We start from the raw sequence: 72,089 nt of genomic DNA, 5'->3' as shown, positions 1-72,089 counted from the left end.
GACTTCTGACTTCTTTGTTCAGTAGGTGAGATAAACTACCTCCTGTCCTCCCCCCATCCCCTCCTCCTGCCCTAGCAGCTATTTATCCTGCCACATTCCCCTGTTAAGGGATACCATCCAAATGCTTTTGGGATTGTTGTTATTTGTCCTCCAGACTTCATCTGTCCTTGGGTTTAGCAGGCACAAATGGCATTAATTGGGTCTTTGTTCTCTATTTTCCCAGGCCAGGGTGATTTAAGCCATGTATTCTCTGGTTAGGGAGGAGCGGTATGAACATTTGCTCTCAAGTGTCCTTGGTTGGAGAAGATAAGTCCTGTGATTCACGAGCTGGCTGCAAGCTGCCCAAACTGTTTGGGCTTGTTTAATTTTCTTGTCTTAGTTTCCTCATTCCACTTGCCCCGGAATTTTCCTAGCTTCCTACTATCTTGCCACAGTTGTACTGAGATGCTGAATGAAGTCTTGATTTTAACTTGAATGCTCATGTAATCTGTCAACAGAACTCTTGGAACAGACCACTGGTCACCCCTCAACAGGTGCTTTCCCCTTCTTTTTTGGAGTTTCTAATTAGGCACCTTATAATAAAGACTCCAGCTTCCCTGACTTGCAGGCATGGCTCTGTGACCAAATCCTGACCGCTGTGCCACGAGCGTGAGTGTCACTTTGGGAGCTGTGCCCTCCCCTTTCCCTCTTCCTTTCGGCTGGTTTTCGGCTGTGGAGGTGACGAGGCACCTTGGGCGGTGAGGATGAGGGCAATGCCACAGTCATGGCAGAGCACTAAGACATATTTTTATGATAACTAAAAAACATTGCTACTTATTTATCACCATGAAAACAAAAAAAACAAACAAACAAAAAAATGAAGTGGGAGGTACCCGATATGTTAGTTAGAAGAAGCCTGGTTTGGGGCGAAGCTCTTGAACCTGAACTGCCCTACCAGTCATCCTAACTAATTGTGATAAAAGTAGTATTTAAGATGCTTTGGGTTATAAATAACAATCCCTGCTGACAGTAGCTTAAAAACATCAGAGTTAAAAAAAAAATGCCATCAGTTCACAAGAAATCTGGAGGTAAAAAGGTTAGTTCATTGTTGACAAATTGCTAATATGACAAATTACCACCAACTTGGTGGTTTAATACAACTAAACATACTCTCTTACAGTCTAGGAGGCCAGGAGTCCGAATCAATTTCACTGGACAAAAGTCACTTGGCAGGGCTGGGTTTTTGTTTGTTTGTTTGTTTGTTTGTTTTTCTGAGGCTCTAGAGAGAATATGTTTCATTGTCTTTTTTAGCTTCTGGAGATTTCTGCAATCCTTGGCTCGTGACCCTCCTCAAATTCCTCCAACCTCTTGCTTCCTACAAATCTTCCTCTGCCTGCCTCTTGTAAGGACACTTGTGATTACATGTAGGGCCCACCTGGATAATCCAAGATAATCTCTTCATCTCCAGACCCTTAATTTAATCACATCTGTAAAGACCCCCCCTTTTTTTTTTCCATCTTCACCCGAGGACATTTTTTTTCCCATTTTTTGTTCAGATAGAGTGGGAGGAGAGAGAGAGGAAGAGAGAGAGAGAGAAACATTGACATGAAAGGGACCTTGGGCGGTGAGGATGAAGTCTTGAGTGGCTGCCACCCACACGACCTCAACTGCAACCTAGGTACATGCCCTTAGCGGGAACTGAACCCGGGGCCTCTCTGGTCCACAGGCCAACGCTCTAACCGCTGAGCCAAACCGTCCAGGGCCCATGAAAATTTTTAATTTTTTTTTCTTCATTGATTTTAGAGAGGAAGGGAGAAGGAGAGAGAGATAAAATATTGATGAGAGAAGAGCATCGATTGGCTGCCTTCTGCATGGCCCCCACTGGGGATTTTGCCCACAACCTGGGCATGTACCCAACTGGGAATTGAATCAGTGACCTCCTGGGGCACAGGTCGACGCTTAACCACTGAATCACACTGGCCGGGCTCCCATGACAACTTTTTATAACTGGAAGTTTCTACTTCTTAATTTCCTCCTTCTTTTCCTCCATTACCCCCTTTTCCTCTGGCAATCATCAGTTTGTTCTCTGTATTTAGGAATTTATTTGTTTTATTTTGTAAGTTTTAAAAAAAATATTTTTTCTTTCTTGATTTTAGAGAGAAAAGAATGGAGAGGGAGAGAGATAGAAACATCAATGAGAGCCCAGCCGGTGTGGCTCAGTGGTTGAGCGTCGACCTATGCACCAAGAGGTTGCTAGTTTGATTCCCAGTCAGGGCACATGCTATCTCTTCCTAGTTCTCGCTTTCTCTCTCTCTAAAATCAATAAAGAAAAATAATTTAAAAAGAAAAAGAAACAATCAATGAGAGAGAACATCGATTGGTCACCCATCTCCTGCATGACCCCCACTGGGGATTGGGCCCACAACCTGGGCATGTGCCCTGACCTGGAATTGAACCTGCAACCTCTTAGTGCATGGGTCAATGCTCAACCACTGAGCCACATGGGCCGGGCAGTTTTTTAGACTTCATACATAAGCGCAATCATATGGTATTAGTCGTCCAATTTATTTCACTTAGCGTAATACCTTCAATGTTGTCACAAAAGGCCAGATTTCTTCTTTTTTTATAGCTGTTGCTCAGCCATTCTCAAAATTTTGGCAACATCTCCCTTTGTGGTTTGAAAACCACTGTAGGGCTCTAAGCATCACTTCCCCACGAGGCCTTGTCCACGCAACAAGGGGCGTTCCCATGCTTTCTCTTCGGTTGTCAAGGAGGACCTGCTTTCCCAGAGGTTCTCAGCAGAAGCCACCGCCGGTCCCAGGAGCTGTCTGGGTAGCCTGCCTGGGCTCCAGCTGCCAAAAAGCTGCGCATTCGCTGGTCTGGCCTTTTTAACCTCTCCAGCAGATGTGGGTGCTGCTGCCCGGAGGGGGAATGACTGCAAGGGAGGCAAGAACTCACTCTGGAAGGTCCTGCAGGGGAGGCCACAGGCGTGAGTGCCACTGAAGAGCCTTGGTTTCTAGGCAGCCATAGAAAGCACATTCGAGGAGAAGATAACCATGTTTATTTACAAAAGAATATTCTATTTAACTGTTAACCATAAATGGGAGAAAAGACTTTTTTTAAAATTAAATATATATATATTTTCTTTATTAATATTAGAGAGAGAGGAAGGGAGAGGGGGAGAGAGATAGAAACATCGATGAGAGAGAACACTGATTGGCCACCTCCTGCATAGCTCCCACTGGTGCACAAAGCACCAAACATAACATCTAACAATTTTGGTCATGAAATGATGCTCCTGAAGGAGAATATCCGATAATAGAGTTGTCCTTTTATTCATTCAACCAATATATATATATATTTTTTAATCCTCATCTGAGGACAATTTTGCATTTATCTTCAGATAGAGCGGGAGGGAGGAAGAGAGAGAAACATCGATGTGAGAGAGACACATCGACTGGCTGCCACTCTCATGACTCCAACAAGGCTGGGGACAAACTGCAACCAAGGTACGTGCCCTTAGAGGGAACCAAACCCAGGGCCCTCCGGTCCGCAGGCCGATACTCTAACCACTGAGCCAAACTGGCCAGAGCTCGACCAACATTTTAATCACTTTCTTGGCACCAGACTTCTCCATCAAGAACTGGAGTTACTAATATGAATAAAAAGAGATCCCTGGTGTCAAGGAGATCCTGGATCACTGTGAGAGAAATCGACCATCCACGTGAAGAAATAGGGTGTCCCGGAAGGGGACAAAAGATGCCGGGATGATGCACAGTGATGCTTTATGGAACCCAAGGGCTGTCAAGCTGGTGGATGCATAGAGGCAGGAAGTGAGCTCCCAGGAGCTAGGATGGCTGATGGTCTCTCTCTTTTCCATTTCACAGTTCCTTCCCTCCCATGTCTGGTTTTTTTGTCTTTCTCTGTCCACATGACTGTAGTCAGCCACACTACAACTAATGGACTCCCCCACACTTGGCTGTCCCACTGTAGTGTGGTGAGGCCATACTATAAATGTAGATGCCACGGCCAAAGGAGGAGGTTTTAAGTGCAGGCGGCACCCACGGGTAGCTCTCGGGGAAGAGTAAGTGGGGGCACGCAGAGGCGACGGTTGTAATTTGAGTCACTGAAGTTAGTTGTCAGTATCCACTTTGAGACAGCGTGTTGCATTCCTCTAGGCCTGGTAGAGTGAACAAAAACCTTGCTGGGTTTGAAGGAAGGAGCCGCCCACCTCCGTGCCCAGGGAGCTTTGGAGTAGGCTGCCACGTGGAGATGAGGGGCCGGCACTAGGCCAGACCTCGTTGTTGTTTGAATTGAGTGGGAACAGTTCCTACACAGAAATACCTGCGACTGGAGAGTGTGTGTGGCATTCTCGGTCACCCGCAGCACACTGCCACTTCCATCCTGGTCTCACGACCAGGAAGGAGGAGGTTGAGGGGCTGTTGCTCCTAACAGGCCACTGTGCTCCGGGAACTCCTTTCCAAGTTCCATTTCTGCAACCAGTTACAAGTCAGTGCTTCATCTCAGGGCGCAAAGACCGCGAGGCTCTAGGAAAGCCGATCTTCATCACTGGGGAGGAAAAAGGGGGTTGAAATGGGGACACTGTTCTTGCTGTTATTAGATGGTATTTCTTCTCAACACTGACATATATTTTATCTCGACTTCAAATTAGAAAATGGCATTGGTAACAATACTGGGGTCATCTTGTTTGAATGGGAGTGTCAGCATTGTCCCTTTCCCTGCAGGCTCAGGAGGCCAGGGGCTGTCCCCACTGGGGAGGAACTCACAGTTTGTTCTCCTTTGCAGGGAGGGGAGGGGAGCAGTGTGTTTTGGAAAAGTGCCCCTCCCTGCCCTAGGAGAAAGTGGCTCAGAGGAGATCTCTCTCCGCGGCTGTTGGGCTCTCTGGTTTAAAAGGGTGGTGGAGGTGGTTACTGCTGGGCTGTGAAAGCACTTTTGAGGAAAAGAAAGAAAAACAGAATAAAGGAAATAGGATGTTTGCTGGGGCAAAGCCGGGGACTCTTAGGAGAAAAGTTGGAGGCAATCGCAAGGTGGGCTGTCACCCAAGAGGTGCCCCATGAGGGGTCCCCAGAAGAGGACCTGTTGGAGGCTGTTCTTGAGTTATGGTCCTGCCAACCTTCCCATGTAGCTCAGGCACTTTTCACTCCACAGTCTGGCTTTCTTCCTTTCTTCAAAAAAATTTTTTTTTTCTCTACTGATTTTAGAGAGAGAGGAAAGGAGAGGGAAAGAGAGATAGAAATATCGATGAGAGAGAACATTGATTGGCTGCCTCCTGCATGCTCCCCACTGGGGATTGGGCCCACAACTTGGGCATGTGCCCTGACCGGGAATTGAACCAGAGACCTCTTGGTGCAGGGGTCGGGGATCAACCACTGAGCCACACCAGCCAGGCTGGCTTTCTTTATTTTTATAACAACCTAATTCCCAGTACCTAATCCATTGTGACTTCACATTTGATATCCTGCCTCTTCTGTGACTCCAACTACTTATCTGAATTTAAATCTGCATCTAGGCCCTGGCTGGTTTGGTTCAGCGGTTAGAGCATTGGCCCGCGACCAATGAGTCTCGGGTTCAATTCCAGTCAAGGGCATGTACCTTGGTTGCGGTTCCTCTCTGGGGTCCTGCAGGAGGCAACCAGTCGATGTGTCCCTCTCACATTGATGTTTCTCTCTCTCTCTCTCTCTCCCTCCCTCCCACTTTATCTGAAGATAAATAGAAAAATATCTTCGGGTGAGGATTAAAAATAAATTTTTAATCTGCATCTGGAGGGCTTGTGAATGCCAAGGGGTGGTGATGGTGGCAGTGAAGGCCATTTAGTCTTCAAGTCATCTGTTCATGTGGGTGTCTGCCAAGACTGTCCCTCTCATATACCAATCGTGCAAGTGGGCCTGGGATGCCCCTCATTCCTGTCTGCTTGGTTCCTCCAAGTCCCAAGGCCTTTCCCATGCTTTGTCTTAAGGGCCCAGGAGCCTCTCTGAGGCAGGTACTTTCTCTCCGCAGCAATTTGGGCACAGAGCTTCAGTCTCTGGGCCTTGGTGACATCTGTCCTTTTGTCTGTCACTGAGCATGAAACATTTTTTTTTTCTGGTGTGGAGAGGGTCCCCCATGTCTGCTCTCCCAATCCCACTTCCAAATATCTGGCTCTGCCTAACTCCCTCACTACGGGCTTCAGGCTTTTGGAAGCCACGGTCAGGAAGTCTGTCTGCCTGTCTGTGTCTGTTCTCACCCTCTTCAGATTCCTGTCCTCTCATAGCACTTCCAAAGGGCAATGACATGAAATAGACTATCTGTTGGAAATGGAGAATGGGCATAAGAGAGAAACACTTGGGAAATATTAGTCACATCTTCGAAATATTGTACACACAGATGGGTGGGAACCTCATGTCATCTATCCAGAACTAAACCAGTGCCGAAGAGTCTATGTCAAGATCTTTGCAGACCTGTGAATTCATCTCGAGACTCTTCGCGTTCCTGGTGCCAGTGGTTTGCTTGAACTGGGCTGGAGAGTGCTACAGCCTATGGATACTGTGCTTTGTTGACGGGGCTCTACCCCGCGGTCCTCCTGACTCACTCCGCCCCTCTGCTTCCCCCATCCCTCCCCTCTCTAACACTCTCACCCTCGCTCTGCTATCCTCTCCTGCTCTACAGGGACAACTCTGCTGCCATACCCTGGTCTTCCTCACCTGTAGGTAAATAACTGACTGGAGGTAAATAACTGAACATCTCTAGAGAACTTTAAATTTTGCTAATAGGTAAAGTCTTTTCTCCTGGGAGAGAAGGGGAAGTGAAACTTGAGCAAGCAAATAAAGGTGAGTCAGGAGAACTTTTTTCTCTTTCAGTCCACCATGAGTGGCGAGAAACATGACAACTTTGTACGCGAGCCTTAACTTTGAAAGAAGAACTGAGCCTGTGGGAACTCCTGCCTCTTTCTGATAGGTGGAGAGAAAGGGAAAACCCAAACTTGCTTGCACGGTATGTGTTTATCCCTTAAGTCCTTGGGGAGTGTTTGGGGGGATTATAGAATTTAAAAAGTGGTGAGATGCTTCTCTGCAATCTGGAGAGCTTCTGATGTGCAAACTAGCATGGCTTTCATTTTTGTGGCTTAATAATAAGAAAGCAGGTCTAGTATAGAAAAAGCCAGACCTGTAGTGCTTTCCAGACATGGGTAATCAATCATCTGTCACATTGAAAGGTCTATTGGCTGGAGTGAAGCCACCAGTGATCAGTGGACTGTAACACCAATGGATCCAGAAAGAGACCCCTGACCATATTGTGATAAAAATGTGACCTGTACCTTCCACAGAGGTGTTACTGGACAGCCCCCTGAATCAGAGGGAGTTGGCTGTCCCCAACCTTGGTCCTTGTCTTCTCATATAAAAGAATTTATATAAGAGACTCTAGATAGTATTTACATTGTGTTCAGTGAATTTATTAAAACATTAAAGCATGAACATTTATTAATGAAACAAAGCGAGCAAACCTATACATCTGGCTTATGAAGTACAGACGGGCTCTCGGCTAATCTGAAGAGCAAGTAGGGTGGGGGGTGGGGGATAGGGGTTCTGCCTTATATACCCCTCTGTCCATAAGCTTTTCTAAAACGTTCCTTTGCTAGATATCCTGGTACAGATGAACTCTAAAAGTCACTTCTTTTCTTTGTTATGGCTTTCCCACAATTCATGGGAGGTGCCTGGCAATTAAATCCCGACTCCTGGTCTTTTTTTGTTTATATTCTTCTTTTCTTCTCCTCCCTGCTGGTCCTAACAACTTCAGGATGATTTGCACTAAGTGGTCTCTGATTCCTCCTCGTCTCCCCTTCCAATCCCCTTCTCTCCTGCATTCTTCTGTGAGAAGGAGAGGTTTCAGCCTTGTTCCTGAGATAAGGCCCTGCTATAAGCAGTCTGCAAAGCTTTTTGGCATTTGTCTAATTTCAGGTCTTAGTTTCCCTGTTCCTCTTGTCCCAGAATTTGCCCAGCTTTTCATTGTCCTACAACAATACGGTTGTTGACCTGTGGTTCTTGACTGGAGTGAGATGCCCTGGGGCCTGGGAGGGTAACCATGGAAGTCACTGGCCAGACAAACGAGGACAGCACGTCTCAGAGCAGTGGCACCCAAACTAGGGTCTGCAGAAATCGCCATCAGCATCACCTAGGAAAATTTAATGACCTTGATTTCAGTGCCCACCCAGAGAGGTTGAGTCAGCAGGGCCCAGTGAACTATATTTGAAAACATACTTCTGGGTGAGTTTTGACATGCAGTCAGGCTTGGGAACCAATACCTTAGCACATGATTTGAAATTTTTTAGCAGAAAAATTTATTCACTCGATAAATACTTATTGAACAACTATATGCCATGTATGCCAAGCATTGTTCTAAGCTCTGGGCCAGCAGTCATGAATAAGACTGACAAGGTCTTTTTGCGGCTCCAAAATATGAAACAGACAAAAATGAGGAGTGTTCAGGGAGTTCATTCTTTTCTAAAATTTTCACTCGAGGCCCTGGCTGTCTTGCTCAGTGGTTAGAGCATTGGCCCGTGGACCAAAGGGTCATGGGTTCAATTCTGGTCAAGGGCGAATACCTGGGTTGCAAGTTAGATCCCTGGCCCTGGTCAGGGTCGTGAGGGAGGCAACCAATCAATGTGTCTCTCTCTCATTGATATATATTTTTTCTCTCTCTCTCATTCTCTCTCCCTTTTTCCCCTCCCTCCCTTTCTTACCCGTTTTCTGCCTTCCACTCTCCCTAAAAAGCAATGGAAAAATATCCTCAGGTGGGGATTAAAATAAATAAATAAAATAAAAATTTCACCCGAGGATACGTTTATTGGTTTTAGAGAGAGGAAGGGAGGGACAGAGCTGTGGGAAACACTGATCAGTTGCCTCCCGTATGCTCCCGGACTGGGGATCGAACCCACAACTTTGCTGGTATATGGGATGGTGCTCCAACCAACTGAGCCACCCAGCCAGGGTAGGTGTACCATTTTTTCTTGTTTAGTAGACAATGCTCATTTTTTGCTGTACCCCTGAGGCACCACTGGGATCTCTGGGGCACAGCTCAAGAACCACTGTCTTATGGGCCTGGGAGCAGCTTGGAGCAGTCAAACGTGCACAGGCCTTTTCGTGTTCTGGTTGGTCAGGTGGGGACACCCCAGGGTCATACTGTGAGTAACAAAAGAACCAAACACACAGAGTGTGGAGTGCAGGCTCGGCGTGCAGCTGGCCCTCACTGCATCTCCACTCTCTTGCCCCTCTCTTCGCTGGCGAGCCGCTGCCCTGTGAGAAGGCTCGTGGGAAGAGGTGTGTGGGAAGAGGACCTGCCACTCCGGCAGGACAACGAGCAGCACGGAAGGCCAAGGAAAGGCCCAACCAGAACTAGCAGCGACCACGAGACAACACGGTGCAGCGCTGCCGGAAACAGCACGCTCCTCAGAGAAGTTAAACACAGGGTCGCCATGCGACCCCTCAAACCCACTCCTAGGTCTTCCCAAGAGAAAGGAAGACACATTCCACACAGGAGCCTGCACACCAAGTGCCCAGCAGCACCATTCGTAAGAGCCGAAAGCGAAAACAACGCAAAGGACCATCAAGTGATGAATGGATGAACCAAACATGACATATCCCTGTAGTGGTGTTACTCAGTCACAAAAGCAATGACATACTGTCATGGGCAACAGCATGGAGGAACCCTGAAAACATTATTCAGTGTGAAAGAAACCAGTCACAGAAGACCACATATTGTGTGATTCCATTTATATGAAGTATTCAGAGTAAGAAAGTCTATAGACACAGAAGATAGATAAGTGGTGTCCAGGGCTGTGGAAAGAGGGGATGGGGAAGGACTGCTAACGGGCATGGCCTTCTCTTTGGGGGACGAGAAGTTCTGAAATTAGGTAGTGGCTGCCCAAGCTCGCTGAATTGAACACTTTGAAAGGGTGAATTTTATGGTAGATAAATGATATCTTAATTAAAACATTTTTTTTAAAGAAAGAAGCAACCACAGTAAATTAAGCCAACCCACATCCTGTGGATAAAAACTAAGAAGAAGCTCAGAGCCTGTTGTGCCTCTGTTAGGACCCACAAGAGGTTGCAGACAGGGACCCAGGGTTCGGGTGAAAACATGGTCGGGCCTAAGACTGCTTTTCTTTAAAAAAATTTTTTTTTCTTTATTGATTTTAGAGAGAGAGGAAGGGAGAGGGAGGGAGAGAGAGATAAAAACATTGATGAGAGAGTGTCCGATAGCCTGGGGACTGGCGCCAGGCAAAGTGCTCGACCATTGTCTCCTTGCTCAGCCTTGCCTCCCACCCTGTTCCGGAACGGCCTGCCCTGAGCTTGTAGACTAACTCCCATCCTGCTCTTATCGACTCACATTCCAGAGGCTCCATGCATAGCCCCCGCAGGGCCAAACCCGAACAGACAAATTCCAGCTGCAACAGGCAGATATAAAAGACACAAGCCCCTACATTGAGCGCGGCTTCTCGGACTCCTGTCCCCCGAGTCGGTGAACCCGCCCGGAGTGTACCCAATAAACCTGAACCTGTTTTTATCTAATTTGTTGGCCTCTCTGGTTCGTTTTTCCCTTCGCGGCGGCTGCTTAATTTCTAACAGAGAGAACATCAATTGTCCACCTCCTGCATGCCCCCCACTGGGGATCGGGCCCACAACCTGGGCATGTGCCCTGACTAGGAATCGAACTGACGACCTCTTGGTGCATGGGTCGATGCTCAGCCACTGAGCCACACTGGCCAGCCTTAAGATTGCTTTCTTTGCTGAGGCTTGAAAAATTTATCCATCTCTCAAAAAAGAGGACTGGTGATTGACAAAACTATTCTTACAATAATGGTTTATTTCTGAGCCTACTTACTTATTGGTTGTTCACATATGTTTATATTCCAGCCACAGGGATGGTTTGCTAATTTTTCAAAATAATATTTTGGGATGACATTGGTTAATAGGATCATATAGGTTTCAGGTGTGGATTTTTATGTTACAAGATTTGTATATTGCACTGTGTGTCCACCACCCAAAGTCAAAGCATCTTCTGTCACCATATATGAGGCTCCTTTACCCTTTACTACCCTCCCCACCCCCCTTCCCTCCGGGAACCACCACACGGCTGTCTGTCCACGGATTTCTGTTTTATATCCCACGTATGAGTGAAATCATATGATTCTTAGCTTTTCTGATTGACTTACTTCATTTAGCATAATATTCTGAGGTCCATCCATGTTGTTGCAAATAGCAGTATTTTGTCTTTTCTTACAGCTGAGTAGTATTCCATTGTGTATGTATACCACACCTTCTTTATCCAATCCTCTACTGAAGGAAACTTTGGTTATCTCCATGTGTTGGCCACCATGAATAATGTTGCAGTGAACATAGGGTGTCATGTGAATATGTTTTCGAGTTTTTCAGGTAGATACCAGAAGAGGGATTGCTGGGTCATATGGCAACTCTAGTCTTAATTTTTTGAGGAACCTCCATTCTGTTTTCCATAGTGACTGGACCAGTTTACATTCCCACCAGCAGTGAATGAGAATTCCCTTTTCTCCACAACATCTCCAACACTGACTGTTACCTGTCTTGTTGATAACAGCCTTTCTAACAGGTGTGAGGTGGTGTCTCATTGTAGTTTTGATTTGCATTTCCCTAATTGCTAATGAGGTGGAACATCTTATCATAGATCTGTTGTCTGTTTGTATATCTTCTTGGGGTGTGTTAATTTTCAAATAATTAATTTTGTTTTTTTCAAACACTCAATTCTAGAATTCAGGTTGTTAGGAATTGAGTGCAGGTTAGTGGTCTTGGGGACTAGACACAACCCTTCACATCAGCCCACCAGGCAACAACACATAGGTCTCGACTAGTAGGGCTCCTTGGTCAAGGAGGCTCACAGGCCCCACTGACTGGGTGAGGAAAGTCCTTTGGGAGAAGCAAATTGAAATTTACATGCTGCCTGAAAATGCACTTGGGGGACAGAAGGTGTTTTTAAACATGAAAAGTTTGGATCGTTGATGGGAATGCAGGCCGGCCGGTGAGTCATCATTCCACTTTCTGGCTCACCATTGCCTTGGGGTTTCTCCTGTGACTGGTTCTGACAACGTGCCACTTTACAGACGTGTCACTGTCGTCTCTGAGCTGCCGCATATGCTCTGCTGCGCATTTGGGATGACTTCATTAGGCTGGCAAAACGATTTAAAAAAATCTTTTGAAGTTTGCCTTTAGCATTTTGCAAGGTTGCTCACCAGCTGTTTGTTTATACTTTCTAGTGATTGTTTTTGCACATTATCAATGAATGGCATCAGTTACATCATTGTAATGGCAAGCAGTAAACTGGATTCCCAGGAGGGCTTTTCTGGGGAACAAATGTGCTCTCTCTAGTACTAGTGCCCTGAAGAGACCCCTTGGTTTGACAAGCCAGTGGCTCCAGGGAGATGAGGGTCACGTGGTCAACTGCCACAGCCGAGGGCCTCTGGGAGCTCTCACCAGGCCATTAACCAACAAATTTCTAAGGTTGCTGGGACTCAGACTGAGATTTGCCAAGAGTACCTATTTGAACCTTATTTCTGACCCAAATTATTTATGACAAATCTGTCTTCTGTTGGAATTGACACTGAATTAAAATGATCCCAAGGATCTGGATATAATTAGAATCTCACTCATTCATTAATTTTTTTTCTCTTTTTTAAATCCTCACCAAGGATATTCTATTTATCTTTAGATAGAGGGGGAGCGAGGGAGAGACAGGGAGAAAGAGGGAGAAAGATAGAAACATCCATGTGAGAGTGACACATTGACTGGTTGAATTGTGCACGACCCCAACCAGGGCCGGGGACCAACTGCTACAACCAAGGTATGTGCCCCTTACCAGAATTGAACCGGTGACTCCTTGGTTCCAGAGCCCACGCTCTAACCGCTGAGCCAAATAGGCCAGGGCTCATTCATTCATTATTTAAAAATAAGAACTTATAGAGAAATAATTCACAAACCATAAAAGTCATTCTTTTAATGTGTACAATTTAGTATTTTTAGTATATTCATAGAGTAAGCATTACTACTAATTTCAGAACATTTTCATCACCCCCAAAAGAAACCTGGTACCCATTAACAGTCATGCGCAATTCCCCTTCTCTTTCCAACCCATGGAAACCACTCATCTACTTTCTGTCTGTATGGATTTACCTCTTCTGGGCATTGCATATAAACAGAGTCATATAATATGTGGTCTTTTGTTACCGGTTCCTTCCACATAGTCCATGTATTCAAGGTTGATTCATGTTGAACGTATCTTCATTCATCTTTGAGAAATTGTTTCAATTGTGGTACAATATACATAACATAAAATTTACCATCTTAACCATTTTCAAGTTCAATAATGTTAAGTACATTCACACTGTTGCGCAATCAATCCCTAGGACTCTTTTCATCTTGCAAAACTTAAAGTTCTGCGTGCATTAAACAACAACTTCTTCTTTTCTCCTGCCCCTAGCCCCACCATTTTACTTTCTGTCTCTACCACTTCTTTCGGTGCCTCATAGAAGTGGAATCATTTAGTATTTGTTTTTGGTGACTGGCTTATTTCACGTAGTATAATCTCCTCCAGGTTCATCCATGTGGTAGCACATGTCAAAATTTCTTTCCTTTTTAAGCGGAATAGTATTTCATTGTATGTATATACCACATTTTGTGTATTCTTTCCTCTGTTCATGGACACTGGGTTGCTTCCACCTCTTGGCTGTTGTGGGTACCTCAGCTATAAATGTGGGAGTACAAACATTTGAGTCCCTGCTTTCACCTATTTTGGGTACATTCTCAGAAGGGAAATTGCTGGATCACACAATCATTCTATTTCTAATGTTTAGAGGAACTGCCATACTGTTTTCCACAGGGCTGTACCACTTTACATTCCTCCTAATGCTGCACAAGGGTTCCGATTTCTTCAACATTCATGCCCACAGTTGTTATTTCCTGTTGTTTTTTAAAAAATAGTAGCCATCCTAATGGGGGTGAGATGGCATTCTTTCATTCTTAATGGGCATCCGACATATTGTGCTAGGCGGATGCTTACGTAGTCTAGCCAACCCTCCTGACATCCAACGAGTGACACAGACCAGCAAGCCCTCATGTGGAAGGAGTTAGTGCAGGCATTATGATCACTTGGGGAGGACATTGTGACGTTTCAGAGCAGCTTCACAAGATGGGAATGGAGAAGGCAGGTAGAAAACAGAACCTCTGCTTGAAAAAAAATTTTTTTTTCTTTATTGATTGATTTTAGAGAGAGAAGGGAGAGGGGGAGAGAGATAGAAACATCAATGAGAGAGAACATTGGCTGCCTCCTGCATGCCCCCACTGGGGATTTGGCCCACAGCCTGGGCATGTGCCCTGACTGGGAATCGAACTGGTGACCTCTTGGCACATGGGTCGATGCTCAACCACTGAGCCACACTGCTCAGGCAAGAAACTCTTCCTTATCTGTGTTCCCCAAGTCCAGACTATTCCAGAAAGGCTCCCTAGGGGCAGTTGCCCAATACCTCATCTCTGATTCAAACCCTATTGAGTCCAGTCCTATTATTTGAGGTAGGATTTTAGGACTCCGGTGATGGTCAGCTTTATGTGTTAACTTGGCTGGGCTATGGCTAGGTCAAACACCAGTATAGATATTGCTATGAAGGAATTTCTTTTAGACGTGATTAACATTTAAATCAGTAGACTTTGAGTAAAGCAGATTACCCTTCATAACGTGGGTTGGCCTCGTCCAATCAGTTGAAGGTTTTAAGAGTAATGACAGAGATTCCCCAAGGAAGAGAGAATTCTGCTGGCAACTTGCAACTTCAAGACTTTGTACTCAAGACTGCAACATTGGCTCTTCCCTGGATCTCCAGCCTGCCTGGCAGATTTGAGACAATTCTTTTGTTGTTGTTGTTAATCCTCACCCAAGGATATTTTTTTTCCATTGATTTTTAGAGAGAGTGGAAGGAGAGAGGGAGGTGGAGAGAGAGAGAGAAAGATTGATGTGAGAGAGACACATCGATTGGTTGTCTCCTGCATGTGCTCCTTCTGGGTCTGGGAATCCAACCTGTGACCCTTCGGTCCCCTGGCAGATGCTCTAACCACTGTGCTAGACCAGCCAGAGCCTGTGAATCGATTTTTTAAAAAAAATAATTAGAAGATAGAATCTACTGGCGGCCAGTTGCTGGATTAAATGTGGGAGGTGGATGAGGTAGAGGGAGATTAAGTCATTCCTTTATTTATGTATCTATTTATTTTTAAAATCCTCACCTGAGGATATTTTTCCACTTTTCAGATAGAGGGGCACAGGGGAACATTCTTGGGAGAGAGACACATTGACTGGTTGCCTACTGACCAGGGCTGGGGACAAACTGCAACTGAGGTACGTGCCCTTGACTGAAATCGAACCCAAGACTCATTGGTCCTCGGGCCAACACTCTACTGCTGAGCCAAACCGGCCAGGGCAGGGCATCAATTCTTAACCTCTCTCTCTCTCCCCCCCTCTCCCTACTCTATTCCTCTATCCCTATCACTCTTCCTCTCTCCTTCCTTCTTCTCTCTCCTCCCTCTGCACTCCCCTCCCCTCCCCCTCCTCCCCTCCCCCTTCTCTCTCTCTACACACACACACACACACACACACACACACACACACACACCCCTTCTATTGGTTCTGTTTCCTTTGGAGAACCCTGACTAATACAACTACCTTAAAGTCCAAAGATATATGACCTTTGTGCTCCTATAGTTTGGAATTAGGGTGGATATTTGCCGCTGGCGGGTGGCCTTGCTCTCAGGCAACGGGAGGCCCAGAATACAACACACGCTACCAGTCAGGTTTAACCAGTATCAGGGATCTTGACAGCAGCCTGCCTTGGAAGGACCTTCTTTATTTTTTAAAATTGTGTTCTCTTTCCCCATTGTAGCTTTCTGTCTGTTCGTCTTCTGCTGTTCGTTTTTCTCATTCTTGTGGGGAATCTGCAACATACCAACCTCTCCACTTCCCTGGGCTTATTCATGGGGAGACGGTCAAGGCAACAGTGGTCCATCTCTGAGCTATGCCTGAGCTCATCGCCCGCCAGCTGTATGGAGACTGCAGGGGAGGCGCCCTCAGGATGCTGGCTTGAAGCAATTGAAAGGGATGTGTCAGGAGGAGGGAGCTTCAGAGCGCTGGCTGCAGGCAGAACCAGCAGGCGAGGGGTTGCCGCTGGGAGTGTGGGGTGGGGTGGGGTCATGGTAGGCCTGGGCTTATTTATTTATTTATCTATTATTTTGTAATCCTCATCCGAGGATATTTTTCATTTATCTTTAGATAGAGTGTGGGGGTGGGGGTGGGGAGAAAGAAACATTGATGTGAGAGAGACACATTGATTGGTTGTCTCCAGAACGATCCCGACCAGGCTGGGGACCAGATGGTAATGGAGGTACATGCCCTTGACTGGAATCGAACCCGAGACTTCTTGGTTCGAGGGTCGACACTCTAACTGCTGAACCAAACTGGCCAGGGTGACCTGGACTTTTTTAAAGCAACACGAATAAAAAGCTGGGGGACAGAACATGGGGCTACAGAAAGAGACAGTCCTGACCGGCAATTTCTCTCCTGGTGCCCAGCACGACTTTTGGGGACAGAGGTAGCTGGGGCCTATTATCCCTGGGACCAACATGGGCACCGGATACACAGGAAATGACACTGATCACATTCCCGCCTTGTTGGGAGTATCCAATGAGATGACGTGTCAAAGCACCTGAAGCTACACCAACATCATCCATTTTACTGTTACCTTGGTACGTAGAGACTAACTCTTGTACTAACTCCTGGGTTGCTGTAGCAAATAAATTATATATGTAATCTATCTATGAACCTATCTATAGATAGATAAATAGATTACACACACACACACACGTGTGTATACACACACACACACACACACACATGAATATACACACACACACAAAGTCACCTCTCTGATGATATCCACTGGAATTCTCTGAGCTATACATTTACAAAGATTATCTGTTGTGTCTGTTGCTAAACATCATGCAACATACAGGAGAAGGCCTCACAGTAGAGAATGAGCCACCCAGATGTGAGTGGAGGGGTTGAGGAACCCTGCCCTCTTCCCACTCCTTGTGGGGAACATGAGCTGAAGTGTAGTTACCACACATCCCAAGCTTCTTTCTTTCTCTTGTGTGTTTGGATCCTTCCTCCTTTCTCTAGGACGGCCTCCTCAAGGGGACCTACAAATTTTTATTTATTTCTCTATTTATTTTTATTCATTAATTTACTTTTGTTACAGATGTTTCTCCTTTTACCCCAAAGATTCTCCCCCCCACCACCCTGTCCCCAGCTTTGTTGTCCATGTCCATTGTCCATGCATACATGCATATAAGTTCTGTGGTTTATCTCTCCCCCACCCCCTCTTCTGGGGATTGTCAATCTGTACACCACTTCCACATCTCTGGGACTACCCCGTTCCTCAGACTGTTATGTTCATTATATTCCACAAATAAGTGAGATCATATGATATTTGTCTTTCTCTGTTTGGCTTGTTTCACTTAGGATAATACTTTCCAGTTCTCTCCATGTTGTCTCAAAGGATAAGAGATCTTTCTTTCTTACAGCTGCATAGTGCTCCATTGTGTATATGTACCACAGCTTTTTTATCCATTACTGATGGACATTTGGGCTGTTTTCAGACCTTAGCTAGTTATTGTAAATAGTGCTGCTATGAACATGGGGGTACATATATTCTTTCTCTCTCTTTCTTTCTTTCTTTTTCTTTTTCCTCACCTGAGCACATTTTTCCATATTTTGTTCAGATAGAGTGGGAGGGAGAGAGAGAGAGAAACATTGACATGAAAGGGACACATCGAGTGGTTGCCACCCACACAACCCAACCTGGGCCGGGGACAAACTGCAACCGAGGTACATGCCCTTAGTGGGAATCGATCCCGGGTCTCTCTGGACCGCAGGCCAATGCTCTAACCGCTGAGCCAAACCGGCCAGGGCCATATATTCTTTCTGACTGGTGTTTCAGGCTTCTTAGGGTATATTCCTAGAAGTGGCATCACTGGGTCAAATGGCAGTTCAATTTTTAATTTTTTGAGGTAGCACCATATTGTTTTCCATAGTGGCTGCACCAGTCTGCATTCCCACCAGCAGTGTACTAGAGTCCCCTTTTCTCCACACCCTCGCCGACACTTGTTGTTTAATGATTTGTTGATGGTGCCCTTCTGACAGGTGTGAGGTGATACCTCATTGTTGTTTTAATTTGCATCTCTCTGATGATTAGTGATGCTGAGCATTTCTTCATATGTCTCTTAGCCATTTGTATGTCCTGTTTGGAGAGGTGTCTATTTAGTTCCTCTGCCCATTTTTTAATTGGGTTCTTTGTCTTCCTTTTATTGAGTTGTATGAGCACTCTCTATATATATTGGAAATTAACCCCTTATCTGATATATCATTGACAATGATGCTCTCCCATACAGTGGGTTGCCTTTCCATTTTAGTGGTTGTTTCTTTTTGGCTGTGCAGAAGCTTTTGAGTTTGATGTGGTCCCATGTGTTCATTTTCTCTTTTGTTTCTGTTGCCTTAGGTGATGTATCAGTGAAAATTCTGCTGCGTATGATGTCTGAAATTTTGTTGCCTACATTTTCTTCTAGATTTTTATGGATTCATGAGTCACATTTAAGTCTTTTATCCATTTTGAGTTTATTCTTGTGCATGGTGTAAGTTGATGGTCTAGTTTCATTTTTTTTTTTACATGTAGCTGTCCAATTTTCCCAACACCATTTATTAAAGAGGCTCTCTTTACTCCACTGTATGCTTTTGCCACCTTTGTCAAATATTAATTGAGCATATTGCCTTGGGTCCATTTCTGGGTTCTCTGTTCTGTTCTACTGGTCTATATGCCTGTTCTTGTGCCAGTACCAGGCTGTTTTGATTACAGTGGCTTTGTAGTATAACCTGAAATCTGGTAATGTGATCCCTCCAACTTTGTTCTTCTTTTTCAAGATTGCTGTGGCTATTTGGGATCTTTTTTGGTTCCATATGAACTTTTGAAGTATTTGTTCTGGTTCTGTGAAGTATGTCATTGGTAATTTGATGGGGATTGCATTGAATCTATAGATTGCTTTGGGTAGTATGGACATTTTAATGATGTTAATTCTTCCAATCCATGAACAAGGTATGTGCTTCCACTGTTTTATATCTTCCTCTATTTCTTTTTTCAATGTCATATAGTTTTCTGCGAATAGGTCCTTTATTTCTTTGGTTAAGTTTATTCCCAGGAATCTTAATTTTTTTGCTGGGATGATAAATGGAATTGTTTTTTTAGTTTATCTTTCTGTGACTTCATCATTGGTGTATAAGAATGCTGTCAATTTCTTGACGTTAATTTTGTATCCTGCTACTATGCCAAATTCATTTAAGTCTAGTAAATTTTTGATGGAGTCTTTGGGATTATGTTATCTGCGAATAATGAGTTTCACTTCCTCCTTTCCCATTTGGATCCCTTTTATTTTTTCTTCCTGTCTGATTGCTGTGGCTAAGACTTCCAGTACTATGTTAAATAAGAGTGGCAAAAGTGGGCATCCTTGTCTTGTTCCTGTTCTTAAGGGAAATGCTTTTAGTTTTTGCCCATTGAGTATGATTTTGGCTGTAGGTCTTTCATATATGACCTTTATCATGTCGAGATAAGATCCCTCTATTTCCAGATTGCTGAGTGTTTTTATCAGAAATGGGTGCTGGATTTTGTCAAATGCTTTTTCAGCGTCTATTGATATGATCATATGATTTTTATCTTTCACTTTGTTTATATGGTGTATCACATTTATTGATTTGCAAATATTGTACCAGCCTTGAATCCCTGGGATGAATTCCACTTGGTCATGGTGAATAATTTGTTGATGTATTGCTGGATTTGATTTGCTAGTATTTGGTTCAGGATTTTGGCATCTATGTTCATCAGGGATACTGGCCTGTAGTTTTCTTTCTTTGTAGTGTCTTTTTCTGGTCTTGGAATTAGAATTATGCTGGTCTCATAAAACAAGTTTGGAAGACTTCCTTCTTCTTGAATTTTTTGAAATAGTTTGAGGAGAATGGGTATTAGTTCTTTGAATGTTCGGTAAAATTCCCGTGAAGCGGTCCGGGCCTCGGCTTTTGTTTGCTGGGAGAGTCTTGATTACATCGTCAATTTCTTTTGTTGTTATTGGTTTGTTCAAGTTATCTATTTCTTCCCGGTTCAGTTTTGGGAGACTATGTGTTTCTAGAAATTTGTCTACTTTGCTTAGATTGTGGAATTTGTTGCTGTATAATTGTTCATAATATTTGTTAACATCTTTTGTATTTTTGTGCTGCCAGTTATTATTTCTCCTCTTTCATTTCTGATTTTGTATATTTGGCTTTTCTCTCTTTGTTTCTTGGTGAATCTAGCTAAGGGTCCATCAATATTCTTTATCTTTTCAAAGAACCAGCTCTTTGTTTCCTTGATCCTTTGAATTTTTTTTTTTTTTGTCTCCATGTCACTTATTTCTGCTCTGATCTTTACTATTTCCTTCCTTCTACTTGCTCTGGGGTTTTCATTTTGTTTGCTTTCAAGTACTTTAAGTTGTGAGGTTAGATAGTCTATTAGAAATTTTTCTTGTTTCTTGAAGTAGACCTGTAGTGCTATGAACTTCCCTCTCAGAATTACTTTCGCTGCATCCCATAGATTTTGTGTTGTTGTTGTGTGCTTATTTTCCTTGTTTTCCAGGAAGTTTTTAATTTCTTCCTTGATCTCCATGACAACCCATTCATTGTTTGATAACATGCTATTTAGCCTCCATGTGTTCAAATGTCTTTGCATGTTCTTGTTGCAATTGATTTCTAGTTTCATGCCACTGTGATCTGAGAAGATGCTTGATATGATTTCAATCTTTTTTTTTTATCCTCACCCGAGGACATTTTTCCATTTTTTGTTCAGATAGAGCGGGAGGGAGAGAGAGAGAGAGAGAAACATCGATGTGAAGGGACACATCGAGTGGCTGCCACCTGCACGACCCAACCAGGGCCGGGGACAAACTGCAACCGAGGTACGTGCCCTTACCGGGAACCGAACCCGGGTCTCTCTGTACCGCTGGTCGACGCTCCAACTGCTGAGCCCAACCGGCCAGGGCTGATTTCAATCTTTTTGAACTTATAGAAACTTAGTTTGTGCCCTAACGTGTGGTCTATTTTTGAGAATGTCCCATGTGCACTTGAGAAGAATGTGAATTCTGCAGTTTTGGGGTGTAATTCTCTGTAGATATCTATGAAATCCATTTGCTCTAGCACTTCATTTACAGTCTGTTTCCTTGTTAATTTTTTGTCTAGGTGATCTATCCAGTGATGTCAGCACGGTGTTGAAGTCCCCTGCTATGATTGTATTGCTGTTGATTTCTCCTTTGAAGTCCTCCAGAAGATTTTTAACATATGTTGGAGCTCCTATATTGGGTGCATATATGTTTACCAAGGTTATATCTTCCTGTTGGATAGATCCTTTCAATACTATGTAGTGGCCTTCTTTGTCTCTAGCTATGGCCTTCATTTTGAAATCTACTGTATCAGATATGAGTATTGCTACCCCAGCTTTTTTTTCCTTTCCGTTTGCTTGAAAGATTTTTTTCCATCCGCTTCACTTTCAACCTATGTGAGTCTTTTGGTGTGAGGTCGGACTCTTGTAAACAACATATATGTGAGTCATGCTTTCTTATCCAGTCAGCTACTTTGTGTCTTTTTATCAGAACATTCAAACCATTAACATTTAAGGTGATAATTGATATGTACTTATTTATTGCCATTTTTGTTTAGGGTGGTTATATTTTTCTTCCTATTTCTTCTACTAATTACAGCAGTTTTTTTTTTTGTTTTTTGTTGTTTTTTTTTCACATATCTTGCAGTGCTGGTTTGGTGTTGATATATTCCCTTAGCCTTTTCTTTCTTTCTTTTTTTTTTTTTTTTTGTCTGGAAACTCTTTATTTGACCTTCTATTTTGAATGGTAGCCTTGTTGGATAGAGTAGTCTTGGATTCAAATCCTTGTTTTTCATGACCTTGATTACTTCATGCCACTCCCTTCTGGCCTGTAGTGTTTCTGTTGAGAAGTCAGCTGAAAGCCTTATGGCGTTTCCTTTGTAGGTAACCTGTTGCTTATCTCTTGCTGCCTTTAGGATTCTCTCTTTGTCTTTAATTTTTGGCATTTTAATTACTATGGGTTTTTCTTACTTTGGACTCTTTGTGCTTCTTAAACTTGAATGCCTTCTTCCTTCACCAAGTTAGGAAAGTTTTCTGTCACTATTTCTTCAAATATATTCTCTAACCCTTGCCCATTTTCTTCCTCTTCGGGGACTCCTATGATGCAAATGTTATTACGTTTCCAGTTGTCCCACAGTTCTATTAAGGTATCTTCCTGTTTTTTAATTGTTTTTTCCTTTTGGTTTTCTGATTGGTTGATTTTTTCTACCCTGCCTTCTAATTCACTGATCTGGTTCTCAGCTTCCTCTACTCTGCTGGTTAGTTCTTTCAATGTGTTCTTAATTTCTGCTATGTCATTCTTCATTTCCACTTGGTTGGTTTTCAATGTTTCTATATCTTTACTCATGGTGCTGATGTCCTTACTCATGCTGTTGAGCTTCCTCAAGATCATGGCTCTGAACTCTACCTCTGATAATTTGCTTAACTGCATTTCATTGATCTCATCTTCGTTAGAGTTCACTTGTTCTTTCATTTGGGATTTGTTTCTTTGTTTCACCATTTTGGCTATCTCAGTGGGTTTTGGAGCCTGCCAAATTTTCCCTGTGGGTTTTGGTGTTCTGCTGTTTGGGGCTTCCTCGACTAGGTTTGGATGAGCCTGGATGGGCCCCCGTTAAACACCACTGTCAAGTCTTATTTTCCTGGGTAGATTTTCAGGCCAAGGAAAGATTCAGTTATCCTCTAGCTTTTTCCTAGAGGCTAGTAGTCTCAGTTACTCAGGGCCTTGGAATGTAGCCCTGGTGTTCTGCATAAGATGATTTCCAGAGGGTGGGATAGATGCTGGTTGTTAATGAGCCTCAATTTGCATTTCTTTGCCTCACCTGGTAAAGGCTGAATCTCTGAGGGTGGGGGGGCTGCTGCTTTTCTCCACAGCTCTGGGAAGGAACACACTGGCCACCATCCTTTGTGGCCGCAACTCAGCAAAAACTCTGAGTGCCCTCCAAATCCTGGGTGTCCCCACAAAGTTCCAGCCCAGTTGGTCCTCCCTCTGCCGGAGCCCAAGGTGAGTGGCTGTGGCTATTTTACCCTCTGTCCCGGCTCTCTGCGCTGTGGAGCAGGCTTGGTCTTTATTCCCCGAGAGTGCTGCTCACAGCTAAGACTGGTGCTGTCCCTGGGCTCCCAGTCCGCCACCCTCTCGCACCTCCTCAGATCCTACCAGTGTCCCTGGTTATACGGTACTGTCCTGCTGCTTTTCTGTTGCTTTTTTTGAAGATTTGTCTTTATTTTAGTTGTAATTCCCGTTTGGTCCTGGGAGATCGTCTGTGTAGCTTCCATTCATTCTGGGGCCATTTTCACATGCTCTATGCCTATGTTATGGGCTTCTGGGCCTCACAGGCCTCTCTGGTGCTTCAGCACCCCGCAGGTCCCGCGGGTAACTGGACGCACAGGACTCTCTGGTGCCCTCGCACCCCGCAGGTCCCGCGGGTAACTGGTTGCACAGGACTCTCTGGTGCCCCCGCACCCTGCAGGTCTCGCGGGCAGGCAGCTGGATCGCATGGGTCCCTCTTGGGCTCAGCTTCCCACTGCTCTTGTGGGCTGCTAGGTCACAGAGTGAACCTACAAGTTTTTGAAAGTCATAAAAGCAAACACTTTGATACCTTTAACCCTTATGTGTTTTGAACTTGCTTTGTTTTTTTCTTTTTTTTACTCCTCGCCCAAGGACACTTTTTTGCATTTATTTTCAGATAGAGCAGGAGGGAGAGAGGGGGGAAGAGAGAGAGAAACATCAATGTGTGAGAGTCACATTGACTGGTTGCCACCCACACGACCCCAGCTGGGGCCAGGGACAAACTGCAACCGAGGTATGTGCTCCAACAGTAACCGAACCCAGGACTCTCCAGTTCGGAGGCCAACGCTCTAACCGCTGAGCCAAACCGGCCAGGGCTGAACTTGCTTTGTTTTTATCACCAAATTAACAAATGAGCCATGCACAGCAGTCCACAAGATCAAGGTCACGTGGGGGTGTGAGTGGCACGGCGCCCACGTGCCTTCCTTGATCCTTAAAGAGACCGGCTTGAGGCCCAGCAAACCCCAGTGCAGGGAGGAAACCACCGGGCTGGGCCTTCTTGTACACTTTTTAAAGGCACTTGAATTCTGAGCACATTAACCTAAAGCAAATGGAGGAGACATTCAGCTTTTGTTTGGGATCTCCCCTGGGTGAGGGATGTCTGGCTTCATTGTAATTGTCTGGACTCAGAAATTAAGGTGTCTGTAGAGGGTCACGACAGGAGAAAGGTTGATACATCCTTTAGGGCTTAGCGTACTTCTCAAGGCTGAAGCAAGCTTATCTAGAAGCTCCCCAGGCCTGGGGCTTGGTAGGAGAAAAGTGAGGTGCTTAGGACACAGAATTCCCAGATTCACTCTCAGGTTCTGCAAGTTTGGGATCAGTGTGGCAACAACCTGCGAGTGTCTCAGGTACCTCCCTTGCGTCATCCTCATCCTGGCCCTGAGGTTCCCCAAACTTCAGGAGGGACTGGAGTTGCCTTATGACATTGAAAAGGACATAGGAGGATATAAAATACGTATAAGCAGATACCCCCAGGCTTATCAATGATCTTGGAATCTTCTTTTGTCCAGCTTTGGAGATAAACTCTAACAAGGTCTCTTGGGCTCGGATTCTTCCTTCCAGCTCTGACCCAGCCTATTCTTAGTCCAGGATTATTTTTCTTGGTTCCCTAAGATGTCTGTATTACCTTTCCATTTCCAAATCCTTTATAGTCCTCTATCTGACTATTCAAACAGTGTCTCTCATTTGACTTTCTAACTCCCTCTGCTTCTCAGTTTATTCCTTACTCAAGGAAAAGATGCCATCCATTTTTTTCTCACGCTTATTAATTTCTAACTGACTTTTTGTGGTAGGCTGAATAATGGCCACCAAAGATATCCATGTTTTAATCCCTGGAAACTGCATGTTGTAAGGTAATTAATGACATAGCAAAAGGGACTTTGAAGATGTGATTAAGTTAAGGATCTTGAGATGAGGAGGGTATCCTGGCTTATCCAGATGGGTTCTAACTATGATCACGGGTATCCTTACAAGACAGAGGCACAGAGAAATTTGACTACAGAGTAGAAGATTCAACGATGGAAGCAAGAGGTTGGAGTGATTGGAGGAGAAGTCATGAGCCAAGGAATGTGGGGGGCGGGAGCGGCCTTAAGTCATTGAAAAGGACATAGGAGGATACAACATGCTTATAAGCAGATATCCATCCAGAAGCCAGAGACAAGGAAGACAAGGAAACAGATTCTCTCCGCAGAGCCTCCGGAAGGAAACGCCTTGCCCTCACATTGACTGGCTTCGTGAGACTGATTTCAGACTCTAGCCTTCAGAACTATGAGAATAGGCCTGTTGTTTTAAGCCACTAAGTTTGTGGTGATTTGTTTTAGCAGCAATAAGTCTACACTATCTTTGTACTGTAGTAAAAGGTCTATGTGCTTTTCTAGACCATATACTCCATGAAGAAATCTAGAGCAATCAAACCTGGTTCAAATTTTGGCTGACTCCTCTAGCAGACATTTGTCAACATTTTGTCTTCCCGTGTCGTTGCCTTTCTAATGCTCATTTCCCACTTTCTATTGCGAACAGAACTCTAATTTGTATAGGGTGGTAAAGATGACCATCTTAAAAATAATCACATTTCAGTCTCCTTTGAAGCTACAGGCAGCACTGACAAGTCTTGCCAAGTGGTCATTTCTGGGAAGGACTTCAGGGAAAGCTCTTAAAAAGTGGTTGATTTGACTGGCATGCACCTTTGTCCTTTGACTTACCCTTCTTCTCAGAATGCCACATGCTAGCAGGGATGGTGGAGTGGAAAGGTAGGCTTACCTTGGATCCCTGATAGAATCATGGAGACAGTGTTCCAGCCCTGGCCTGCATGCCTCTAGGCTTTTTGCTTTGTGAGAAGACTAGGCTCCTTATTTGGTTAAACCACTACTTTTTGGGTTCTCTGTTTCATTAACCTTATGATTCATTATTTGTTCCACTCTTGTGGAACTCATCCATTTCTATTTTTTTTTTTTTTTAATCCTCACCCTAGGATATATTTCCATTTATCTTCAGATAGAGTGGAAGGGAGGAAGGGAGAGAGAGAGAGAAACATCAATGTAAGAGAGACACATCGATTGGCTGCCTCTCGCATGATCCCGACCGGGGCTGAGGACTGAAATGCAACTGAGGTACATGAACCTGACCAGAATCAAACCCCTGACTGTTTGGTCCATGGGCTGACGCTCTAACTGCAGAGCCAAACCAGCCAGAGCATCCATGTCTAGCTGTGATTTTAGTATTCTAGTACATCTATCTCTAAATTCTAAACAGCTTGAAAAAGGCAAATTATCAGTAGGTAGGATCACAGGCTCTGAAGTCTAGTAGATCTGGTATATTAGTTAGGATAAGTGGTGCTAGATGCTCTAACACATGGAACCCAAATTATTTGTGGCTTCACACAATAGAAGCTCATATCTTGTTCATTTGAAGCCTTTTCTGGTGCACATTGTCATTCAGGGAACTAGGCCCTTACCATTTTGTATCTTTTTACTGCCTAATCTCACTAGAGTGGTTTTCTGATGTGTGCAATTAAGAACTTGAACAGATATAACTGTTATTAGATTGAGCTGTAAGAAATTAACATTTGAATGCAACAATAGCCTACAAAATGATAGTTCATATGATTCCATCTATTTTCATATATGTAGTTTGAAGCAAGAGACTGTCTAAATCCATTTAGTCAGCTGTATAATGGGGTACAAATACTCCCTCCCTCTAGGGAGGTAATGAAGATTAATAAGCGAACAAATGCAAAGGACTTAGTATAGGATCTGATACAGAGTAGGAGACTCAAAAGGGTTAGTTAGCCCTGGTTGGTTTGCCTCAGTGGTTAGAGCATCAGCCTGCGGTCTGGAGAGACCCGGGTTCAGTTCCCGCTAAGGGCACGTATCTCGGTTGCAGTTTGTCCCTGGCCCTGGTTGGGTCGTGCGGGTGGCAGCCACTCGATGTGTCCCTTTCACGTCGATGTTTCTCTCTCTCTCTCTCTCTCCCCCTCCCACTCTATCTGAACAAAATATCGAAAAATGTCCTCAGGTGAGGATAAAAAAAAAAAAAAAAGGGTTAGTTATTTTTACCCAGTGCCTAGCACAGGATCTCTGGTATATACTAGCCGCTTGTTAATTGCATTTAAAAAAACTGAGATATAATTCACATACCATAAGACTTACCCTTTTAAAGTATAATTCAGTGGGTTTTTTTTTTTTTTTTTTTTTTTTTTTAGTAAATTCACAAAGTTGTGCAGCAATCATTATTAATTACAGAACGTTTTTATCATCCCCCAAAGAAACCTCACACCCAATTAGCAATCACTTTAATTATCTTTTGACTGAATAGTTTTTGTCTCAAAATGGTTGAGAGTATCTGGCTCATAGGACTCACTCAGTATTTATTAATTTTATTGGCATCTCTTATAGAGTGAAAGGAACACTCCTTATTTATTCAACAGCAGTTGTTGACCTAATTTAGTGTGTGTGTGTGTGTTTGCGCGCCCGCGCATGTGTAACCACAGACACCCACGTTTAAGCTCAGAAAATCAGATTTTCTTACACCAGAATAATAAAAAGACATCAACAACAGCAACAATAATAATGTTGACAACAATCCTGACTGTGCATTAAAAAAGACACAAGGAAGCTACTGTGGTATTATGAGGCTGTGGGGACCTCCTCCTCCTCCTCCTCCTCCTCCTCCACCACCTCTACGTCCTCCTCCACCTCCACCTCCTCCTCCACCTCTACCTCCTCCTCCATCTCCTCCTCCTCCTCCTCCTCCTCCTCCTCCTCCACCTCCAACTCCTCTCCTCCACCTCCACCTCCTCCTCCTTCACCTCCACCTCCACCTCCTCCTCCTCCTCCTCCTCCTCCTCCTCCTCCACCTCCACCTCCTCCTTCTCCTCCACCTCCTCCTCCTTCACCTCCACCTCCTCCTCCTCCTCTACCTCCACCTCCTCCTCCTCCTCCTTTTCCTCCTCCTCCTCCAACTCCTCTCCTCCTCCTCCACCTCCAACTCCTCTCCTCCTCCTCCACCTCCACCTCCACCTCCTCCTCCACCTCCACCTCCACCTCCTCCTCCACCTCCACCTCCTCCTCCACCTCCACCTCCTCCTCCTCCTGCTCCTCCTCCTCCTCCTCCTCCTCCTCCTCCTCCTCCACCTCTGGGAGAGAACTCCCGAGGGAGGTTGGGAGGAAGAGCTCCAGTTTCCTCACTCTTCTTACATGCAATGACCTTCTCACTCCCTGGCAGTCCCTGCAGCTCAGGTAGCTGCATGAGAGGAAACTGAACCACTGTTTAAGAGGGTGCCTCGAAAGCTCCTCGATACTATTCATCTTTTATTTCAGAACATTGTATAAATAGCACTGTTTAGGGCACAAAGAAAGGCAAGTCAAAGTGAAAAGAGCTTAGTTCCTCTTCGCTAAGAATGCCCCTTTCGGCATCTGTCGGACTGGACAGCATGTGTCACTGTGAGTTTGCCTGATTCTGTTCTGAGACACAGCTGTGGAAGCATGTACACTTCTGCCTACTTTACATTCTTAAAGAAAGGTCATGCTGGAAAACAACCGGATTTAGTATTTACATTACTCTACACGGTTGATGGTTTCAAAACGTTAGTCATGTACTATACTTATTTTGGAGATGGTTCACTGCTCCTACTTTGAAACAGCCCAGTTCTCTTTCACACCTGTTGTGGCTAATGAGGGTGTCATTCGACTTGGGTCTTTCCTTCCAAGTGTGAGCTGCTGACAACTCAGAAGGGTCAAGAAATACTGTACACTGCATTGAAATCAAAATAGTTCCATTATTTTAATGACTGATGCCTGAACAGATACAAGAAAGAAAACTTTAGATGTGGATGTGACCAATCCACTGGCAAAATACTTAAAAAAAAAAATTAACCACCAAAATAAACTTACAGACCAAACAAAAATGAAAATAAAAATAGCCCATGGTGGGGTCCAGCCAACTGGTTATACAGTTGTCTGGAATTACATAGAATATTCAGTCCGACCTCTGTTGGAGCAGGAAATTGAGACCCAGAGAGGAGAAATGTTTTAACGGGCTCTATCCTGTTCAATATCATGGTTGGTGTCTGCACTCAGCTCTTTAGCATTCATTCTGTCACGCTATACAGCTCTCCATGTATCAATTCTCCGAATGACTGAATAACAGCAGAATTTGGGCACCTGTAACTCTTACCTTGAATTCAGCCAGCTCTATACTTCTACTTAGTTTATGAAGTCTGGAGCAGCCATGAATAAGTTTGGAAATCAGGTGGCAGCAAAAACACTCTTTGATAGCGTGGACTATGTGTTATGCTTGGTATTGAAGAAGCAGACAATCAAGATCAAACTCTAGCACTGCTACTCACCAACTGCGTGATGCTGGTGTATTAGTGTCCTAGGGCTGCCATAACCAATTTCACAAACTGGGTGGCTTCAAACAACAGGAATTTATTCTCTCACAGTTACAGAAGCTAGAAGTTCAAAACGAAGGCATCAGCAGGGGCCATGCTCCCTCTGAAGGCTTCAGGGAAGAATCCTTCCTTGCCTCTTCCTCGCTTCCTGTGACTGCCAGCAATTCTTGGTATTCCTTGGCTTGTAGATCCTTCTTTCCAATCTCCGCACTGGCCTCTATGTCCAAATCTCCCTCTTTTATAAAGACATCAGCCATTGGATGTAGAGCCCATCCTAACTTAGTATGACCTCATCTTAACTTGATTACATGAGCAAAGATCCTATTTTTTTATTTTTTATTTTGCATTTATCTTTAGACAGAGTATGAAGGAAAGAGGGAGGAAGAGAAAGAGAGAGAAACATTGATGTGAGAGAGACACATCGACTGGTTGCCACCCACAGGACCCCAACCGGGGCCAGGGACAAACTGCAACCGAGGTACATGCCCTTAGCGGGAACCAAACCCCGGACTCTGGTTCCCAGGCCAATGCTCTAACCGCTAAGCCAAACAGGCCAGGGCAAAGACCTTATTTTTTTAAAAAATTTTTAAATAATTTTTCTTTATTGATTTTAGAGAGAGGGAGAGACACAGAAACATCAATGAGAGAGAACACTAATTGGCCGCCCCCTGCACGCCCCCCACTGAGTATCGGGCCCACAACCTGGGCATGTGTCCTGACCGGGAATCGAACTGGAGACCTCTCCTCTTGGTTCACATGTTGACGCTCAGCTACTGAGTCACACCAGCTGGGTGCAAAGAACCTATTTCTAAATGAGGGCACATTCACAAGTACTGAGCATTTGGACTTCAAACATATTTATTGGAGACACAACTCAATCCACTAATTTGGGTAACCCCCCCTTTGTGAATCTGGCTGTTGTTTCTTCCTTTGTATAATGAAAATAAAATACCATTCTTCTGAACTTGGTGTGAACACTCAAGTGTGAGGCTGTGGGGATCTCAACCCCCACATGTAATGTGCCTGGCACATTGTAGGTGTTTTATAGATGACGCCAACTCCCCATGAGACCTCTATGTTTCTGGAGTCAAGCCCAGTGATCGCACATAGTAAGTATTCAATAAGTTTATTGGTGATAGATTTTCCAGATCAGAGGGTAATTGCCTGCTAGGCTTGGCATCAGAGAACCTAAAGAAGGACCAGCTATTCGTCCTTTAAAAAAAAATTTTTTTTTATTAAGTTTTAGAGAGAGAAGTAGGGAGAGGGAGAGAGAGAGATAGAAACATCGATGAGACAGAACATTGATTGGCCGCCTCCTGCATGCCCCGCAGTGGGGATTGGGTCCACAACCTGGGCACATGCCCTGACAGGGAATCAAACTGGAGAGCTTTTGGTGCAGGGGTCTATGCTCAACCACTGAGCCACATCGGCCGGGCTCATCCTTTAAGTATCTCTCCACAAGCATGACTCTTAGTACCTCTTGAAGATTTACTGTTGAGATGCACTTTTTGGTTTCACCTCCTTTCTCCCTCAGACCACAGTGAAATATAATCTTTTCTGCACAATTAGGGTTCTACTTGGAGATAGCAGCAACTCTTTTATATTTTTTATGAGAAATAAATTACAGCTTTCTATATAGAGTTGACACAAAGACATTTGTACTTTTCAATTGGGGCTCCTAATTCAGCTTTATAGGTAAATTAAGGTCAGAATACTAAAGAATTAATAAGAGTTTCATCAAACCCTGGCCAATGTGGCTCAGTTGGTTGGAGCATCGTCTGCTGCACCGGAAGGTCGAGGTTTGATTCTCGGTCAGGGCACATATCTAGGTTGCGGGTTCAATCCCTAGTGTGGCACATTCGGGAGACAACTGATCGATGTATCTCTTGAAGAAATGAAAAAATCTAGATCTTTAGATGAAAGAAATTAGTAAACGGAGAATATATTCTAGCAGAATCTAATGTGGTAAAGTGTCTCTAGAAGTTTCTTTAAAGACAAATCTTGAGCAACAGCTAAAATCTAGGACAAGCAGAGAAGGAAACCAGAAGGGGAGAAGAAAGGAGAATTGTTGAGGAATTTGCTTAATTCTAACAGCTGAAGTTGTTTTAGATAATAAATTTAAAAAATCTGGGGAGAAATCATTAACGATTTTTAAATAATTAAAAATGGTCTTTTACATAGGGTGAGGAAAATTACTCATCCATGTTTTTCACCCAAAATAATTAAAATAGAGATGATGTGTTGGCTTATTCACTTTGCTATGTCCCTCTGTGTTTTGATCCATGTTTTCCTTATTTGGGTCTATGTCTCAGTCTAACTTAGTTAGATACAATCTATATGACTTTCCAAATTCAGCATTGCCATATTTGGGGACATAATGTCAACAGTAACCTAGGTACTACTACTGTGAGAGAACAAAACGATTTCATTCCTGCCATCTAGGCCTGACAATCTAGCAGAAGTCACTGAGGGACAAGAATGTCCACATAAGGTGTTACTAAAAAGTAGACTTTTTATTTATTATTTTATTTTTTTTATCCTCACCCGAGGACACTTTTTCCATTTTTTTTTTGGTTCAGATAGAGTGGGAAGGAGAGAGAGGATGCGAGAGAGAGAGAAACATCAACGTGAAAGGGACACATCGAGTGGCTGCCACCCACATGACCCAACCAGGGCCGGGGACAAACTGCAACCGAGGTACGTGCCCTTAGCGGGAACCAAACCCAGATCTCTCTGGACCACAGGCCGATGCTCTAACCACTGAGCAAAATCGGCCAGGGCAAAAGTAGACTTTTTAAAAAACAGAAATACCAGAATCTATAAACCTGTCTTGGTCCGTTAATCATAGTTAGATATTGAAACTGAAAGTAATGAGTTGATTGCTTTCGAACAACTAAATTTACCAAAAATATAGTGATGTGAAGACCACAGAGTTCTGAATGAGCTCAAGTTGACATTGCCATCTTGACCTTGAGCTCAGCTGTTGGTTTCTGTGATGGTCCAGAGTCAAATATCCTACTTACATAGGTATCTTGAATCCAGTATTCTGAAGTATTGCCAGATTGGATTGTTTGGGTTTCTCAACATAGCATCACTCAGCACTGTGGTCTCTGGTTAAGTGGCTTTGCAGGGCTGTTGGTGAATTGAGCTCTTGTTTCATTAGAGACCATGACAGTAATAGAGTATCTGTCCAGTCACTATACTTAGTGACTAAGTCTGCTAATGCAGCTCATGCTATGCTGCTGGACAATCTCCCTAATGGTCAACCAGTCAGGTAGATCGCAGCTTTGGGCCCCAGCTAAAGGAGAGACTGCTTGGGTCGAATTTTGTATTGGTTTCATTTACTATGACAGGCATAGCAACATAAGATACATATTAAGTATTAAGTACTCCAAAAAAGTTTACCTAAGCAATACGACACCTAAAAGACTGTCTTCTATGGTGGTCTCCTACAGACGTTATGTACTTGTTCAAACAGTGATACCACATTTATACTCAACATTTTAAAATAATTGCCACCATGGCCAATTAGTGATCCATATAAGGATATCATTTCATGAATGTCTTAATTACTCATATTACTCATAATGGATCTGAGAATTTCTTTTGTTCTTTACAAACAGAAATTGATCTCAAAAGTTAAAAGTTTCCTGTCACGCCCTGGCCGGTTTGGCTCAGTGGTTAGAGCATCGGCCTGCGGTCTGGAGAGACCCGGGTTCGGTTCCTGCTAAGGGCGCGTACCTCGGTTGCAGTTTGTCCCCGGCCCTGGTTAGGTTGTGCGGGTGGCAGCCACTCGATGTGTCCCTTTCACGTCGATGTTTCTCTCTCTCTCTCCTTCCCACTCTATCTGAACAACAATAACAAAAAAGTTTCCTGTCACTAGGGATATATAAAAGATCATGCCTCAAGTTCTGACAGCTATTCACAGAAGAGAGTTCTAAAAGTTAGCGCCAAGCAATGTCAGAGTCATTGCAGTGATTATACAGCTTCGAAGAAGATGACTTTTGAAGGGGAAAACACTCATTTGGATGTAAGTTATGGCATATTTACTAGAAATTAATTATACTATTTTATAGAACATTAAATAAGTCAGGTATAGATAGTATGATGAGTTATGCTATTCACCTAATAAAAATGGAATATACATTTTTGCCATTATAAAATGCATCCTTCTATAAAACGTGAGATAGCATATCTGATGAAAGTTGGATCTAAGAATAGCTCTACTACCAAGTTCAAAAAAGTCACCCTAGGGAAAAAATGCTTAGCAGTTTGTATTTAAATAGCTTCCTTAAATGTATTCCTGCTACTCATTGCATATGACCTTACATATAATTCATGTTTATTTATAATTACTTGAGTTAAACTTCTGGAATTACAAATTATTAACTTTTTAATGTTGTACTATGAAAATTAATTTCAGCAGATTAATATTCAGGCCTATAATAACTTGTCTGGTAGAAGAAAATTTTAGTAGGTAGCTCATAGCCTTGCCCTTTTGGGAGCAAGTACAGCCTTTCTTCTCTCCCCATTGTTCATATCAATTTGTCCTCTTTGGTCCCCAGATGGCCAGTATTACCCACAGCTGCTGACAGGGGAATGTTGCTCTTTCCTTTTGTTTTTTTTTAATCCTCACCTGAGGACATTTTTTTCCATTTTTTGTTCAGTAGAGTGGGAGAGAGAGAGAGAGAAACATCGACATGAAAGGGACACATCGAGTGGCTGCCACCTACATGACCAACCAGGGCCGGGGTCAAACTGCAACCGAGGTACGTGCCCTTAGCGGGAACCAAACCCGGGTCTCTCTGGACCACAGGCCGGCGCTCTAACCGCTGAGCCAAAACGGCCAGGGCGCTCTCTTTCCCTTTGATTGCTGGTGACTTTTTGATCTGGTGTTAGGTCCTGTTAAAGTCAGACCCATATAACATGAGGAGAATATGTTGCTGGTTCCTTTCCTCTCTGTCTTTAGCCAAACTCTCCAGACACTTAGTAGGGTAGGAAAGGAGAAAGAAAACTACTTTTACCATCTTCTTCAAAGCCTGTGAATCATGGCTTGTTTCCCCTTAGCTCCTTCTCATTCACCGTGTCTGAGGGGTATAACTCACACCCTGTGAAGACAGATGCTTTCTGGGTCTCCTCTTAGGGGGAGGGTAGGCCACCCCCCTTAGATGTACCCCCTCCTCTCCCAACTCCCTTTCACTTGTCTTCCCTTTTGCATGTATGATCCAAATGGCCCCATCTTAGGTGTCCCCAAGACACCTAGACATCCAGAGCCACCAATCCCAGAGTCTTGTAGCACCCGGGAGGCCTGGGATTCAGTGGAAAGGTGGTTGCTACCATTCCATGTGCCACAGGACTTGCAGCGTTCTCTCTGTTTCCCAAAACTTCCTTGGAGGAGTTATGTTCTGGTCAATCTGAGCTGTGATCTGCTTCCCTGTTTTAGCCTGAATGCTAAGCCAGGGGTTCCTAACCTCCCTCTGTGCCCATCCCAATCCTTTTCTTTTATTTCTTGTTCTCTCCTCTTTGTACTTTACAGGTATGGCTCTTGTGCTACAAACTGAAGTTCAGGAGAAATGTGACTTTCTTGATATTCTATGATTGTGTTCAATGATCACCATCACATCTAGTGGCAGAAACGTTGTTTTAGCCAACTTCAGGTTACAGTCATGATTTCTCCCCTTCCCTCTTTCTCCCCATCTAAATTCTGGGCAGGGGTGGGTGGGTTGATATGGTATCAGAGCATCAAGGGTGGTGGTGGGGTCCAGCCTATTTCCCCCTATCTTCCCATGCTGGTCTTCACTTAAGAGTTCATCTTGTCTGGTTCTCATCTTATTTCCTTCTTCACACTGGTATTGTTGAGATGTCCTTTGTTCTGTACACTCTATTCAGATCCTGGCGGGTGAGATATCCTTGCCCTGACTGCAAGGCTTCCTCACATCTGGTTGTCAGTGCCACATCTGTGCGACCCAGGGCCAGTGAGGAAGACAATCTGCAGAGTCTTGTAGCACCTGGGAGGCCTGGGATTCAGCAAAGCTGCCTTAGGCCTGCCATCCTTGATGTGCCTCAGACATCTCCACCCACCTCCTATGGGAGCTTGCCCACCTGGAGAGCAAGGTGCAGCTTTGCTTTGCTCTCAGATACCCAAATGCTGTGCACCAGGGCTGGACTGGGGACAGGGAGCAGAGTTACGTCTCCAAAACTCTAAGTAGAAGTTTGATCTCATTCTCTCTGACTCCCTCTTTCCCTGGTCTGGAGAATATCTGAATGGTGGTGGGATTGGGACAGAAAGAACAGGATTTGTCTAATGACATATTATTTTAAATCCTGAGATTTTTTTTTTTTAATTTAATTTATTTATTTTTTGGTATGTGCCCCTAGTGGGAACCGAACCCGAGACTCTCTGGTCCGCAGGCTGACGCTCCAATCACTGAGCCAAACTGGCCAGGGCTTAAATCCTGAGATTTTAAAAGTCAAAAGCCAAAAACCTGACCCCCTTGCCCTGCTCTAACTCTCCTCTCCTTGTGGAATGCAATGGCTGAGAAAATGGGGAGTGGGGAAGGGTAAGGGTAAGCAAGCAGAAGCTGGGAACAGGAGCCACATTGGGTAACATTTCAAAATATCCTGCTGCTTGAATAACTTTCTCTGAACTTTTGGAAGAAATGAATAACGGAGGATGTTTACTGTGTAATGCATCTCGGGGAACCACTTAAAAGTTCCCCTAAATTCCGGTGGGACTCCAGGAATTTCTTCCTCTCTGGCTATTCCTCAAGCTTTGGTCTTTCCCAGTAACTGAGCTGCTTCCTCAGTCTTTCTCTTCTCTCTGTTCCTCAAACCGCCTCCCTTTCTGGTCTACCTACAGATACTCCAAGTTCAGTTCTCTGTTTAGCTCCCTTTTTGTATCATCCATTTCTTCCAGAGCAAGGCCTGGAGTTGGGAGTGGAGTCTTTCACGTCCAAAGATACCCTCTAGAAATTTCCTTGTAAAAGGAGAACAGTCCCAACCCATCCTGTACAAATGCATATGAATTATACTTCCCTCCTATTATTTGTTCATTTATTTACTTTTGCTTTTCTGTACTAGATAATCCAAAGAAATGCATTTTATTTCAAGTATACACAGTAAGGAGAGCTGGGCTACCCACGTGGTGCTGGTTGGAACAAAGAGAAAACTGATCTTTAGTTAAGATGTTGAAGCATCTGCACACATGAGCCGAACACTGCCCTGTCTGTGTCACGTGAACAATACATGCCGCAGGAAGGAAAGTTAAAGTGCTTTCCCTCCTATTACTTAAAAGCAACTGTAGTCCAATTTTGCTTTGAATAAAAAATGTCCTTCCCCTTTCATGTAAATAGAAAGTTTTATTTTTATTTTTTGAATTATATCTACTTAAAAAAAAAAAAAGAAAACCACTTATGATCATGGATTTGCAAACAGTTTCACCAAGTATCATCGCCCAAGAAAACTGAACCAGCTAAATTTACATGCAAAACATCACATCTCCCTGCTTCTAAAAATTCCTACTTTCTGAACAGTTCACCTCGGAGGCTCAGAGAATCGAAACCCAACCCTACCACAGGCACACCGCCCAGTTCCTTCAGTGACACAGCAACTGAATGACACCTTTTGTTAAAGGGGAAAGGTATAGAAATGCCAAGGACACTGTTTATTTAAGTGTACTTGGTTTACTTTGAATGATAAGCATGATTTTGACAGAGACCAGACTATGTCAGCCCATAACAGGCCTTAAATTTGACATCAAAATTATTTTTGAGCTAAATGCACTTAAAAAACAAACAGCAGGTACAAGAAGGACATTCTGACCCTCCCTTTTTCTCTCTAAAAGCAGGAGATAAAACCCATGTATTGAAGATGCCTTTCCTCTACCATAAGGAAACTAACACTCTTATCATCAAGACCGGAAGTTGAGACTGAGAGGAATTCCATACGAAAACATCTTGTTCAAATAATTCTTATCTTCCATTAGTCTCCCCACACAATTTAGTTACTTTGTAGTTACCTCCAGTTTGATGTCATATAAAAGCATTTAAGTTTTGCCACTTCTCTGGGTCTTCATTTCTGTATGAGGGCTCCCTTGTCACATAAAACTTACATGAAGTAAATCTGTATGCTTTTCAGACTTACATCATTTTAATTCAGAGGGCCCCGAAGACCCTAGGAAAGTGAGGTAAACGTCCGCCTGTCCTATAATTTCTTTCGATGGGTGTCTGTGAGGGGTGGAGGTGTTCAGGGGGACCAAGCCAGCAGCTGTGTCACTGTATACATTCTTGGCTATTTTTATTTCATTATGATTCAGAGTTAAAACATTTTTTTTTTTTTAAGACATTAATGTGGTCTGGCCGGTGTGGCTCAGTGGTTGAGTGTAGTCCCATGCACCAAGAGGTCGCTGGTTTGATTCCCCGGTCAGAGCACAGGCCTGGGTTTCAGGCTCCATCCCCAGTAGGGGACATGCAGGAGGCAGCCGATTGGTGTCTCGCTCCTTCTCCCTTCTCTCTCTAAAGCTCAATTAAAAAATTAAAAGAAATTAATTTGTATTTTTGTCCGCATTTAAAATGTTAAAAGTCAAATAGTGCGAGGAGGGGTAAGAATCTGGGGAGGAATGCTTTCACAATAGTGTTCAGATTTTCACTCGGTCTCCTGTAATCTATTTGCCCCGCAACCCCTCCACACATGCCATCTCGCCTCTAAATTTTCCGGAGAGATATAAGTCCCCTCTCCCATGAGGGCGAGGGGGACAGGGACCAAGGATCTAATTGTTCTGTAATGCGGGACTCAACCATTTCCGCCTTTTACACCCCGTCCCCAGCACCCCCCAGGTTTCCATGGCATCTCAGGCCTGTAATTCTGAGCTTCTTTAGAATTCGGCTTCAACTTTGTTACAAATTCCCATTCCTTCACTTGCTGTCCTTCTTAATATTTTGGGATTCTGCACCACGTATGTTCTCTGCTGTGGCAGCCACGAGCAGAGATCTGCGGAGATCTGCTGATATCTGCTGTGCTCCCAGATCTACTGGGGGATGAGGCTGACCCCGGGCTGTGGTCACCGCTGAGCACCCGTTTTACCAATTGCTGCTCTGCTGGGGTCCATGGCCTCCTCGCTTGCTGCGCCTTGAGGCCTAGGAGTTTAATTTTGGTGGACGCAGTTCCACAGCTGTGCCATAATTAGTGGCAAAGAAGGAAGTGGCTCTCTCCCCTCTGCATTTAATACAGGCGGATGGATCTCAAAGCAGAGTTGCTTGCACCCAGGGTATTCGAGTTTAGAAGGACGGATCTCTTTTCTTATTACTCTTCGTGCTCCCTTTGTTGGACCAGACATGTGCACGGAGAGCTCAGCTGGGGCCAAGTCCAAATGACAGTCACTTTGATATTCTAGGAATTGATGACTCCTGGCAATTAGAGCAGCCTCCTCTACAGTGTTGCCAGCTTCCAGTTCTTCCTTCTTTTTTCTTCATCCCAATCTTCATATCAACCCAGACATTCCTAAAACATTTCACTGTCCTGGCTCAAAAACCTTTCACACCTCACTGTCTTCTTTTTCATGGATAAAGTCCAAGCTCTTTGGACTTCATTTAGGGCACGTTATCACTTGGATTCACCCTACTTTTTCCAGATGACTCTCTCATTCTTCCTCTGTGTCAACTCTCTCTATTCCCCTAGGATTGACTTCTTATAGCCTCTCACTGTGGTCCTGTTTAGCTCAGAATCTTCCTTTTTCCCACTCCAAATATTCTCTCATCTCCCTAGGTCAGTCAAGGCTGTCTTCCTCGTTGAAGCATTCCCTTTACAATCCAGAGGCCCACCTCTCTGGGGAATTTTATGCTGTTTGTGGTTGTAGCTTTCATTTGGTAATGATGTAGACATGCACATTTCATGTATAGTGAGCTCAAAAACAACCCCCCGGCTAATACAGGTCCCTTTCTCTGGGCACAGACACCACTGGAGGGAAGCTGTAGGATTCCTTGGCACTGATTAGTAGTAACGATGTGTGAGGAAGTAAAGGTAGTGGTGTTGCCTTGGATCCTGGAAAAAGGCCAGAACTGGGCTCCTGCACCTCTGCGGAGCAAGCACTTCTTAGAGCTTGGGCAGCCTTGGCACTGAGCCTGGGGCTGACGTGTGGGTCCCCCCTGTGTGAAGCCTGGTCTATACAGGGTTTCTCATCAGATGGGTTTCTGTCCTTCAGACTCATCTGGACCTTTGGGTTTTTGCGCCTGCTACTTGCGCTGCTTGGAACCCCCAGCACCAAGATTTTAGCATGGCTTTTTTCATTCATCTCCTTGTCTAAATATTCCCATTTCAGCCCTTTCATATCTAAATTAACCTCAACCCAACAGTTTCTATGGCATCACCCCGTTTTTCTTTATTTTTTTATAGCACTTATCTGAAATCACCATCTTTGTTGTTTTTCTTTTGTGTGTGTGTGTGTACACACTCCAGGTTTTTATTTAAATTAAGATAAAAAATAGATAGTTTCCAACAACTTTCTAAATTTACGTAAAATATATTTTTATAAGGCCTAGTCATATTTTTATTTATTTTAATCCTCACCCAGGATATTTTTACACTTATCAGCAGGTAGAGTGGGAGAGAGGGGGAGAGTGAGGGAGAGAAAGAAACATCCATGTCAGAGAGACACATCGACTGGCTGCCTCCCGCAATACCCGACCAGGGCCAGGGATGAACTGCAACCGAGGTACGTGCCCTTGACTGGAATAGAACCTGCGACTCTTTGGTCCATGGGCGACACTCTAACCGCTGAGCCAAACTGGCTAGGACCCTAGTTGTATTTTTAAAAAAGAACTTTACAGTTTATTTTTCAATTACTATTTATTCTTTATTTGCTTATAATCTCTCCATGTGTTTACGGTGACTGTTATCAGTCTGTTCAATTTCTGAATTCCCAGCACTTAGAGCAATGCTAGGACACAGTAGGTGCTCAATGCATGTTGATTTTTAAAAAAATGTTTTTTTCCCTTTATTGATTTTACTGTAGAGGAAGTGAGAGGGAGAGAGAAATAGAAACATTCATGAGAGAAAACATCAATTAGCTGCCTCCAGCATGGCCCCCACTGGGGATTGGGCCCACAACCTGGGCTTACGTTCTGACCAGCAATTGAACCCGCGACCTCTTGTTGCATGGGTCGATGCTCAACCACTGAGCCACACTGGCCAGACTCAATACATGTTTATTGAATGAGTGAATAAACTGGGAAAGGAACTTTGGGCAGTTTCCTGCACTTGAGTAAATAGAGTTGTAGCTCTTTCTATCTTGGAGGAAAGGAAAGGGAGAGTGTATGTCAAATGATTCCAGCCAGTGCTCTGAATTCTGTCCCTCCTTAGATAGCACCCAGATTTTGAGGGAGAATCACATCCATGGCTCCCAGGGCTCAGGCAGCCTAGTGATCCTTTATTTACCCCAGTATATGACTTAGCCCAACCAGACACCCCCCAGGGTCCCCTGGCACTGCTGACCCCAAAGGAACTTTGTTCAGTTGGTCATAGTGTTTTTTGGGGAGTATCCCCAACTGCCTTTGGGTTTGCAAACTTCAGGCTAGCAAGTGACCATGCTAGAACAGTGGTTACTGAGTGTGTTTTTTTTCTTTTGTTTGTTTTTTTGTTAATCCTCACCAGAGGATATTTTTCCATTGATTTTTAGATAGAAATCTAGGGAGGGGGTAGAGCGAGAGAGGGGGAGAGAGAGAGAGAGAGATGTGACACCTGGATTGGTTGCCTCCTGTATGAGCCCTACCATGGCTGGTGATCTAGCCTGCAACCCAGGCACGTGCCTTGACTGGGAATTGAACCTGAGACCCTTTGGTCCTCGGCCCACGCTCCAACAGAAGAGCCATATTGGCTAGGGCTCAACTCTTTACAATTTAATTTTAATATTTTAATTTTTTACTTTTTCAACTTTCTCATAAAAGTGTATCTCATATACTGTAAAATGCACAAATATTAAGTGAAATTTTACATCTGTATACATCTGTGTAACCACGACCCAGACGAAGATATATTAAGCATCCCAGTCAGTTCCTTCATAGTCACTCCCAAGTGATATCCCTCAAGGGTAACCTGATCCCCATAGATTACTTTGCCTTTTTGGAAGGTCATATAAAAGAAATTATACAGTAAGTGTTTTATTTTAAAAAAGTGGTCATCTAGCCTGACACTGCATAAAGGAGTGGGCTAGAGTCTTGGCATTGACCCTCAGTCTGTAGGTCAGGTTGTGCAGAGTTGGCATCATGCCTCACTCCATGTATAGCCCCCTGAAACTTACTTAACTTTGTTGACCCTTGGTCTGCTCATTTATAAAATGGAGGGAAGAACCATTCTTACTTTGGAAAGTGCTTGTTATGATGAGTTCCTAATATATGTACAGTGCCTCCTGCAGTGCCTGGCACATAGTGGGTGCTTGCTAAATGTGTTGGATGAATATAACTATATATATTCTTGGCTATAGTAGGTATTCATTAACATGTTGAAATAATCTATTACTTATATTCCTGCTTGTAGTATGGATTTCTCTCGCCTTCTGCGAAATTATACCTCTAGGACTTCAGTTTAGGGATAAAGGTGTGTGTGGCCCACGATGTCTGCAAAAATCTTCCGCTTTCCTAAATAAAACACAATGACTTGGTTTTTCCAGCCAGAGTCAAATACTGGGGATTAGCGGGGGAGGAGCATTTCTGGAAAAAAGGGCCAGAAGGGTCGATCTTTTTCAGTATGGACACTTCACTGCAATACAAGAAACACTTAGGGAACAAGTGCAAACCTTGGTACTTGTCTTTCACGTTTTATTCGCTCCCTCATGCACTCACAGATCAGTGCCAGTCTTCACTGCACCTTGCTTTCATGGTGTCTGTTCAAGACGAGAGGCGGTTCCTTTAAAGCCCTGGAAAGGGTCTCTGAGGCGAGGCCACGCCCCGTTACGTATCCCGAAGGGGCGGGGCCGGGGTCTTTTGGCTTCCGTCACGTCCGGTTCTCTGTCAGTAGCGAGCTAGCGAGCACAGGGCTGTTCGAGAGCAGGAGCGGAGCGTGAGTACGCGGGACTCCGTCCCGCCCCTCGAACCCCCCTACCCTGCGGACCCCCTCACCCTCCGAACTGGGCCACGAGCCGTCCGGGGCCCTCCACTCTTCTCGTCGGTGGCGGCCTCGGGAAATGGCGGCGCTGCCTGACCTGCCCTTTCCCAGCCTCAGCTTCCATGGACCCCCTCCCCCGTCTCCGACCCCCCCCCGCGTCTCCGACCTTGCGCCCCTTGTGCTGCAGTCCCCTCCGTGCCGGAAGCTGACCCCCAGGAACGGTCCTGGGGGGGCGGGCGCGATGGCCCGGGGCTTCGGGGCGCGGCCGGGCTCGAGGAGCCTCGGGGAGGGGGCCGGGGCGCCCCCAGGACAATGCTGCGGCGGCTCGGGTCCAGCTCGGTCCTGGGGGGGGTGCCGTGCTGGGCCTGCTCCTTCCCAAGGCCTCCCCGGGGCCCCGCCCCTGCCTCTGGGGTCGGGGGCGCTCTGGGGGAGGGAGTGGGTCCCGTAGGAGGAGGGCTGGGGTGGGTGGCCGACGAGGGCTGGGGAGGTGGCGGAGGGGCTGAGGGTGGAGGCCGGCTGGTTTGCTGGGGGCAGCGAATGCCTCGAGAGAAGAAAATGGCGCTTGGTGCAAGTCCCTCCTCTTCCCGCACGGTCTCCTCCGCACTTCGCCACCTCCCACCTCCCACGCCCCCTCCGACCGGCCTGTCCGCCCCCCCACCAAGCCCCAGCCGTTTCCAGCCCCGGGTTCCAGGGGGCTTCCTGGAGCCGCGCGACCCCCTTCCCGGGACTGGGTGTGCTTATCATCCTTGGGTTATACCGAATTCATGTGCCATTTAGTTCTGGTTTATTTTCACCTCGTCTATTTTAATCTTTCTCCACGCCAACCAAGACCAAAGATTTCGTTTTTTTTTTAAGTTGCGTTTTGTTTATATTCTATACTAGTGATTTTAGTATCATTTGCCTGAATTACGAGCCTGCCCCTTTTTTTTGGAACAGTAAAGGCTCAGTAAGTAAATATAAATACTTATTTTGTCATAAGTTTTAAGAGGCAGGCTTTAGTTACCATTACCATTACCTTGTTTTCTTGTTAATGGACTTATTTGGGTTAAAAAGCAGGGTGTTTTTCTTTGAAATGATCCTAGGCCCCCAGGCAGTTTTTAACAGATGGTGTAGTTATGCTAGACCGGTTCAAAGTGAAAAATAGTTTAATTTAATTAGCTTTAAAAAAAGTTTTTTTTTTGTGTGGCATTTTTAGCAACTGGCATACAAAACAATTGATTTGGAATTAAGGTTGTAAAAAGGAACAGTAACAGGAATAATGTATAAAACGTATTTATGAGCGTTGCTGCTCCCCTCCGAATTTACTCTTATGAAGAAATTACCAGCTAAAATCAATGTGGTTGGGTTGGGTATGGTTTGAGCTTTTCAAATTTAGTGGCTAGGATTGGGATGGCCCACTTCTTTTACCTTGACCTCCAATTGTGGAACACAGCAGATGTCACTGCTAATACATGTTCAGTCTAGAGTGCTAGATTATTTATAACTTTTTAAAGGAGAAAATGAAGTCTGTTTTTCTTCTTTATTCAAACATTTACAGACTGTGTTGTGTATATTGAGCCCTTTAGGGCACACAAAAATTGTAACAGTCTCTTCAGAGAGGGAGGTGGAGAGAGCGAAGGATACTTTGATAAGTGTTTTACCACCTGATACTGTAAGTGCTTTGAAAATAGGTACAGGGTGCCTTGGAATTCTCTGAAATTAGGGATTTAGGCTTTAGAAACAAAATCTCTGCAAAAATAGATGCACAAGGCTCCCTGTCTTGCTGCACTCAGACACTCAGTAAACATTTACTTGTAAGGAAGGCACTGGGCTATGTACCTCCATCTGGGGGAGCTGAGGAACTGGGATCTTAGTAGGAGTCTGAGGAAAGGTTTTTCCTCTTACACAAACAGATTCTTCAAATTTTGGTATGTTCCAGAGTAGAAAAGTAGTGTAAAAAATGTAACGAATTATGAATTACACATAAGTTTGTGAACTCTGAATTAGTATTGGTTATTTGGTGGCATGGTCAAAAGCCAAAGAAATTTAAGAACATATACAGCCTAGCCGGTGTGGCTCAGTGGTTGAACATTGACCCATGCACAAAGAGGTAACTGATTTGATTCCTGGTCAGGGCACATGCCCAGATTGTGTGCCCGATTCCCAGTGGGAGACATGCAGGACAGGAGACAGCCAATCAATGTTCTCTCTCATCGATATTTCTATTTTTCTCTCCCTCTCTATCTAAAGTCAATAAAGAAAAAAACATTAAAAAACAAGAACATATACGAAATATGAAAAATAGTATTATGATGGCAAATTAATTATATATCAACATCTGTATAGTGCAACTATTCCTGTGTTTTGTGACTGTTGTGGTTATTTCCTCCAATGAATACTTTTTTGTTAGGTTTCATCAGTGAGAAGTGTAAAGCAGTACTGAGGAATTATTCATATTTCTCCCTGGCTTTGACAGTGATTGCTGTCAGCTGCTGCTTGTGTATCCTCATAAAACATCTAACCCCACTAAAATGAAGTATGAAAAGATCCAGTGGGCCCTGGCCGGTTCTGCTCAGTGGCTAGAGTGTCGGCCCACATACCAGAGAGTCCCGGGTTCAGTTCCTGAAAAGGGCACATACTTCATTTGCAGCTTGTCCTTGGCTTCAGTTGGGGTCATGTGGGTGGCAGCCAGTCGATGTGTCTCTCTCACACCAGTGTTTCTCTCTTGCTCCCTCTCTCCCTCCTGCTCTTATCTGAAGATAAATGCAAAAATGTCCTTGGGTGATGATAAAAAAAAAAAAAAAGAAAGACCCACTGGCTTTGAGAAAGGGGTGTAAGAGTATAGATGTATGACACTTGCTCCTTGCTTGGTTCAGAACAGTTTATTATGCATGTTATTTTCAACTTGGAAGAGCATAGATTAGAGTATAACTTCTAGTATGGTGCTCAGTATAACAACATCAGTACCACAGAATGGTAGAATGAACCATGGAACTTCCAAAATTTTTGATTGGGGGAGAGTTAAATTGAATGTAATAGAGCAATTTGTAAATTATTTACCTAATATATTTTTCTTTCAGAATGCCTAAATCAAAGGAACTTGTTTCTTCAAGCTCTTCTGGCAGTGATTCTGACAGTGAAGTTGACAAAAAGGTGACTATCACTGCACCAGGTCATTTCTGTGATACTTATTAATTCAACAATATTGCCCTATTACTGCACCAGGTCATTTCTGTGATACTTATTAATTCAACAATATTGCCCTATTACTGCACCAGGTCATTTCTGTGATACTTAATTCAGCAATGTTGCCTGTATGCAGTTCTAAAGGGGACAGCAAGGCATGTCAGGATCTTAAAATGAGAAGCCTGGATGGGTGTTTCTGAAAGTGTGGATGGCTCCTGGACCACTTCATTTCTCTGAAATGCCTAGAGTGCTGCTTCATGCACACCTAGCCCCCGAATCAGATGCCAGCCAGCCTTCAGGCTAACTTCTGCTGAGGAACCCTAAAGCTACAGAACCACTGCTATAGACCCTAGAGGAATAATGTTAGAATTAGGCCGTAGTCACTAATTACTTAGAAATCTGCTTTATAACTGTTGTATGAAGTAGTTGATCCAAATGATCTGAACTCCTTGAATGATTTATCAATTTTGACAGCCTTCTCAGTCACTGGTGTTTATCCGGCTCACAAGTATTACTCAAAGTGTAGGCTTGGTACATTTTAAGTTAGAATATTATTTACTCTGGTTCCCTCCTTTTACTTAAATCAACACCCAGCAAAGCTGATTTGAAATTACTCATTTAGACAGAATAGGCTTTTTCTGCATTAGATGACAACTGCACTGTAAGTGGTGTATAATTCCCCTTGACTCAGCGCCTCACACTGTAGTCAGGGCTTCTTTCCACGCAGACCTGTCCTTTATTTCTTAGATGCTTACATAGTTGTATCTCTGAGCTTACTTAGTTAACAGTGTTCATTAAAAGGGAGAGATTGAGGGAGAATCTTGAAGATGGACTTTTATGGAGAAATAGAGAACATAATATCATTTGGAAGATTGAAACAGGCTTCAAAGAAAATACATACACTGTAGGAGAAAATCTCTCTTAATTTTTTAATTGCACCTAGTGTAGCATTTGAATAAGTTCATGTAACACATTTTTATTGAGTTTTTCTTTGCTAGGCCTGTACCAGGCCACAGGAAATATCTAGACAGACCCTGATGTAAATAACTGCTTTTGCTTATTGAGCTGAGTTAATTTTTGCTGTTTGTCTCAAATAGTACTATTAATCCTGTAAAACTTACATTAAATACATCCATTTTTTGTTTATATACAATTATATTTTATCTAGCTTTGTTTAATTTAGTAAAACATTAAACTGTACTAGCTTAGGCTTTCCACTAAGGAACATGACTGCCCTCTACTGTTTGAGTTGGGAACTCTACTGGTTGTCATGGGCTGTTTGCTCATTTTGAGAACAAAGCTATATAAAAAGCTTTTGCAATAAAACATTGCTGTCTATCTTCAGTTATTTATTTTTTTTGTGAAGAGGAAGTTCTTGAGTTATTGTCTTGTAGTGTTCAGTATAAAATAGGTTTCTTAGCTTTGCCTACTCATGAATTCCCTAAGCCAGTTTAAGTCTCTTTTGTAATAAGCAGAACATAAATAGATAATTATATCCTAGAAATGGAATAAATTGGTTGTATTCATCCTAATTAGCATTTCCCCCTTTGTAACTTTAGTAGACTTGTGGTTTCCAAAAGTTTATTCAAAAGCAGCAGTCCCTCATCTTTTGTTGTTGTTCCCAAAGAAAGCTTATGTGGGATCATGGTATACAAAATAACTTTCTTTGGTTAATACCACTCTAATGCTTTTTTTGGGCTTCTGGGAACAGTTTGAAAACACTATTACATACCAGTGCTAGGTTAGTTTCAAAGTTTCATCAGGTGAAACTTGGCTAATTTATATTTCTGATTTTTTACTTAATGAATAAATGTAGTTTTTTGATCCTTTAAGTCTTAAAAAGTTTTGGAATCTTTTGAACCTGTCTATGTAAGAAATGTCCAAACTTGTAGAGAATTTTTATAAGAGTTTATTTGAGCCAAACTGATAACATTGTCGGGAAGCAAGATCTCAAATGCCTGGAGGAGTTTTGCAGGTTTTTTTTTTTTTTTTTTTTTTACATTTGAAATTCCAAAGGAAACAAGGAAGATTACATGGAAAATAAGGCAGCGATTGGATTACAGGATAGTCAGTGAGACCATGTGTTCTCTTGAGGATGATTAAGCTTGTCAGGGCATTTCAAAGGTGTGTTAACCTAGATGCACAGAAACAATGTACAGGGCTTAATGCAAAGATAAACCTTACACTAAAGCCTTATATGCCTGGGCTGTGACTACCTACCATGACCTGCTCAGTTAGGAATTTATGATCACATTACCCTGTGAGGTTGCTTTTGGTCACTGAACTTGTACATATCCCCTTTTTTTGTTCATAAACCTGAGACATGTTTTATTCTTAAGTGTGTCAGTTTTAACCACATATATGTTTTTGTTTCAAGTTAAAGAGGAAAAAGCAAGTTACTTCAGAAAAAGCTGTAAAGAAGCAAAAGACTGGTGAAACTTCAAGAGCCCTGTCATCTTCCAAGCAGAGCAGCAGCAGCAGAGATGATAATATGTTTCAGGTAAAGTTGGTTATTTTCTTAGATCCAGAGGATTTTTTTATCTGGCTTGATCTGAAGACTGATACAAGTGCCTTAATCTAATAATGTTTAATCTTTTATATATATTAGAGTCCTCTCGACTAAGGATATTCATTGAAATATAACAACAAGTTAGTAGGTACGGAAATATATGATGCTGGATTTTTTTATAACGAGTTTAATTTGAGCCAAATTGACAACATACCCAGGAGCAAGATCTCAAATGCTCCCTATGTGATGTTAAAATCTAGAAATCTGTAGTTTTGCTATATTTAAAATAATGTGAATTTAAAAACTAGAAGTCCTAAAGAAGAGATTGAGAAATGAGCATTAGAAAGTAGTTTGGAGGAGGCAGGTCTAGTATTGGGCTGTGAAATATGGATAAGATGTTATTGAAGAGGAAGCAGCACCCTGGCCAGTTTGGCTCAGCGGTTAGAGCGTCGGCCTGCGGTCCGGAGAGACTCGGGTTTGGTTCCCGCTAAGGGCACGTACTTCGGTTGCAGTTTGTCCCCGGCCCTGGTTGGTTGTGCGGGTGGCAGCCACTCGATGTGTCCCTTCACGTCGTTGTTTCTCTCTCTCTCTCTCCCTCCCACTCTATCTGTACAAAAAATGGAAAAATATCCTCGGGTGAGGATAAAAAAAAAAAAAAAAAAGAGGAAGCAGCAATATGATCTGCCTAGTTTTAGCTTGATAACAGAAACGGTGAGTGGGTTTGCTAAAGTAGGCTCTCTGTTTATATATAGTGGGGAAGGGAAGTTCATTAGAGGGATTTGATGAGATCATTTGGAGAGGAATAGTGGACCTTCTTTGGTGCCTTACCTTGTTTTAGGGAGACTTGTTATTGACATTATTGTACAGGAAGGATTTGTGGGGAGAAGCAACAGGGATAAATGAATGCAGGTGAGATCTCTTGGGTAATTGTAGGCCTTAATCTGTATGTGAGGTGATAGGAGATTAGATCATTTTTCCGAAGAAGAAATAGTGATGCTTATAAATTACTGATGAGGAAAGATGGATTAGAGGAATGAAATAATGAAAACTGGTTTTATATTTGAGAGACCATAGAAATGCAGGTTTAATGAGTAGAAATGAGGAAAAAGAATTAGTTTTAATGGCAAAGGTGGTTAAGTTTGGCGTCTCGGACCTGACTGTAAATGGGATAAAATAAGAAGAGTGTCTCCTGTGGTACCTGGAGGGCTTGGCTAGGAAATGTTCACATGGAGTCATCAGCATGGTGACTGAAGTGAGCATAAATCAGAGGGAGAAGAGGAGGTGACTAAGGACGTGTTTTGGTGGTTGATGTTTTAGGAAGGAAAGAAAAGGGGTGTAGTAGGCCAGAAAAGGTGAAGGAAAATGGAAGAGGACAGTAATAGGAGCAGGAGTAGGATAAGTGTTTTAAGAAGGAGGCCTAAGTATATTTGTTGGACAGAATGAGAGTACAAACGTTTAAAAAAAAATCTGTTTCCATTAATGTTTTTCAGATTGGGAAGGAGGGGCGGGGGGAGAGGAGAGGGAGAGAACGTGAGAGAGATACATCGATTGGTTGTCCCCCATATTACTCTGACTGGGGCCAGGGATCGAACCCACAACCGAGGTACGTGCCCTTAACTGGGAATTGAACCCATGACTATTAGGTCCACGGGCCTACGCTGTAACCGCTGAGCCAAACTGACCAGGGCAAGAGTACAAACATTTGACGAGAAAGGTTAGTGCATGCGCGCGCACACGTGCGCGCGCACACACACACACACACACACACACACACAATGCATATCTGTCTGTCTGTCTATATATAAACATACATACATACTTAATGAAAGGTTTTTTTTTATCCTCACCCGAGGACATTTTTCGATATTTTGTTCAGATAGAGTGGGAGAGAGAGAGAGAGAGAGAGAGAGAGAGAAACATTGACGTGAAAGGGACACATGGAGTGGTCGCCACCCACACGACCCAACCAGGGCTGGGGACAAACTGCAACTGAGGTACGTGCCCCTAGCGGGAACCGAACCCGGGTCTCTCCAGACCGCAGGCCGATGCTCTAACCGCTGAGCCAAACCAGCCAGGGCTTAATGAGTCTTGAAAGAGTGCCAGGATTAAGGTGGGAATGGAAATAGGAGTTCGCTATTTTTGCTTGCTTTTGCCTTGTTATATGTCTAGATAAAGAATAAAGACACATGATGACTATACTTAATAACACTGTATTGAATACTGGAAATATGCTAAGATTTCAGGTGTACTGATCACACACCAAAATTGATAACACTGCGAGGAGGTGATATGTTAATTATTTGACTGTATTCATTTCACTGTGTAATTATTTCACTATGGATATGTATATCAAATCCTGTTTTGTACTTCAAATATGTACAATTTTTATTTGAAGATACATAAAAAAAAGAAAATAGACAAAATGTAGATGAATTATTTAGTTATGGGTTTAGTTTTCTGACTTCTGGATACGTTAGAGGAAGTAGGAGCAGACTAGGTGAATTTGATAGAGCATATTAGTTGCTATTTGTATGTAAGAATTACGAAAGGACCTCATTTCTGTAAGTGGATAAAAAGTTGAATGCTTGCCCTGGCCTGTTTGGCTCAGCGGTTAGAGCGTCCGCCTGCGGTCCGGAGAGACCCGGGTTCGGTTCCCGCTAAGGGCATGTACCTTGGTTGCAGTTTGTCCCCGGCCCTGGTTGGTCGTGCGGGTGGCAGCCACTCGATGTGTCCCTTTCACATCAATGTTTCCCTCTCTCTCTCTCTCTCTCTCTCTTCCTATCTCTCCCTCCCACTCTATCTGTACATAAAATGGAAAAACGTCCTCGGGTGAGGATAAAAAAAAAAAAAAAAAGTTGAATACTTACTGTATTTCATTCAGACCTTGCTAACGTTCAGGACATGCACTGATGAACCAAATAGATGTGGTCTTTGTTTGCATTGGATTTATGGTGATAAAAATTATATAGATAAACATACATATACTTAGAATTGTGGGCTGAGAAGTAAAAGAGCGGACTATTATGAGAAGGTACTCTGGGTGTCTTCTGAGGAAGTGTCATCTGACACTTAAGACAAAGGAAGAGTTAGTCATGTGAAGTGTATGGGAAAGGGAATAATTTTCAAAATAGAGGAAATTGTGCAAGTACCTTGAAATGGAAAAGAACTTGGATTGTGTAGGACTTATAAAGCTCTTGTGGCTGGAGCCTTGAAAGTGTGGTTGAGATGTAGACAGGAGATCTAGTCGGTAAGGAAGGCGAAGGGCCAGATTTTGCAGGGCTTTCCTGTTGGAAGGCCATTGTTACGAGTTTGAGTTTTATTCTAAGTGCGGTGGGAAGCTATCTTAAGGGTCAGAATGAAATGTACAATCTGGAAAGTATTTCCTTTCATAGACTTTCCTCCTCTGTAGAATGAAGGATTAACTATTTTACCTTAATGTTTGCAGTACAGGTAAAAACTTTCAGGTATTTGGGTAACTAGCTGGGCTTTTCTCTGATTAATTCTGTTCACCATATGCCTACCTTTACCTGTATGGTAATAGAGTATCTATGGCCTATTAATGGATTTTATTTTGCCATTGAACCCCTAATTTTATATGTAAAGAAACCAGAACCCACATTTAGAGTTTTTATTTTAATAGAGCAGATTTGGGAAAACCAGATCTATTTTTAGGAGGTGGTTATCTCACCAAAAATGGGTTCAATTCAATTTGGAAATCTTCCATGCCTGTTAAAGCTATTAGACTCCTCACCTTTTTGAAAATGCCTCTCGGAGGAGCATAGGCCTTATTTTTAAAGTTACTTTTCACAGACCTACTAGCGTAGGCCCTCAGAGAGAAATTTTAATTTCGTTGCCATTTATAGCTTTTTCCTTGAAATGGTATTTTGGCCACAGAAAAGTATTTTGGTGGTAATACTGAATTTTAATTGGCTTAAGAGTACATTGGAATACATTAATTATATGCTATAAAATATCTTTGTTAGTAGTAATGGTTTGATAATTTTGTTAGAAAGACAGATAAAGGATGGGGTTTTTGGAAGGAAAATTCATTACTCTCCATGTTTTATAAAGTAGCTTTTTTTTTTTTTTTAAATAGGGCAATATATTTTATATTTACCAAAGAAGTACATTGAAGACAGCCCCCAAAGAGTGGAATTTCAGACATTGCTAGAATGTCTGGACCCAGCTTATCAGATATACTTTGCCAGAAACAAATAGATCTAAAATCTGAATTAAAATTATTTGGGTATTGGTTAGTAACAGTATGACAAGTGTTTTTTTTGTTTTTGTTTTTTATTTAACTTGAATATCCATCTTGAGAATAGAACTAGATGAAATAAACTTATTTTCTGGTAAAGCAATGTACATCATACATAAGCAATTCTTAATGTAATATTTGAAGAGACTTGTACCCAAGGAAGGTCACTGCACTACAGTAATCTTTTTTAAAAAAAAATATTTTTATTGCCCTGGCCAGTTTGGCTCAGTGGTTAGAGCATCGGCCTGTGGTCCAGAGAGACCCAGGTTCGGTTCCCGCTAAGGGCACAACGTACCTCGGTTGCAGTTTGTCCCCAGCCCTGGTTGGGTTGTGTGGGTGGCAACCACTCTATGTGTCCCTTTCACATCGATGTTTCTCTCTCTCTCTTCCTCGCTCTCCCTCCCACTCTATCTGAACAAAAAATGGAAAAAATGCCCTTGGGTGAGGATAAAAAAAAATTTATTTTTATTAATTTGTTTTTGTTACAGATGTTTGTTTTCTCCCATTGACCCCCTCCTCCCAACCCTTCCCCCCATCCCCAGCATTGTTGTCTATGTCCATTGGTTACGCATACAGTCACTGCACTAATCTTTTAAATTCTATAATGATTTGGGCAGAATTTGGGCTAGAGAGGAAATACTACTAGATGCTTGTCTTTGTCTGGTTCCTTCAGCTCTGAATTTTAAGAACTTGGTTCCCTAGGGATATAACCTGCCTGAGATAGGACTTACAGTTGATACTGAAGATGGTCTGGGGAACTATCTTGTAATTAGTTAGGATCTTAAGGGTCAGAATGGTTGAGACAGGGGACTGTGATCCAAATTTTTCCTCAAAGGTAGGCATGAGGGTTAGTAATACCTTAGTTGATTTGATGATTTAAGGATAAACCTGATACTTCTAAATTATGCCACTATCCTGTCAATTGTTCTTTTCTTTTTATCCTCACCCGAGGACATTTTTCGATATTTTGTTCAGATAGAGTGAGAGGGGGAGAGAGAGAAACATTGACATGAAAGGGACACATCGAGTGGCTGCCACCCGCACGACCAACCAGGGCTGGGGGCAAACTGCAACCGAGGTACATGTCCTTAGTGGGAACTGAACCCGGGTCTCTCTGGACCGTAGGCCAACGCTCTAACCACTGTGCAAAACTGGCCAGGGCCTGTCAAGTGTTCTTAATCTGCGGGGGTAGTGTGGGGTGGGCGTTTCATGAATATATTTTAGAGAGTCTGTGGAATTATTTTTTTGTTGAACTTTTTTTTTGTATCTGAAGGAATTATTTATACCATTGTCACATCCCCAAAGGGGATAAGGAATAAAAAAATTAAAGAATCACTGTTTTTTATGATGTACATGGTAATTTTTCCTGTTAACCTTCAAATTATATGCATGAAAATTATATGAGTTCTGTCATTTGATTCTGTTATTTGCTCTTTTTTTTTTTTTTTAATCCTCACCCGAGGATATTTTTCCATTTTTTGTACAGACAGAGTGGGAGGGAGAGAGAGGAAGGGAGAGAGAGAGAGAGAAACATCGACGTGAAGGAACACATCGAGTGGCTGCCACCCGCACGACCAACCAGGGCCGGGGACAAACTGCAACCAAATTACGTGCCCTTAGCGGGAACCGAACCCGGGTCTCTCCGGACCGCAGGCCGACGCTTTAACCGCTGAGCCAAACTGGCCAGGGCTTATTTGCTCTTATTACTTGTGATTGTAGTGATCTTTACTACATTATTGTAGTGATCACTACTACTACATTATTTTTCTGTTGTTTGTGTGTGTGTGTGTGTGTGTGTGTGTGTGAAGAATTTCTTAGCTTTATTTAAATTTCTCCTCAAAGGAGAGGAGGTGACTGTTGGGCAAGTTCCTTTCTTTTTAAATAAAATATGTTGAGATTTTATATATATCTATATCTGTAGATATATAGATATAGATATATATGTAGATCCACACACACACATAAAATAAAATGCACACACAAAGTATAATTTGTGATGAGCTGTGATAAATATACACATTCTTGTAGACAGGCCATTTCCATCATCCCAGAAAGTTCTCTCTTGGCCTTCCTTTAGAGTCACCCCCACAAAGATTCTGGGGCAGGGGGTTGACTCTAAGGGGAGGCTGAGAGTTATTTCGCCTGTTCTAGAACCTCATATAAATGGAATCATACAGTCTATTGTTTTGTGTCTGACCTCTTTTGCTCAGCATAATATTTTCTAGTATCAGTAGTTTGTTCCTTTTTATTGTGGGGTGGTATTCCATTGTATGATTATACTACAGTTGGTTTATCCTTACACTTTGGATGGACATTTCGGTTCTTTCTCGAGTGGGGGTATTAGGAACTAAGCTGCTAAGAATACTCTTGTACAAGTCTTTTTGCGGATATTTTTCCCTTTTGGGTAAAGAACAGATGCATTTCCTGGACCATAAGCTAAGTATATGTTTAAGTTTATAAGAAACTGTCAAACTTTTCCATACTAGCTGTACCATTTTACACGCCCATTAGCAATGTATGAGATTCCACTTGCTCCACATCCTCACTGGGTATTGTCAGTCTTTTAAAATTTATCCAGTTAATGGATGTGTAGTGGTGGTGGCTTATTGTAATCTTAATTTAAGACTGGTAAAATGCCATGAATACACTTATAACTTGCTTGTCTCTCTTTAAAAAATAGGTTTATTTTATTTTATTTTTTCTTATCCTCACCCGAGGACATTTTTTGTTCAGACAGAGTGGGAGGGGGAGAGAGGAAGAGTGAGAGAGAGAGAAACATTGACGTGAAAGGGACACATCGAGTGGCTGCCACCCGCATGACCAACAAGGGCCGGGGACAAACCGCAACCGAGGTACATGCCCTTAGCGGGAACTGAACCCGGGCCTCTCTGGACCGCAGGCCGATGCTCTAACCGCTGAGCCAAACCGGCCAGGGCAGTTTACTTTTTCTAGGGAGGTTTTAAAGTTTTAACCCTTTTTCAGGTTTCATATTTCTCAGGAATATGAGTCTTGGAGAAGACAAACAATAGTAGTAGTATTTTTCTGCTTGTTTTTTTTTGTTGTTGTTCTTGGTCTAAGAACCCATATAGGCTTCAGATTTTTCTTCCTGGTTTTTCAAGTCCTCTTCATTATGGCTCAATAAATCAGTTCACTCTGTCCTTGAATATCAGTATTGTCTTTCTGCTTTCTCTCTTCTGCGTCTTTTTTCAAGGTCAAATCCCACCACTTAAAGTCTCTTCTACTTGCTTAAAGCCCACACTGACTCTTACTTGACTTATTTAATCAAAGTTATTTCAGTAGGTTTTCAGTATATTTTAATTTTATCTACCAACAAACTCTTGGGCTTATTGTAAAACCCAAAATGAAAATGTTTAGTTCGGTGCTGTAGCTGCCTAAGATACTTAAAATTTTTTTAAAATATGAAATCAATATTGTAAGTCACTATTGACAGTTTTACTGTGATAGTTATTTTGGTCTTATTCAACTCATCCATTAAAACAGTTTACCGGGAACTCGGTATGATAGGCATTAGGGGATATGAAGAAAACTGAGTAAAAAATAAGCCATAAGTCAATCGCTATTGACTTTAGAGTAGGCAGTGGGAATTTAATTGGTAGAAATGACAGTTCTCTCCTTTCCAAGTTTAGCACTAAAGGGAAGAAGGAAGCATGGAGAAAGTTCTAAAATGCAGGTTAGGGAAAATGCTTTATAGAAAGAATAGATGCATGTTTGCAAATGGTGGATAAGAAACTCCTGGAAAGGGAAAGAATGCATGTGTAAGAAATGGGATATGAAAAGTAAAGTTCAGAATTGATGATGATGTGGATAAATACAAGGAAGAGAGATTTGAAGGCCGTTACTCATTCCTAATGGACTTGATTTTTTTCCATAAAGCATGGGGCACACTGTAAGTAGAGGACACACCAGTAGGACAAGAAACTTATTTGAGAATGGAAAACTAAAGGAAAATGAATTAGACCAAATTGAGACAAGAAACAGCAGTGTAAGGGGATCGAGGCAAGACGGAAGTCATAAATGTGTACTTGTGTCATCAGCACAACTATGACCGAAGTATAGCAATGCTTGGTATCCCAGTAAAAGAGAGTGTTTAATAATTAAAGGACCCGGGTTGGTAGGGAAAGGAACATAGTCAAACCCAGAACTTTTACATGATGATGTGTTTTAAGCAAAAACATAGCTACTTTTAAGTCAGTAAGATTGAAGAATAGGTTTAGAATGAATAAGAGAAGTATTAGAGGTTTTGATGAGAAAGTGATTTCGTAGTTTAAGTGCTAGACAATATATTACAGTAGTATAAGACTTCCTGAAAGCGTTTACAGGTACTTTGTTGAGTAAAGAGTTTCCATTCCTGTGGAATTTGTCATTTGTGTTAAAGAGCAGTTTAAGGTTTTGAAAAGCAGTTTTCTGTGGATGGTTTTAAGTTCTCAATTTGAGACCGAGTAAAGTGTATTAAAGATGTTATTTGAAATGAATGACTAAAGGGAAGAGCTTTCTCATTATTGACTCTGGATTCTTATATTCAGAATGGTTGCTAAAGCAGTGTAGCTAGGTTGAATCTATGGTTTCCTACGGTTGTAGTTTTTACTGAAAGATTTTGCTTTCTTAGGATTTTTAAAAAAATATTTTTTCTTTATTGATTTTTAGAGGAAGGTAGAGGGAGAGACAGAAACATCGATGAGAGAGAACATCGATTGGCTGCCTCCTGCATGCTCCCCACTGGGGAGTGGGCCCACAACCTGGGCATGTGCCCTGACTGGGAATCGAACTGGTGTATGGGTCCGATGCTCAACCACGGAGTCACACAAGCCGGGCCTTTCTAATGATTTTTATTGTGGTAAAAGACACAACATAAAATTTACCATCTTTATTAGCCATATGTTCACATTACTATGAAACAGATCTCCAGAACTTTTTCATCTTGCAAAGCTGTTACACAGTTACACATAACAACTCCCCTTTTCGCCTTTTCCCCAGCCCCTAGTAACCACCAGTCTGTATTCTGTCTCTGAATCTGACTGCTCTAAGCACCTTATAAGTGGAATCATACAATCTAGATCTTTTGGTGACTGTCTTATTTCACTTAGAATGATGGCCTCAGCCTCATCCATGTTGTAGCATGTGACAGGCTGAATAATATCCCATTGTCTGTATGTACCACATTTTGTTTATTCATTTATCAAAAGATGGACATTTGGGTGCTCCATCTCTTGGTTATTGTGAGTAATTTTGCTATGAATATGGGTGTGCAAATATCTCTTGAAAATTTTGCTCTTATTTTTTGTAGCTACATACGCAGAAGTGGGGCTGCTGGATTATTGCTGGATCAGATGTTCTATTTTTGAGGAACCTCCATACTGTTTTCCATAGTGGTCGCACTATTTTGCTAATGATTCTTTTAATGTAAAATAATCGGAAATGTGGATATGCTTGTTTAGTTCCATCTTTTTAGAAAATTTTCTTTTAAATAGTGACATTTCCTTTGGTTGCAGTTTTGATATTGACAGTAGTAGTTTTTTTGTGTTTAAAAGTATAGTGAGTATGCAATAAGTTGTGAATATAAATATGGACTATAGAAATGAATACTTTTTTACACTTTGTTTCTTTTGCAGATTGGGAAAATGAGGTACGTCAGCGTTCGGGACTTTAAAGGAAAAGTCCTAATCGATATTAGAGAATATTGGATGGATCCAGAAGGTGAAATGAAACCAGGAAGAAAAGGTGAGATTTAATTTCCTGAACTTGGTTCTAATATTGGGACTAAATTAAAAATTAAGTGACCGACCTTGGTTGAAATTGAAATAATGTTGGCATTGCACTGGGAAGGTCCTCATTCGGTTGATTCACTATCTTTTATAGTCTTTTTGGGTAAGACCCTTATTATATTTTTAATCCTCACCTGAGAATATGTTTCTATTGATTCCTTCAGGTTGGGGTCCTTAAGTGGGTTTTTGTCTTCCTTTTGTACTTTATCCAGCATCATAGAAGCCTACTTTATTAATTCACCAAATAGAGAACATTTGTTGCCAGCATAAATTCATATATATCTGGGTGGGTAGTTAGCTGCTTTAGGTTGGTTGATTCTTAGCTAATGAAAAAATTGCCTTCTTATTTTCTTCTATTCTTCCTGCAAATCGTTTTGAAAGGTATGACTTGTTTGCTTATGTAGTTTTTAGGTTTACTAAATATAATCTCTATGTTTTTATACCCTTTAATATTTTCTTGTTGAGCCTACTTTGTGGATTGGTCATTCCAGCTGTTCTCTTGTGACCACTGCCGGATATTTTTTCTTATTCCTGCAAGTGTTTACTGAAACAATTAAGATTAGCTTTAAAGCCCTTCCAAAGTGTTGTCCCAATACATTCTTCTCCTTCCTTTCAGCAGTTTTCTGAGAAATACATTACTTCTTTAATTCTAGTTTATTTTTCTGTATGCATGGATCAGGTATTAGACTATTGGAATTTTAAAGTACAAAGTTCTTTCTGTTCATACTTTTACATCTTAAATAGGACAGACATGTTATTAGCTAACATTTTAAGTGTTTACTTGTACCTGGTGATCCACCAAGCTTTTAATTGAGATCAGCTAATTTAATCATTCACAACAACCCTTTGAAGAATAAGTACAATTTTATTTATTAAATAATAATTTATTGATTTTTGAGAGAGAGAGAGAGACATCAGTGTGAGAGCATCAATTGGCTGTCTCCTGCATACCTCCTACCAGGGATTGAGCCTGAAACCCAGGCATGTGCCCTTGACCGGGAATCTAACTGGCAGCCTCCTGGTGCATGGATGACAGACACCCAACCTACTGAGCCACATAGGCCAGGGCTAAGTACCATTTTAATGGTGGGGAAACTGAGGCTCAGAGGTAGTGTAATTGTTTGAAGGTCATGCAGTTAGTGATAGTGAGGCTGTGATTTAAACCTTGACAACATGACTCTAGAATGTACATTCCAAGAAGTCCTGTATGGATCATATCCCCGGGATTTTCCAGAGTGAAATGAATACTTCTGGAAGAACATAGCACAAAGTCAACCAGCTTATGTATCATGCAGGATGCATTGTTAGAAGTAAAACTAGATATGAGATTGATATCAGGTAATCGTGATGAATCTGTAATTAACAAATTAAGAGATTTTGTTCTCAGTATTATACCATTGTGCTATTCAAAAATGGCAATTTTGACAAAACAGTATTTTAGTTGAAAATTTGAAAATCTTCAAGAAAGCTTAAATACATTTTCAACTTTTGATTTTTAAAACTTTGTTTTAGGTATTTCTTTAAATCCTGAGCAGTGGAGCCAGCTGAAGGAACAGATTTCTGACATTGATGATGCAGTAAGAAAACTGTAAATTCAGAGCCATATAAAACTTGTACTGTTCTAGTTGTTTTAATCTGTCTTTTTACATTGGCTTTTGTTTTTTAAACGTTGTTTTCCAAGCTATTGTATATTTGGATTGCAGAACAATTTGTAAGAATACTTTTTTTTTTTTTAAAGTTCATTATTAAAAATGTTCTGAGTGAAGCTAATTGTCAAGTTTATTAAGGGGAATTGCTTTGTGCCCACCACCTAGTGTAAAATAAAATCAAGTAATACAATCTTAACTGTTGTGGCCTTCTTTGATCAGAGTAATTGGGACTGTTTAAGGCCAAATGTTAACAGTTTATAGACCTTTTAATTTCAACTTGGCTTTTACATTCAAAAGGATTTATATTGTATTGAATTTATAAACTTGATCTGTGAAATCCATAGTTGATCTGCTTTCTTCTAAACAAATGTCTAGGCTTTGATTTTCTAACCTAGTGATACTTCACTTTCCCTTTTTTATCTTTACTTCATTTTACTTTAATAACTTGTCATGTTCAGTTTTCATTTCACTTTTTGCTCTTTTTCTTAATTATACTTATATGAAAAGTCAGTGAAACTGTTGAAATGTTAGTTATCTCAATAAGGTACTTATAACTAAAATTATATGAGAACTACAATCACTAATTCTACTGTATTCAATATTAGGAGATATAGTTTGATAAACAACATGGCTTGTTTGAAAACTCTGAGCAAGTAAGTGTATGTCATTACCTGTAGTGTTCTGTGTAGTAGTTATCTTATTGCTTAGTCTGCAGACAATAATGACTTAGGTGTCTGATTTGCTTTCACTTATTAAACATGTTTACCATAGGATGATGTCTATAAAATCAGATATTGTTAAATTAGACTAGGAATTAATAAAAATTGTGAAAGCTTATTGGCCTAATATGTTATTTTATAATATTGAGTATGCATTATATATAGCCAGAGATATCACTGAGCTCTACTGTTATAATAGGTAATGTGGTCGATTTTTATGGGAAAGAGCATAGACTTGTGTTTTTTGGCCTTTGCTTCAGTAGGATTGGTTCTTTTGCAGTTAATCTGCTGGACTTAAATGATACTAAGTTTTTTTTAGCAGGCACTCGGATAAGATTGTCATTGACTTGACAAAGCAGACACAGATTGAGGCACATGTTTCAGGGGCTTGGCAGCAATAAATAGGGCATGGTGTGCCTTAGAAGAATATATGGGAACTGACTGAAGGTAAAGAAGGCAGTGAAGATGGAGGAATTCTCTTCAAACTGAATTTTATTTTGATCATGTTGATAGGACACAATTCTAGATAGAATAGTAAAAAGAAAGGTTTAAATACATGTAAAAAATTTGTGTTGACAAATTATTTTTGATAGCTAAGATAAAATAATTGGTTACTGCCACATCAGAGAGTTGCACTAGTATACCAGTTTGATTGCTAACTACGCCTAGCACATTTTACAGAATTGTTAAGGACTTGATTTCAAACCATCTGCCAGGCCACATACAGTTTCAATTTATCTGGCAGCTATTCTGTTTTAAGTGTATTTTTTACATTTTTAGATTTTTTTTTTTAGTATTTGTGAGCAGTAACCCTAATGAATGCAAAATGGGGGAAATAAAGAAATTCTTGTCTGGTATTTTAGCTTTCATTAAATAAAAGGTACCAAAGTGTTCAGATAATGTGTTTTAAACAAACCATACTTGATTGATAACTTTCCCCTTTTTTGGAAACATGTATGTGTCCTATTAATTGGGTAGATTTGTAAAATATTCCTTATATATACAGAAAGGGTGGTTAGAACACAGATGTTGATTTTGGTGTAGAGGGGATAATGGTTGCATTTCCTAGGTTTATATGAATTTAAGGGGTGTATGCATTTTGAACCAATCTGCTAATAAAGAGAAGGTTGCTGAAATCTATTATTACCTAGGTATTTTCTAGCTGTTTAGCTTATGTTGTTAAATCTTCATATAAAGAGTGTGTCTCTGGCAGATTTGGTAAGTAGACTGCTAAGTTCATTTAAATAATGTTACTGTATATGTAGTTTATAGAAATTGTTCATCTTTTGTGTGTAGGAAAGGATGAGAAGAACTGGGGTGAAACAAGAGCCAAATTAACTTGTACTGAAAGAAAGGGTATTTTTGTTTTCTGTTTAAACTCTATCTTCTTGGTAAAATTTCTTCAGGAAGAAAGCTTGGCATTTTGGGGCAGCTGTTTTTACCATGTAATGCCAAAATACACTTAATTAACACCAGCCTTGAATGTACTCAACAGCAGGGCTTTTCTAATGGGGTTTTACTCTTTGTCTTTTAAAGTACAAGCAGCATTTGACCAGTTTCCAGTGCTCTTGGCATTTTGTTAAAAGAACAACCACTAAAAAAGAAAAACTGTATATAATTTGGTTATTCTCTTTTGTTCTGCTTCATAAATGCTTAAGAACTTCTTTTGAAGACTGTTCCTACCTCATAGCTAGTCAAGATCTTGTGATGATCAACCTATTCCACATAATATTTTTGGAAAACATACATGAAAATAAAATGTATGTACATCTTGGCCATGGCTATTTAGAGGAACAGAAAAAGAATTGAGAATTATATGTTCCTGACATGGGTATGTTAGAAGAGTACTATATAAGAGTTTGAAATATTTAAAAAGTGCTGGCTAATATTTAGTTATTTCTCTTGATAGTTTTTGCTATTCACTTTTTATGGCAATTAATCCAGTGAAACACTCAAAATGTTTTTTTGGTGTGTGTTTTTGTTGTTTTTTAGTGGTGTTTTTCCAGATAAATTCTAGGGGTAAACCTTTACATAGTCACAAATATGTAATTCTGTAATTGTGGAATACTTGTATGCTTTGTTTGGTACATCTTCCATGGAGATGTCAATGAATATACTACTCCATCTGTGAATATTTTAAATGTTGAAATAAAATATAAGAACTGTGCCTATGTGTCACCCCAGTCTCACACGCCTGGACATGAATGGCTAAGCTATCTGTTGAGTGGGCTTTGTTAACAAATGGAGTGCCTTCTGTGTGAGTGCTTCTGGAATGTGAATTCGCCTTAGCACGCTAAGTCTTCTGAGGACCCCTGGACTGAACATTCTCCCTGGCCCAAATGGAAAAATGCAAATACTAAAGTGTACACAGCCTCCTTTTTTTCTTTGCCCTGTGAATGTTTTGCAGTCTGACTAGGCCTTGGTATACTTAATTGTATAATGGACTTTGTATTTCAAACTTATATTTTCATTTATAAAGTATCTGTTTCTCCCTTCTTGATTAGTGCTTTTGCTTAAGTTATATATTGAGGTCTCTCATAAAGTTCTGTTGAGGGAAACTTACACTGGGATAGAAAGATCCATGGAACACTACTTACGACTCTTATTTTGCTCCACCTGGTCATCCGTAAAACATATTGACTCAGAAATTCAGTCATGAAAAAGAAAAAAACAGTACTTGGAATCACTGACTTCACAATTTTATATTAGGGCTCAAAGGTGTAATGGGGTGAGAAAAGGAGTTTGAAAAGCGTGAAACTTTTAAAAAATTATATAGAATTATTTACTGTATAACAGTTCATCCCAGACTCATTGTCCATCTGAGTAAAAGATACTATTACAGAGGACTCCCACCTCACTTTATAGAAGTCCGTTACAGAGTTCAGACCTGAGGCGTGCTTTTTACAACCTTTTCAGTCCTAGGTTAACAGTGACCTACAGTTTCTGACTCAAGTGAAACACTAAGTTCTCTTCTCAGTTCACTCTTCGGTTTTTGAGAGTTTTAAATAGTGTATCTTTCTGCTGGATAACTTACTTTAGACCGGAAATTATTTATACTACTTCCATTTTCTTCCAGAATATAACTCACTTATCCTGAATTTCAGCAGTTGGATAATACACCTACTGTAACCTTTCTTGGTAAGAAAAACACTGTATACAAAGTGCTTTTCCTACTGTCCAAGTCAGAACTTAACTAAAATTGCATTTGTAGTAGCTCATGGGCCTTGGAAAGTGATGTGAAATCCCACTTTGGAGTGTTTCGTAATTAAGCCCGAGTCTTCTGATAGCTCCCACTCTGGCTTTATTTTCCAAAGAAGTAGTTGTTGGAAGTGGTACAGAGAACTCCAGTACATCGCTTCCCTCAGAGACCCCATTACATTTTGCCAGTTCCAGTAATGTCTAGAGCAAAAGCTTCCAACTCACTTAGATCTTAAGTCTGACACAGTTCTTCAGTTTTTCCTTGACTTTTACAACCTTGACATTTCTGAAGTTTGGTCATTTGTAGGTCACTGGTGATGTTGACAAGGGCTGGGAAGGCGGAGTCTGAGCGAGGAGAGGAGACTCAGCAGCTTGCTGGTGAGGGATGAAGAGAAATGGGATGGCAGCCACCGGAGGATGTTGGATCCAAGGATGGGTGTGTGGCAAGCACTGTGACATCTAAGTGACAGTGCACATTGGCTTAAATTTAAATGGACGGTCAGCTATGGTTTCAGTCACGTGTGCCACCTGAACCATGAGGACTTCTAATAATTTTAAAGAAAAACAGACCTGTTTTACTCCATTGTAACATCAAGAATCTGATCATTTTGTTTCTCAACTACTTGTCCCTCCTGCAGCTGAGCCCCTCGAGTTTAGACCATGGACTTGTCCGACAGTGCACTTGGGCAGCTGTGCACTTGGGCAGCTGTGTGTGCTTGGTGCAAGAGCCAGTCGTGAGCCTCTCGTTTGTGTTTTGAAGTGTGAGCTTTGTTTCCTCTCTTCACTGTGGGCCTTGGAAGAGGAAAATGAGCGAGAACATTTTCATTCACACTTCAGTGATACAAAAGGATGAAAGGGTAGTGAGAAGCCATCCAGCAGAAATATGAAGATTTTGAGAGTTATGTAGATTTTAGCCTCAATCCAGGATCAAAAGTATCTCCTGGTGTTTGGACTTGAAGACTAACCCTTTATATTATTGATTGAAAAATAATTAATTTCACAAGGCCTATGGTTTTCCTTAAAAGTCTTTATTCAGGAACAAATGGCTTTTGGTATCCAAGTACTCATAAACACTTCTTTTTTTGATCTTTGCCTTTTTTCACAGCCTTTAGAAAGAACAGAACATTTTCAAATCATTGAAGTCCAGTAACACTGGTTCTTGAATTTTTAAGAAGGGAAGCTAATTACTTACTGTAAGGTCTTCAAAGCGGTGTTGTCCGCAAGCCGTTGGAAAACCGCCTCCAAAGGTGTACAGGATCACTTTAAAACATTTAAAAATGCTTTGAGGTCTGGGTTTGGCAACCTTTTCAACTCTAGCAGTCTGCATGGGGAAAAAAGCAAGTATCTAACTCCTTTAAGTACTGAAAAGGATTTAGGTTAGACTCACCTTTGTAATTTTTTATCTTGAGAAAGGCAGAGAAGCACTGTGCTGTAAGTTCCATAAGAAGGTTTCTTACTGTTCACATTGTATAGCTGGAAATTGAGGTTTCCAGAGAGTAGTTGCCTTACTTGTAGCAACACAGCAGAAATAATAGAAATCCACATCTGGCCAACTTGAAAACCTGAGACCATGTTTACCTCACTGTGTTCCAGGCCTTGAGCACTGGCACAGTTCTCTCTTGGCTCATCGATTTAGCAATGCACTCTTATCAAAGTAACACACCCTGATTTTCACTGGCATCATAAGCTAGGGCTAGGTCTGACCCAATGACTCTTGTTCAGAATTTCTTAAAACCATGTCACCACCTTCTAGCAGCAGTGGGAAGGGCAGTTGTCCACACCTGCGTCCCCAGCACAGGGTTGCATGCTTGGGTTTGGTGACCCTTATCAAGGCCAAACTCTAAGAATGTGTTGACCTGTTTAATTTTGCCACTGCCCAAAATTCCTGAAATAGAGGTAGGTTGAATTATTCTTTACTTAAGAGACTACGATTTCCTTTTGGCCTGGTCTCTTCCAACTTCCAGGCACCATGGGCCTTGCAATTGTGTAAGAAACATTGAACTAGTAATTAATACTGTGAAAAAGAATGATACAAAATCTGATCTTTTCTCTCTCCTCAATTTTTTTTGTTTGTTTTTATTTTACAATTTTATTTAAAGGTCTTCTAATGTTCTGTAGTTCCCAAAATAAACTTTTTTTGTATAGTGATATTTCACATATATTACTCATCAATTCTTAAAGTACATTATTTGATTCTAATTCCTATATAGTGCCAACAACAAAGGAAAAATTCATGTTCTAAATAATTGAATGATATTTGTTCAACCACTCCACACGCATTTTTAAAACAATGCCAAGTCATGCTAGAGAGACTCACTTTTTCACAACAGTATAAGGACTTTTCATTTTAATTTTTGTTGCTATAAATATATTTACATAGTTTCAAAAGTCTACCAAGTAACAGTACTGCTTACTAGCACTACCAAGGCTTACACTAAAATAAAACAAGCTCCAGTCCTCCCCATGGTCCCCCACAATCACTTCCATCACCCTGTGTTTTCATCTTCAGTTATTTAATGGGGATGGTGACGTTGAAACTAAATGTATCTCCTGATACTCAGTGTAGAGGCTCTACACTGAATGTGGGCGGCCTTCTGGTGCTCCCCCAGATCTGCTGTCACCTTCCAGCCCTGGTAAGCTGGCCTGGATGGACACAGCAGCCAACTGTTCTCTGGCTCCTCATTGGGTTTGGCCAGTGCAGAGCTTTGCTAGAAAATTAAAGAGTGAGGAGCAACAGAAATCAGATACTCATTTTCTCTGGCTCCTTCTCTCCCTTCGAGGTCACCTTGGCCTGGCTCTGTTTCTCAACTTAAAGGTGACCTTTTCCCACTTCTCTCCTTATTTCCAGTGGTCACTCCCTTAACCTTGTCCCCTTGGGCCTAATGGGTTGATTATCCCTGTGGTTTCCTATACTCATATTTGCAAAGGGTCTTAGTAAACCCTCCTCAAGTTATGATTTGAGTGTGTCATCCGTTTCCTGTTGGCATTGTGACTGCTACAGAAGTAGGTACCCGAAATGGCCCCAAGAAACTGATTCTTAAGATTGTATTCTGGAATTATGTGGCACCTATATTTGGGGAGGACAGGGCTAATGTCACTGTGGGGGTAATGGCACGTGAGTGAACTGGTAGATGGTGGTGCCACAAATCAGTGTGACCCTGGCCGGGTAGCTCAGTTGTTTAGAGAATTGTCCTGATACACCAAGGTTTTGGGTTCGATCCTTGTTCAGGGCACATAACAAAAAACAACCAAAGAATATATAAATAAATTGAACAACAAATTATCTCTCAAATCAATAAATAAAAAAAAACCTTGGAGTGTGGTGGCATGGAATGAAATGCAGTTGGAGGTCAAGACTTGGATAGACCAAATGGCTGTGGCACTCATCATTGTGGCAAGTTGTGACTATAAAGATTTTGCAGACTTTACTGACAGCCTGGTGAAGGAAGGTACACAGGGAAAGAAAAAGGGAAAGCTATCAACATAAAAGTAAGACACTTAAAGAGCTAGAGAGCCTCCATTGCAGCTTAGATGGGGGCCTCTCATTTATGGTCACAGAACAGTTCGGGGATAAGCCCATGATTGGTTGTGAGGGCTGCACACTTGTAGCATCAATTAAATGCTCCCTCCTGCTAGATCTCCAAGGGCTCTAGTTGGGAAAGGACATGAAGGCATTTGGGCTGAGAACTTGGAATGTCCACATTTCCCTGGACCTCCATTGCCTGCAGAGGCAGGCCACACCATTCCCTACTGCCTTTACTTCCATAATCAGAATGAGGTCTCGCCCTTTCCTGTTGGAATGACAGGGCCTGCTCCAGGAGGAGAGCCTGTAAACAAAGGGATTTTAAGACTTCCCCAATCTATTGGAGGAGCCCCAGAGAGCATTTGTGGGAGTAACTCCTAAGTGTGTTAGACAAGTGGGGTGATGGATGGGAGTGGCCCCTATCATTCATATCTAGTAACACTTTAAGAATGTTTGCATTCCCTCCCAGTGACTTTGGACTTGATTCCCCCCCCCCCCCCATATTTTATTTAAAAAAATTTCAAATCTACAAAAAGTTGAATGAATAGTAAAAGGAACAACATCCTTATATCCTTCACCTACGATTTCACAACTTTCTGTCTCTCTTTTGCTGAACTGTTTCGAAGTAACTAACTGCTTTTCTTTTGCTGCTTTTAAGATTCTCTCTTTGATTATGATGTGTCTTGGTGTGGTCCTCTTGGGGTTTATCTTGTTTAGGACTCTCTGTGCTTCCTGGACTTGTATGTCTGTTTTCTTCAAGTCAGGGAAGTTTTCTGTCATTATTATTTCAAATAGATTTTCAATTTCTTCTCTCTCTTCTCCTGGCATCCCTATGATGCGAATGTGGTATGCTTGAAGTTGTCCCAGAGGCTCCTTATACTATCCCCATTTTTTATTTTTTTTAAAATTCTTTTTGCTCTTCTGATCAGGTATTTTCTGCTTCCTTATATTCCAAATCAATGGTTTGCTTCTTGGCTTTATTACGGAATCTCTGTAAGTTATTCTTTATTTCAGTTAGTGCTTCCTTCATTTCTGACTAGTCCTTTTTTATGCTTTTGAGGCCCTCTCTAAGTTCATTGAGCATCCATATAAGCAGTGTTTTGAATTCTGCATCTGTTAGATTGCTTATCTCCATTTTGTTTAGTTTTTTTCCTTGAGCTTTGTTCTGTTCTTTTTTTTTTTTTTCTTTATTGATTTTAGAGAGAGAGAGGAAGAGAGAGGGAGAGAGAGATAGAAACATTGATGAGAGAGAATATTGATTGGCTGCCTCCTGCATGTCCCCCCACTGGGGATCAGGCCCACAATCTGGGCATGTGTCCTGACCGGGAATCAAACCAGCGACCTCTTGGTGCAGGGTCAATGCTCAATCACTAAGCCACACCTGCCAGACCTGTTCTTTCATTTGGGACATGATTCTTTGTTTCCTCATTTTGGCTGCCTCTCTGTGTTTGTTTCTATGTATTAGGTAGCGTTGTTATTCTCCTGGGTTTCCTAGGGTAGTTAGTCTATTATAATAGGTGTCCTGTAGGGTCCAGTGGCACAGCCTCCCTGGTCTCCCAGCAGGGCCCTCCAGGTGCACCCCTCATGTAGACTTCACACCCTTCTGTTGTAATTGAGTCTTGATTGCAGTCTCGAGGTGGCTGTTCCTTTAATTTAGTAGTTGTAGGACTTCCATTCAGCTTGATTTCAGGTGGTTCTGAAGGATAGTTGTTCTGTAGTTTAGTTGTAATTTCGATATGGTTGTGGGAGGAGGTGATACCACGTTTACCTACGCCACCATCTTGACCGGAAGTCCTTGACAAGAGATAGTATCTTAAAGGTGGTTTGCACTATGTAATTTTTGCTTGAGAGGTTGAATCCCACCATTGACAACAAAAGCTGTCAGTTGTTTTCCTTAAAGTGACAGGCTCAGTTTGTTCATTTCTGAGAAATGTCTGCCGAATTCATGTCTTAATCATCACAGTGTAGCAGTCATTCCTGCAGGTGAGAATGGTGCTCAGTTCCGTTCGCAGTCCAAGCAGTGCTGCTTCTGCCTTTCTGGCCACGGCCGTTGAACTTCAACGTGCCTTTCCCAAGGCTGAAGACGTTCTTCTGCTCACCCCACAATGATCACAACTTTAGGAAAATGCAGTAATTTTATCTAATATTCAATTTATATTTAAATTTCTCCAGTTTCCCCCCTAAATGCTCTTTGTTTCTCCCCCGATACAGTATCTGATCAAGGTTCATGCCCTTCATTTGGTTAATAGTCTCTTTTAATCTGAAATAAGTATCTACCACTTTTGTTTTTCATAACATTGACTTTTGAAAGAGTCCAAGCCAAGTATCTTGTACTATGTCCCACATTCTGGATTTGTCTGTTTCCACATGGCTTAATTTCAGGTTAATGACATGTCTTTTGTAAGAATAGTACAGAGGTGAGGTTCTTATGTGTGACACTATAAGGGACTTCAGGGCAGGTTGCTTCATTTTGTTTGATCACTAGGTGAGCTAAGGTGATTTCCAGATCTCTTCATTTTAAAGACACCTTCCCTCACCTTTAAATTTAATTCTTTGAAAGCATGTAAGTTTGGAGACCTAGGGTGGAAGGGAGGAATAGTTCCAATGACTTGGCAGCGGAGATGACCCTTTGGCCACCGTAGGCTTCTTAGGCCAATGAACCAGTCAGTAGGCAGAGTTTTGTATGGACTGAGCTGATTGATACTGATTGTTTGGAGGTGACTGGGCTGTGGAGAACTGTGTTTGGAAACCAGAGGATTTATGGGTGATCCTTTCTACTGCCTTGACCAGTCGTCCTGGTGAGTGAAAAACTGCAACAACTCACAAAGAAAAGAAGAGTTGGACTCGCCGTCTGGTAAGGAACCTTGGTCTACCCAATATACTGGGAGAAATTAAGGGATATAGGGGGGCAGTGGGTAAAGACAGCTGCAGTGACCCACACAGACTTCCCAGAAGTCACACTGTGTTTTATGTAACTTAATTGTTTCTTGTGTTCCTGTGTTTTCTTTGAAATAAGTTAGGTGGATAACACCAATGTTGGCAACAGTTTTAGGTTTAGGTGAGAGTATGAGAAAATTACCAGCTTGCAACGACATGGTAGGTGCTAGAACTTCATGCCCACTCTGTGATGGAGGCCCCATCCTTCACCAGATGAGGGACCAGAGAGAATGCTGAATGCAAAAAGGCTCGGGTGGTGCCATGTATATATTCTCTATCCCTCCAGATCCATCACACATTGTCCTTTCTCATGGGAGGCTGATATGTATGGATTGCATCCTTGGGCTGTGCTCTCTAGTTTCTGGTTGGGTTTGATCCATGGTGAATGGGGAGTGAGGTGGAGTGGGGTCACGCTGCCTGTGTATTCCATCTCTGCTCCACTCAACGTGGCTTCTATGTGAATTTCTTCTTTTGGGTTCTAGCAAGTGCTCCTTCCCTTCATCTTTTGGCTGTGGGGTGGTAACAGTTCTTCTATTATTACTACCCTGTGCTTATGGTTGTCCGTTGGTTTTCCTTTTGTCCACATCTTTGTAAATAATCTGTTTTAACAAACGTACTCTTTGAATGAGCTTAATTTGAGTGTGTGTTTTCAAATTGGAAACCTGACTGCTGACAGGCAAATAGGATTAGCAGAGAACTATTACCAGGATGACAAATCTGTTACTTGGCCTTGAAGGTTGAAGTCAAAGGAAGATCAAGCGTGTGCATGATTTTGATCCTGCCTTTGGCTTACAAAGAACTTCGTTCAGCCCTTTGGTGTGTTTGTTCTGCTTTGTGGGCCTTGTGGCCTCAAGAGCGGTGGGACTGACGCAGGGAGGCTGTGTTTCCGGCGCTGGGACCGCACGCAGAGCTCCTTTCGGGCCTCCGGCCTCTGGAGTCTGTCCTGTGGGCTGATTTCAGCCGGTTAATTTCCGGAATTTTGTTCTGCCGTTTCACTGCCCTGCAGATTCCGGGAGATGTGAGCATTGAAGAGGACTTACACACTTGCTTTGTGATTTGGCTTCTGTCGTCATTATCAGAGGATCTGTTCATGTGGGGATCCTATTAACAATTAGCAAAGCGTCTTCATTTCTGTAAGTCAACTTCAATATTTTCAGTTGTCCCATACAAGGGAGGCCGATTTGCCTTCTCTGTGGGCTTGACAAATACTGCTAGACCATTCTGGGAAAGTTTGTAGCCTAGAAGTGCCGTATTCTCAATTGGCGGTGCTGTTCCAAAGGTCATGCAAGCAAAATCCAGGAGAAAATCCTTGGGCACCATCTAGTGGCCATCTAGGGAGCAGCAGTGCTGCGCAAATTATCTGTGGTCAAAGATGTGTGTCATTTCCAAATGGTTTGGACTAATATTTTTGTAAAATACAACAAACAATTATTAGAAAAATTATGTAACAAACAAATATGCACAAAATGCAAGCCTCAGTGTTTTAAAGTCCTCACCCGAGAATATTTTTTAATTTATTTTCAGACACAGTG

General features: G+C 42.2%; 1 protein-coding gene across 1 annotated transcript; it reads left to right on the top strand.

Annotated features, from left to right (window-relative positions):
• The first annotated feature begins 42,712 nt into the window (after window positions 1-42,712).
• On the top strand, window positions 42,713-61,017 carry SUB1 (SUB1 regulator of transcription). Its single transcript, XM_036280561.1, has 5 exons — window positions 42,713-42,771; window positions 45,876-45,948; window positions 48,359-48,481; window positions 58,379-58,487; window positions 60,044-61,017. Exons 2-5 carry the CDS (start codon window positions 45,877-45,879, stop codon window positions 60,121-60,123), a joined length of 384 nt encoding a protein of 127 aa, XP_036136454.1. The 5' UTR covers window positions 42,713-42,771; window position 45,876; the 3' UTR covers window positions 60,124-61,017.
• Window positions 61,018-72,089: the final 11,072 nt, after the last annotated feature.

This window comes from Molossus molossus, unplaced genomic scaffold, assembly GCF_014108415.1.
Source record: "Molossus molossus isolate mMolMol1 unplaced genomic scaffold, mMolMol1.p scaffold_m16_p_3, whole genome shotgun sequence".
NCBI classification, from domain to species: Eukaryota; Metazoa; Chordata; class Mammalia; order Chiroptera; family Molossidae; genus Molossus; species Molossus molossus.
This window is presented reverse-complemented; position numbering and strand designations above follow the sequence as displayed.

Coding starts and splice junctions, on each gene's coding strand:
- SUB1 (XM_036280561.1), top strand. CDS start 45,877: ATGCCTAAATCAAAGGAACTTGTTTCTTCAAGCTCTTCTGGCAGTGAT. Junction 45,949..48,358: donor ACAGTGAAGTTGACAAAAAG/GTGACTATCACT, acceptor TTTTGTTTCAAG/TTAAAGAGGAAAAAGCAAGT. Junction 48,482..58,378: donor GAGATGATAATATGTTTCAG/GTAAAGTTGGTT, acceptor TTTCTTTTGCAG/ATTGGGAAAATGAGGTACGT.